Below are 72,089 nucleotides of genomic sequence, written 5' to 3' on the forward strand. Positions count from 1 at the left end.
ATGGGAATGATTTCTGTTTAGCAAATTAAACAGACAATGCATGTAGATCTGCTATGAAGTAAATCAACAACATTCCAAAAATTGGTGTTTATTGCGCGTTAATTTTATTATTATAAATTTGAGAGGTGTGGTTTCTTGTAAACTTGCTAAATGCAGTCAGTGCTGATTTTGTGTTTTTAAAAGACTTCAATCAATGTTCATGAAAAAAAAAAAACAAGCATAACTGGTGCTTTGTACATTTTAGATATTAGGTCCATGCAAGCTATTTGACTTAAATTGTCAAATAATTGATTTAGAGATACTTGTGCTGCTTAAAAGTAAGACTTTTTTAATATCATTTTATTCAGCAAGGATGCATTAAATTGATCAAAAGTGGCAATAAGTGCTGCACAAATAAGACAATACAAAATGCAAAAGCTTCAAAATCAACATATATTAGAATTTCTGAAGGATCATGTGACACTGAAGACTGGAGTAATGTTGGTGAAAATTCATGTATTTTTTAATTACATTTTAAAATATATTATATAAAATATATAAATGAAATATATAATAAATATATATATTAAAATAGAAAACTGTTATTTGAAATTTTAATAATATTTCACAATATTGTGTTTTGTTTTGTTTTTTTACTGTATTTTTGATCAAATAAATACAGTCTTTGTCTTTCAAAAACATTAAAAAAATCTTACCAACCCCAAAATTCACGTGTAAATTCCCACTATGCACTAATAAAACTAAATAACCAAAAATCTTTGCATGGAAATGTCATATTTTTTATCTGAATGTCATTTATTATTGCGGGAGAAGGGTTTTTATTTGACTTTTAACAGTCCTCTATCCAGTGGTTCAGATTTCTCACTGCATATTACAAGGGAAATGGAGTGGATAATGACAGGCACTTGCTTTGACATGTTTCATATTCACCATTAACTTGTCAAAAACACATTTGCACTGTAGTAATTATGACCATTATCTTGGTTTGCTGTATTTTGTCATGTTTTAAAGGAAATTATGATGGTTTTGTTGTTAATAATGAAAATCGTTTGTCAGAGGAAACTAGTGTTTTCATAAATGTGTTTTGGACCTTTGGAAAACATACTTTTCTACATGCAGGATTTCTTAAAAATGTTTAATTCATTTTAATGAATTAACCAATCAAGAAATGAAAGTTCTGCCCCATACTTAATTTCATCTTAGTCCCTCTTATTGTTTCTTTTTGTCTTTTTCTTTCTGCTTGCATCAGCCCATACAGAAGCATGACTTTCAACTTTCTGTCATATCATACTGGATGTGGAAGCAAAAGTCTGGCTTTGATCTTCAAACAGGTCTTGTGTCAGTGTGAGATGAAAGCTGAAGGTGCAGATACACTCCTAGAGGAAGCCACGTTTGACTATCAGCTCTGGGTTTACAACAATGCTTCTTAAAATGTTTTCTTAAATGCATTTAAAGACAGAAACACATTTTGTTTAAAACAACGGTGTCAGAAATGTCATCCACTAATATTGGCACCCTTGGTAAATATGAGCAAAGGCAGCTGTGAAAATAAATCTGCATTGTTTATCCTTTTGATCTTTTATTCACAAAATTCTAACCATTCATTGAAGTAAAACAATTGAAAGTGCAGGGGAAAACTCACATTATGAAATAAATGTTTTTCTCCAATGCATGTTGGACACAAAAAAAACCCTAGAAATTCTTATGAGTAAATCATCTCTGAAGTATGTTCATATTTAAGTTTTTTTTTTGTTGTTGTTGTTTTTCTCTAAGCACACCAGGGTGACTAAGAGCATGACATTGTCCAGCAAAGACTACCTGTTCCACAGGAGTACAAATATGTGTAAACACAAAGGGCAAATTCCCTTAATCATTCATCACAATGAGTGGAGAATTGCAGAGATTAGTTGAGTCTTGGAGTCAGAAAGCAAAAAAAAAAAATTCTTCCCAGCATATTCAGTTGTCAGACACAACCGGAACTTCAAACGGGACCTGGTTCTGTGGTCAGATGAAACAAACAAACAAAAAAAAAGCATTTTGGCAGCAAACACTCAAGACAAGTTTGGTGCACACAGGGATAAAAAGTACCCCGTGTGTACTGTACAATGAAATATGCTGCTGAATCTTTAATGCTGTGGGCCTGTTTTTTGCTGGAGGTCCTGGATATCTTGTTCAGATATATCGTATCATGGATTCTATCAAATACCAACAGATAAAAAAAAATCAAAACCTGATTGCTTCTGCTAGAAATCCAATAATGGACTGGTTTGATCTTCCATCAGATCAATGATCCAAAACAAACATCAAAATCAACACAAAAATGGGTCACTGAAAACAAAATGAAGCTTCTGCCATGACCATCCTAGTCCCATGATCTGTACCCTTAAGAAAATGAGTGGAGTGAACTGAAGAGAAAAAGCACCAGCTTGAAGCTGGGAATCTGAAGGATCTGGAGAGATTCTGTATGGAGGAATGGTCTCTGATCTCTTCTCAGGTGTTCTCCAAACTCATCAGGCGTTATAGGAGAGAAGTAGTTATCTTTGCAAAAGGACATTGCAATAATTGGGTGCCAATAATTGTAGCCAATGTGAATGTGAAATAAAGAAAAACATTTATTTCATAATGAGATATCCCCCCCCCCCCCCACATTCAGTTGTTTTACTTCAGCGAAAGGTTAGAATTTTAAGGAAGCTTGTTTCTGCCACACACAAAAAAAAGAAGTAATTCTGACTTTTTTTCTCAGAATTGCGAGATTTAAACTTGCAATTGCGAGTTATAGTCAGAATTGTGTTATAAAATCAGAATTGTGACTATATATCTCACAACATATACTATATATCTCGCTGACTATAACACACAATTCTGACTTTCTCGCAATTGGCTTCTCAGAATTGTGAGATAAATTCACAATTGCATGTTATAAAGTCTGAATTGTTAGATATAAACTCACAATTCTGAGAAAAAACGTCAGTCTTTTTTCCCTCACAATTGGACATAACACGGAATTGCAGGTTTATATCTCACAATTCTGAGGAAAAAAGTCAGAATTGTGATATAAACTCGCAATCCTCACTTTTTTATATCATGCAATTCTGACTTTAGAACTCGCAATTTTGAGTTTATATCAATTGTGAAATAAAAAGTCACAATTCCCTTTTTTATTTCGTGGCAGAAACAAGTTTTTTTTGCATGAAAGATTAAAAGGATAAACAATGCAGATTTATTTTCACAGCCGCCTTTGCTCACACTTATCAAGACTGTCAGTATTAGTGGAGGCCACTGTAACTACATTAGTTAACAAGAACTAACAATGATAAATACTTTTTAATCTTGAAATGAACAATGAACAGTTGTATTTTTATTAACAAATTTCAATAAAGAATAATAAATTACTTTAGCAAATATTACATAATACTATTTTAGTGTCCTTGTTGTTACTGTAGTAATAACTATAAATTATGCATACATGTAGTTTAGTTATTATTACTCAGTACTTAAATGTAATTACACTGTAACAAACACCTTAAAATTACACGTTGTTAGTTAATGCATTAACTAATGTTTACTAATAGGGCAGTTATTGTAAAGTGTTACTTTTAAATTTGACTTCTTTTTCTGATGGCATACAACTTTATAATACTAGAAAAATTATTTGTTTAAATAGCTACCTGACTTTTCCTCAGGGCTCTGTACTGAGTGGAGAAAAGCCATTTCCTATAACAAAGTGAAGGAAGTGCCTCCAAATCCAGTTTCGTGTGGCAATAACCGGGCCACATACTGTATAACTATAGCTCTGACTGGAAGACATAAAATAATCAGGTTTGTTAGGTTCAGGTAAAAGGATGTTTCTTTTTATTTCCTACAAATACATGCTGTGGTTTGAAAGTTCATATGTGCTGGACACTAAGAAGACCAATGGAGGTAAATGATAAAAAGAAGCACAAACGGCCTTTACTGAAATATTTGCGGGGTTGTTTTTAGCATGTTGCTATGATGTTTCTAGGTGATTGTTCTTTTGCATATCACTGCCTCAAATCAAAAGAAAAACACAAGAAAAGATGAACACTTTGAATTTTTATTGCACACTACCCTGTATGTCCTCTGAAACTCTGTACAGCAGATTGTTTGGGGTCATTTAAAGAAAAGAAGCCTTAAATAGGCCGTTTCACTCATAGATATATCTTTTAGCTTCCTTTTTAGGAGCACATGTCTATATTTGAACTTTTTTGTTACATTTTGATAAGTTGTAAAGCAGCCCAGTGTTTTCGAACAGAGGGTTTTATACATTCACAGTAAAGCCACTGAATGTTGAATCACAGCTTTGATGAAATATAAGGCACAATGTTATGCTATAAATGGTAATATCGACAGCATGTGGTAGCAATTTACATAATACTGCACAATCTGTAAGCCTTGATGAATACTTTACAGTGATTTACTTCCATAATATTTTCATGGTTTTACATTTTAGAATGATTCATAAGTCTCTATTGCTGAACATATTCGATCATGTTAATTACAAGCCTGTCAGTACATGGAAAAATGTTTGCAAACTAAAGCTTAAACATGCATTTCTTCAGCATCAGAATGTCCTGAACTGTGCAAACATGCTTGTAAACAATATATACACATATGCGATTCAAAATAATACTAACATAATTTGGAAAAGTCTGAAAGGTTATGAGTTCACTTTTGAATTTGCAGTTGTTTTTGTTTTGCTCTGTTGGTCCACTGAATCACTACAAAAATATTTGCTTTAAAATGCTCAAATTCATTTTGAACGATAGGTTGTGATGGCATGGCCTACTTTAGGATGACAGACTTATTCACAACTAAAAGATTTAAAACAGAAGAATAATCTGTATGCTCTAGAAACAATATCAGCGACAACAGGCAGTAATATAACATCATAGGTAAAAATATCTATCCAATCATTAGATCAAACAAAATACACAGAATTCTTCCCTTCGGTTTGCTTCCTCTGAGTGCAACTGACCACCCTCTGGGTCAATAATAAAGAGTACACTTAAAGTGCACATGAGAAATTCAACATACAATCAATAATCTGTCATATCCTTTCTGGTTCATATTTGATTTCAGGCTGGAACCAGAACCACCACTGTCCACGTACTGAGATAATGTCAGTTGAGATGTTAAGATCATGATTTCAGCAGCAATTAGCAATTCAGAAACAGCAATGATGATTCAGGTTTACATCCAACTGATTGTGAAGTTATGACTGAGGTTCAGGCCCAAGTCTGTTACTGTCAGCACCTAGACAGACATAAAGCAATAAATACATTTCCTTAAGGCTCGTTTTGCATAAGTCTTTTTAGGGCCCCAAGGGGTGAAGGTCCCTATTGTTTTCCTATGGTAATTTTTTCTCAACCTTTTGGGCAATTTGGGGCCCTTAACATGCTCAAAAACATGCTCATTTTTTAAAATATAGAGACCTCTTGGAACTTGAACTGAATACCCCTGACCTGTATATTTTAAGTATTTAAATATTTTTTAAATGCATTACAATATTTTTTATTTATTTATTTGTAATTCAGCATACCACAGACAAATATTCCAAATTATTTTCAGCATAGCTTAATAAAAGCTAATAGAGTATCTATGGAAGCCCGTTTCCGCCACTAAAAAGATGAATTGTGACTTTTTATCTCAGAATTCTGACTTTTTAACTCGCAATTACGTGTTTATATCTCACAATTGCGAGTTATAAAGTCAGAATTCTGAGATATAAAGTCGCAATTGCGTGATATAAAGTCAGAATTCTGAGATATAAAGTTGCAATTGCGTGATATAAAGTCAGAATTCTGAGATATAAAGTCGCAATTGCGTGATATAAAGTCAGAATTCTGAGATATAAAGTTGCAATTGCGTGATATAAAGTCAGAATTCTGAGATATAAAGTCGCAATTGCGTGATAAAAAGTCAGAATTCTGAGATATAAAGTCGCAATTGCGTGATATAAAGTCAGAATTCTGAGATATAAAGTCGCAATTGCGTGATATAAAGGCAGAATTGCGAGATATAAAGTTGCAATTGCGAGTTATAAAGTCAGAATTCTGAGATATAAAGTTGCAATTGCGTGATATAAAGTCAGAATTCTGAGATATAAAGTCGCAATTGCGTGATATAAAGTCAGAATTCTGAGATATAAAGTTGCAATTGCGTGATATAAAGTCAGAATTGCGAGATATAAAGTTGCAATTGCGAGTTATAAAGTCAGAATTCTGAGATATAAAGTCGCAATTGCATGATATAAAGTCAGAATTGCGAGATATAGTCGCAATTGCATGATATAAAGTCAGAATTCTGAGATATAAAGTCGCAATTGCGTGATATAAAGGCAGAATTGCGAGATATAAAGTTGCAATTGCGTGATATAAAGTCAGAATTCTGAGATATAAAGTCGCAATTGCGTGATATAAAGTCAGAATTCTGAGATATAAAGTTGCAATTGCGTGATATAAAGTCAGAATTGCGAGATATAAAGTTGCAATTGCGAGTTATAAAGTCAGAATTCTGAGATATAAAGTCGCAATTGCATGATATAAAGTCAGAATTGCGAGATATAGTCGCAATTGCATGATATAAAGTCAGAATTCTGAGATATAAAGTCGCAATTGCGTGATATAAAGTCAGAATTCTGAGATATAAAGTCGCAATTGCGTGATATAAAGTCAGAATTGCGAGATATAAAGTTGCAATTGCGAGTTATAAAGTCAGAATTCTGAGATATAAAGTTGCAATTGCGTGATATAAAGTCAGAATTCTGAGATATAAAGTCGCAATTGCGTGATATAAAGTCAGAATTCTGAGATATAAAGTTGCAATTGCGTGATATAAAGTCAGAATTGCGAGATATAAAGTTGCAATTGCGAGTTATAAAGTCAGAATTCTGAGATATAAAGTCGCAATTGCATGATATAAAGTCAGAATTGCGAGATATAAAGTTGCAATTGCGAGTTATAAAGTCAGAATTCTGAGATATAAAGTCGCAATTGCGTGATAAAAAGTCAGAACTCTGACTTTTTTTCTCGCAATTAACTGATGGTCAGTATCTCTGTCTATAACAGTGCATCCAACGATAGCCGTGCTGCCGTGAAGTCTGAAGCTGTTGGTGTATAAAATGTGCCACTTCAGCTTTGTCTGATTTATTGCGCCTCCGCCACAGCTGATTCTTCTTCTTCTTATGATTATTATTATATTGTTATTATTGTGCAAAATTCATTAGTGTATCCATTCTGTTAAAAACAACTTTTATTGTCCAAATACCTCGACTGTAATTTGCAGAATTGCATGATTCTACCCTTGAGTTGCAAAGTTAATGAAATAGGTATTGGTTGTTTTAGTATTAAGCCCACTAGATGGCAGTAAAAGCTGTTTTTTCTCCTTGAAACGCTGTGTACAAGGTTACCGTGGAAACATTCTATATGCATATTCCTGCATAATGCATATGTCCGGAGACTAATCTTTATGTGTCTCCTACAGTAAAATCAATATTTCTTTATTGGTAAATCGGCGCTAAAAATAATCCTTTATGATGTCCTCTATTTTATGTATAAAAATAACAAAGCAGCAATCCTGATGGTCTATTTAATGTATAATAATAACGAAGCAGTAATCCTGATGGTCAGTCGCAATGAAAGGAAACGCAAGCAAAGTAAGAACTGTGAGAAATAACGTTTCACAGTAGTGAGAAAAAGTCAGAATTCTGACTTTTTATCACGCAATTGCGACTTTATATCTTGCAATTCTGACTTTATATCTTGCAATTCTGACTTTATATCACGCAATTCTGACTTTATAACTCGCAATTGAAATTCAAATTTCTCCTGATAACAAAGCATAAGCAATCGTCAGTGTATTTATAACAAGTACCTTCTAAAAAACAATATTAAAGTATATTACCTGATTTTCACGGTAAGTGAACGAGGCCTCTTGTGAATTCACCGTTACATTTTCTGGCTCCGCCTTTACCCCATAAAAGGAAACAGTTTCCACTGTGATGTAAGTAGCCTCCTCATGATTATGCAGCACCTCTGATGTCATTGTGTTCTGAAGATCATTAATAATTATATCATAATCATAATATGATAAAATCATATTACATATATGATTGTTTACTTAAACTTAAACATTTAAGAACAATCAAGTGATGCATTAAATAAAATAGCATTAAATAAAAATGTGTATAAACTAAATATATAATGAGAAAAGTTAACAGAGGTGATTACATGAAATCTGAGAAGCAGCATGTAAAACAGGTGAATAAATAACCTTTTATAACGTGCCTATAGTATGAGGATCTAATGAAAGCTTACTGAAAGTAAAGCATTCTGGTGTGCTGCAGTAAAGGTGAATGGTGCCGTTTTCTGTACCTTTTCTACTGTGAAATAGACGTAAGCGTACTGATCAGTCTCATACGAGTCAAGGGTCTCTCCGTCATCCCAGTACAAATCACCCTTGGCCACACCGTCCTCACTCAGGCTTGCAATCAGATGAAGGGGCTGACCGCTGCTCACCCACAGGGTGGTGTTCGGTCTCTAAAACACAAACATATAGACAACAAATAAACATGCCTATGGATCGCAGTGAATGGATGGCCTAATCAACTACTAGTAAACTGAGTTTTGTAAACTGAGAAAGACCATTAAAATCTGGATATAAAGTGGATTTTGTTTATAAATAAATTCTATCATTTAAAAGTTTGGGGGTAAGTAAAATATATATATATATATATATATATATATATAATGTTTTTCTTCAAAAAGTGACAGTAAAGACATTTATGTTACAAAAGATTTCTATTTAAAAAAAAAAAAAAAAAATGTTTTCAACTTTTTTGATAATAATAAAGTACCATTATTAATTATTGAGCATATGATGTATATCATGTGATAATGTGCAGCAATAATAATAATACTTGAGCACTAAATCAGTATATTAGAATGATTTCTGAGGGATCATGTGACACTGGAGGAATGGTGCCGAAAATTCAGCTTTGATCACAACAAGAATAAATACAATTTTTAAATATATTCATATAGAAAACAGTTGTTTTAGAATGTAATAATATTTCACAATATTACGGTTTTTAATGTTGAAATAATTTTTTTTTTTTTTTTGTAAATTGAGAAAACCTCCTTTACATGAAAGGTATTTATTATATATAAAATCTGGTTTATATTTATAAATAATTACATATAAATTACTTGTTAAGGAAGTCTGTCTCCATTAACTGAAAAACAATAACGTACGAATATGTATATATTGTAATTCTTTGTCACCTGTGTAGGTATGATGGATCCCTCTCTGAGATGCAGGTTGATTTTGTCCATTGGAGCCTGAAGTTTGATCTCTTCTCCTCTGCTTACCAGTGAATCACCCTGTATGTGACACAAACAAATCTGAATGTTGTATGAGACTACAAAGCAAAAGAACTGTATGTTTCTAAAAGGGTTTCTAGAGAGGATGTGACTTACCATGTGGAAATCGTACCAGAGACCTTTAGGGAAATATCCCACAACATAATCTTGTCCTGCCTCCAAAACCGGCGTGACCAGCAAACTCTTTCCCCATAGGAACTGTTTATCTATTCCATATGTCTTCTCATCGGTAGGGAACCTAAAACACAGCACAGACAGTGATTATATGCAAAGAAGTCAAAGTGAAATGATAAATATAATGTGCCTGGATCTGTTTCTAGATACTTCACTAAAAATGATAATTCTGTCATCAGATACTGCTATAACTCCAAGGTTTGGAGTAAAATATTCCTTTAAGAATTCAATGCACATACAATCGGGGTTTGAAATCACATGTGTTTATCTTACTGAAAGAGCAGTGGTGTGGCGACCGTGTGTCCACTGATGTGTGCGTGATGGAAGAGTGTGTAGAGATATGGGAACAGGGAATAACGGAGAAGGATGGCTTCTTTCATTGCTGTACGAGCTGCAGGGCTGAATGCAGTTGGTTCCTGATCCTGTTGTGAAATGACAAAACTGTTAATCCATCAGAGTCTTGCCTTTGGAATGAAACACTATAAAAACAGAATATTGCACTGGCAAATCAACAGACAGATGGGTAAATAATCAAATGAACAGACAAAAACTTCTCAAGACTGCAGAAAAACAATAAGATAAAAACAGTTGCAAAACAGCAGATCCTCTAAGGCAGCACGAATCTTAGCATTATGAGTTGTGACCAGCTGCAGCTGCAGATTTTGCTGTAGTCTAAAGCTATAGTAAACAGTCATAATAGCGTTTGGACAGGAAGAAAGTTCACCTGTTCATCTATGGAGTTGTGGTTTCTTGAAAAAGGGTATAAAGCTCCGAGCTGGGTCCATCGGACACACAGTTCTTCTGTAGTGCTGCCCCCAAAGCCACAGATGTCTGCCCCAATAAGAGGAATTCCCAGGATGTTAAATGTCAGCATACCTGGAAAAAAGAAAAGAAAATGGTTAGTAAAATTGTAGTAAATACAACACAATATGGGACTAACTCTGACCTTAGCAGAGCATGGGTGTGTGCGTTTATACCTGGTATAGATGTGGCCAGATCTTTCCATTGACTCCTGTTGTCTCCGAGCCAATGGCCCGAATACTTGCCCTGACTAGGAAACGTAGAGCGGGAAATGATGAAGGGACGCTTCCCTGTGATCTTCCTCAAAGCACTGAGAGAGACAGATGAACATGATCCACTACCGTTTCACAAACAGAAAGTGTCCAAATACTTTTTGTCTTTATTTTGAGAAGTAAACTTGAAACTTTTTGGGGGGTGAAATGTTTTGGTTGAAAAGTTTGCTTGCACCATCTTTCTTTTTAAGTGGCACTTAGTTTGACAAAAGTTTGGAGTCGTAAGATTTTTTTTTTTTTTATAGAAATTTGCATTAAATTGATCAAAAGTGGCATTTACAAGGTCACAAAAAATTCTATTACAAATAAATGCTGTTCATTTGAACCTTCTACTCAAAGAATGACAAACATGTATCATGGTTTCCACAAATATATTAAGCAGCACAACTGATTTGGAACATTGATAATATTAAGAAATGTTTCTTGAGCAGCAAAGATTTATTATATTATGATTTTAGGATTTCTGAAGGATCATGTGACACTGGAGACTGGAGTAATGATGCTGAAAATTCAGCTTTGCATCACAGGAATAAATTACATTTCAAAAAATATTAAAATCAAAAACAGCAGTGACGTAAAGTATTTGAGTAAATGTAATTAGTTACTGTACTTAAGTATCTTTTTAGCTACTTTGTAGTTTTACTGAGTAACAAAGATATTAGGAACTTTTAAACTCTTTGTGACTACATTTTTGAATAAGTATATGTACTCTTTTCTCCAATACATTTGTGATGAGTAATGCAGTTACATATTACATTTTGCATGGCACCTAACTTTTTCTGCAGCTGTTTATTTCTTCTATAAAGAAGCGATATTGCCATCTAAGGACACTGAAGGTACTATGTTTTTGTATGAGTAAAATACTTAAGTACTGTAAAAAATTAAATACTCTAAGAATTTTACTCAAGTCGTATTGGAATTGGTAACGTATAACTTGTGATAGAGTCATTTTGGCTGTAAGATATATGTACTTTTACAGTTTTTTATGGTTTTCAGTTACTCTTTACTCCTCTGGAAAACAGTTATGTAAATTGTATTAATATTTCACAATATTACTGTTTTTACATTTTTTTTTTTTTTCAAATGAATGCAGCCTTGGTGAGCGTAACAGACATTAAAAAACATTTCAAAAACATAAAAAAAAAAAAAAAAGATTACAGATACCTAACGTTTGAACGGTATACAGTACGTATATATTTTTGTGTCTTTTTTGTGTGATTGTGTGTACCTTTCAGTGGCCTTAGCTTCCATGAGTCCATACAAACTGTGTATGTTGTAGTGAGAGGAGATTTTCTGACGAGCAGATGCACACACAGTCTTGGCCTTTAATGTACCACCCAGAATACCTACAGCAAGACAATACCATGTGTCTTATTGTTGAAAGAAACAGCATGAATAATGTAGATCTCCACATTATAGCTAATACACTGATACCTGGTGTGTAGGGAGGATTTTCCAGTTCATTCTCTGGACAACCATTCAGTGATCCATCAAAGAAATTAGACGGCTCATTCATGTCCTCGAAGAAGAAACAAAAAGAAGAAGAGTATATTGGGCATATTAAAAAGCAAGATCAATGCCTGGGTAAATAAAAATAATTATGAAAGCTTGTTTCCACCACTAAATAAAAAAATAAAAAAGTTATTGTGAATTTGCATCTCACAATTCTCAGAATTTTGATATATTTCAAACTAGTAAAAGTGAGTTATAAAGCCAGAATTTTGTGATATAAAGTCAGAATTGAGTGTTTTAAAGTCAGAATTCTGAGAAAAAACGTCAGTCTTTTTGCCCCTCACAATTGGACATTATAACACGCAACTGTGAGTTCATATCTCACAATTGTGAGGAAAAATAAGAAAAAAAAAAGTCAGAACCGCAAGATTTTAACTTGCAATTGCATGTTATAAAGTCAACTGCGAGAAATCAACTTGCAATTCTGAATTTTTTCCTCACAATTGCAACTTTATATCATATCTTGCAATTCTGAGGGGAAAAAAGTCAGAATTGTGAGAAAAAAAAGTTGCAATTAACTTTTTTTATTTTTACTTCATGGTGGAATCAAGCTTCCATAAATAAATGAACCATCAAACAAGGAATAATACAAATGCAAAACATACAATCCACACGCCATCAAATGCCACTTTGTCATGAAACCTCTGCAGATTCTGGTACCACCATTCATGCGTGTCTGGATTGGAGAAATCTGGAAAAGCAGTGAGACCTGGCCAAACCTTAGAAACAAGCAACAACAACAAAAACATCTGCAGTCAAGTCATATATAATATTCATAATTAGTACATTTTAATTTAATTTTGTTTAAAGGTGCCCTATAATTAAAAATTGAATTTATCTTGGCATAGTTGAATAACAAGAGTTCAGTACATGGAAATTACATACAGTGAGTCTCAAACACCATTATTTCCTCCAGCCTATGTAAACCTCATTTGTTTAAAGGACCTCCGAAGAACAGGCGAATCTCAACATAACACCGACTGTTACGTAACTGTCGGGATCATTAATATGTACACCCCCAATATTTGCATATGCCAGCTCATGTTCAATGCATTACACAAGGGCAGCCAGTATTAACATCTGGATCTTTGTACAGATGAATCATCAGACTAGGTAAGCAAGCAAGAACAATAGCGAAAAATGGCAGATGGAGCAATAATAACTGACATGATCCATGATAACATGATATTTTTAGTGGTGTTTGTAAATTGTCTTTCTAAATGTTCCAGGTTCCAGCTGCGAGTAGCGAGGCGCTGAGTGTCTTTTTCACGCTCAAGCGCTGAGAGCTGAGAGCTCTGCGTTTTTTTATTGGTCGCCTCGAGTTGAAGAATGTTCAACTTTGAGTAAAACACAGCGCTCATCACTGTCACTTTTTAGCCAGCCATCCAATCAGAGTGGAGGAGGGGCGGGACAAATACTACACCGGCCAATCGTCACAATATTCTTGCTGTACAACATCATCAACAAACAGAAAACGGAACAAAATGGATGAGAAATTAATATTGCTGCTCTCCGAAAATACATAGCAAAGTAATTTCCCATTGTGTCAACATTTTAAGTCTGAAACAAATTACCTGCAAAATCAGTTATAAGTAACAGTGACGCAGATATTCTGTATCATAGCAACAAAGCGTCTCAACGAAAAAAAAAAAAAAAAAAAAATCGCTGCGCTGCAGAAGCGCTCTCAAGTGCTCGCAGACGGGCGTTTTAAGCAGAGCGCCTAGCGTTTTCAGCTGGCTAAAAACGCTCTGGTGGACACACGGCCTTACTGTATTCACGGAGACAAGACTGTCGTTATTTTCATTTTTAAACACTTGCAGTCTGTATAATTCATAAACACTACATTCTTTATAAATCTCTCCAACAGTGTGTAATGTTAGCTTTAGCCATGCTGCATGACGAACACTTTGTAAAGATACATTTTGAGTGTTATATTAGCTGTGTGAACTTTGTTTATGCTGTTTAAAGCAGTTCCAGGGGCAGGGAGCACGAGAATTTAAAGGGGCCGCAGCCTTAATCGGTGCATATTTAATGATGCCCCAAAATAGGCAGTTAAAAAAATGAATAAAATCTATGGGGTATTTTGAGCTGAAACTTCACAGACACATTCAGGGGACACCTTAGACTTATATTACATCTTTTGAAAACATGTTCTATGGCACCTTTAATTATAATGTTTTTAAAGCTTCCAAGCACTCTTAAAAATGCAAATTAATTACCAAGTTTCTGTTTAGGTTTCACCTGGTCTTGGACTTCATATTGACACCTATTGGTGCGAATGCAGCATGACATTTAAGTTTATTGATTACAATGCCATTGTAGAAATGTTTAATGATTAATTTGTTCAACAATCAATAAAGCATGAAATTATTTTGGAAAAGTCAGTAGTATTCATCTGGACATGTGATCATGGTGGCCAGCATCCTTATGAAAAATAAAAACAGCTGCCAGAGTCAGCACATTTTGGGGTCAGCACATTCTTCTCTTCTTCAGAAATGAATACTTTTATATAGCAGGGATGCATTAAATTAATCAAAAGTGACAGTAAAGACATTTACAATGTTGCAAAAGATTTCTATTTTAATCAAATGCTTTTCAATTCAACTTTCTATTCATCAAAGAATCCTGTCAAAAATATTTTTGAGTATTAAGCAGCACAATTATTTTCAACACAGATAAAGGTTTCATGAGCACCAAAATCACCATATTGGAATGATTTCTGAAGGATCATGTGAAACTGAAGACTAGGGTAATGATGCTGAAAATTCAGCTTTGATCACAGGAATAAATTACATTTTAAAATATATAAAATAGATCTTTTAAATTGCAGTAATATTTCACAATATTACTGTTTTTTACTGTATTTGTGATCAAATAAATGAATACTTGGTCAGCATAAAAAAAATAAAAAAAAGTACCTTCCCAATAAGGACGTCTCCATTTGAGTCATTGATGAAAATCCCTCTCTTCTTTCCTTCTTCATATGGCCAGTAGGAGCCAGAAGGCTGAGAGCTACTGATGCCAGGATCCTGATGAGGAAGCGCAAAAGAGACAAACACACAAACTGCAGTTTAAATCAAGCACACTTCAGCTAAATCCACAGTGACACATCCAAATGCTTTACTGAAGGTTTCAACATTCAGTTGCCAAACAGGCCTCATGACTGTCAGTGAGATTCTAATGCAACACAAAAGAGACGAGAGCCGAATGAGGAAGTGTGTCACATGGATTTTTAATAAACTCACAAGACATAAACGTTCCTCTCATTTTGATTTTTAGTTGATTTGCTTTCTGCAAATAAATCTATTGACAGTCCCCACAAATTACTTAAGCCACACTGAACATGTATAAATGTCACTGCATATCAAATCATGCGACATCTTCACACAAATGATGATCATTTGAGCGGAAAACTGTGCAATGATGTTCAACCAACTGGTGATTTTTAGTGGTTGTATGCAGTAGGTTGTCACGGTATCAAAATTCGGATCTCAGTGCAAATTTTAAGTCTTGTCTGTTTGTTATTCCTGTCAATCATTGAAGTTTCCAATTCAATTGCGCATTTAAATTCGGTTGTCAATCCAGAAACTTTGCAGTGTACTTTGCAGTATGAAAAACTAAACTTGTGAAAACCCCCGTTGTAATAAAAAAGCACTTAATTGTACAATGAATCTCTTATTTACATTGTGTTTACACTTCTTTGGTTATAATGAAAGGATTCGCAAGCTTGTGCATTTTCAGTGGTGTTAAGCGGATTCTTACTGAGTAGTACCTCTGATTAGGGGTGTGACGAGATCTCGTGGCACGAGATCTCGCGAGACTAATATGTGACGAGATTTCTCGTCGAGGCGAAAAGTAGTCTCGTGATGTTGCCATGACAGTTTTTGGATGATTAGGAAAGAATATGCCACTGGTTCGTTTACATTATGCCTCCACTGTCGTTTTGCTTTGTATTTAAATAAAAAACATTTAATTCAGTTGGATAACGGTCGCTGCAGCTCCATATTTACAGCGTTACGCGCAATCGCTGAAAGTGAAAGTAAACGTGAGCGCGCATTCAAACGCGATGTCAATACCCCACATTTTGAAAGTGGCTCCCTGATGAATGCAAATATCTTCCAATATGAAAGCTATTTTAGGCTGGGCAGTGTAGTTGTAACCATCTCTCAGCTCTGTATCAAAGAAAAATTTGGTCTTATTTGCACTTTAAATATATTGAAATAGTGTGATTATGGTTGCATTTATTGTAAAGTGTTACCATAGAAATGAATAACGGTTTTCTCTTAATCTTATTAAGCACAAACAATAAGGTTTCATTTGTTAACATTATTAATGCACTGTGAACTAATATTGAAAATGAACAATGAATGACTATTTTTATTAACTAACATAAACATAGATTAATAAATACTGTAGCAAATAAATTGCTCATTGTTAGTTGATGTTGGTTAATACATTAATGTTCATAAATGAGACCTTATTGTAAAGTGTTACCATTTTTATTTATACTGTTTTTACTTCTATGATCAGTTTGTGGAAAGGAGTTCAGTTAGGAGGTCAAAGGTTGTAGAAGCTCATAAATCATGTACAGTAAGGTCTGAAGAGACTGAAATCATACAGAAGAGAAGTCAGTCAGTTGAGTTAGTGGCAAAACCTTTTACAGTACTTGAGTATTGTTGTCTTTTACTGCATATGATAATTCATACTGACATTCATTACAAGATGATTAGTTAAAACATTTCAAATACACCTGCAGAATATTTTTTCTAGTCATGCATTTCGCCATTGAGGATTTCTTAAATAGTGTGTAAAAATCTTGTCTCGTCTCGTCTTGTGAGATACCCGTCTCGTCACACCCCTACCTCTGATAGGCCATTGAGTTCAGGTGCTCAACAGATATGATTGTGATTGGCTACAATGGTCAACACTTGTAAAAACATACTGTAAATACAAACTGAAACCTCTGACGCTCAGAGATAGCTCAAAAAAACATGAAAGAGAGCATTTTAAAGCAGTGGATAATGAATACACCTGGTACTCGTTACAACCAATACTGCAGAAATGCTGGTATCGTCAACTTTTTAAAAATTTTTAGTACTGACTGGTACCAGTTGTAATGGTATGTTTGACAACCTTAGTATGAAGTGAGTTCCCCTATCCACTTCAAGATCATTTAGGTGTCCAAGCAGAGTAACCTAAGGTATAGCTCATAGTCATTCAAAGTGTGTGTGTGTATGTGTTTGTACCAGAATCATGACGTAGTGTTGATCATGTCTGTGAAGGTCTTTCACAAGGTCAGGTAGGGTGGAAAAGTTCATAGGCTCATAAGTGAAGTCTAGAGCACGATCCATGTAGTCAATGTCATTCCACTGAACGTCCTGAAAGAAAAAAAAACAACAACAATTTGCTTTGTACAATTTGCACAATGCTAAGTCAGTGTTTTTCTGTGGTTCATTACAAAAGCAGAAATCAGACTTCTCTTTGTGTGTCAGCAATATGAGGCAAAGGATCAAGAACCATATGCAACATTAAAATTGACTACATTTCAAAAGAGCTGTTTTAATGTCCCTGTAAACAACAAATATTTGTATTGGGGGTAAACTAGCATTACAAATAGCCAACAGTATAAATTAGTTATATATAATTATAGTATGCATTCATATTTTTCATTTTAGTGTAAATTTTAGTCATTTTGTTATGTGCTTTTTATTGTTTTTGTTGTTTTTTAAATATTTCTATAAAGCTTTAAATTATTTGTATTGTCAGTTTGTTTTATTCATTTTAATCACTTCAACTTATTTCATTTAACTGCCAAGACAATATTTCTAATCTTCATTTAATTTTAAGTTATAAGATTTTCATCAAGCTTTTTAGCTTTATTTCAATATACAAAAAAATTAAGTGTTAGTTTAGTTTTAGTTTAGTTTAGTGGGTAGTTTTAGTTTTAGTTTTAGTTAACAATAACACTGATGGAAACAGATATATGTTTATGGCATTCGGTTTTTGCTTCATCATTTTCTGTACTGAAATATTTTTCTTAATGTCTAACGAAAGTGCAAATCTGGTGAGCTACAGCAGGAGATTTCAAATTCTAACCAATCAGTAAACATTTGACTATGAACCATAATTACCTACACTACCTATAAAACTACCTAAATTCACCAAACCAACAATTAATGAAAATGATCTAACAGCTACTGTATAGTACCTGAGGTATCCCATAATTCCGCATTTCTCTCACAACATTCCAGGTTTTGTTGCTAGACTTGTAGCCCCATCGGCAGAGATGATAGCCCAGAGCCCAGTAGATGGGCATTGCAGGCTTACCTAATAGAAAAAAAGAGAGGATACAATCATTAGTTGGTGAACTTCAGTTTCTTCATGTCAAAATGCTTCTCAAATACTGCTGATGATGCTTGCTGACCTACAACATCCAGGTACTGTCCAATCACAGAGACGGGATCCGGGCCTAGGAAAATGTAAAAGTCGAGGATCCCACCAATCATACGCCATGTGAGAGCAGGTGCAGGCTGCAGAGCCACATCTACATGGCAGATTATTTACAAATGTTAATAAAAAGTTCAGACTTACAAAAAGGTGATATAGTATTACAGTAACAGTTTTCTGAACATGGAAGCATTCTAATACCATATTTTTTGATATGCAACAATCCAAACAATTCCCGATGGACAAAATCAAGCCTGGGTGTATCATCATGACCAAATACAAGGCTTATCTTAAGCATTACAATAAAACGAACGTCAAAAATAGGTGCAAAATAAACAGCATACTGATTACGGATTCAACCATTAGCTCAAGATCATGCTAGAACCAAGTGTGCATGTGTGTGATGATGAACCCACCCATTGCATTGCTGTTGAGCATGAAAAACCCATGTGATATTCCATCAGATTCCACAGAAAGATAAAAGGGATGGACGCCATAGAGGTTGGTCAGCTCCTGAAAGAACAATCGAGAAGTACAGAAAATCAAGTGCAATCTAGATCATTTATTAATCTGTGATGTTTGCACTTTGCAGTCCTTTTCAAGGGCTCATGTAATATAGTCAATGTCACAAAATATGCATAAACAAATGTGAAATACTGATTTTAAAAAGTTTGAGTTGAAAGCTTCAAGCTTCCATGAAGAAAAACAGTCTATTACAACACAGAAAACAATGCCACTAAATTCCAATCAGACTAGCAACAAGTTGAACTCATCAGAAAAATTACAATATTAATTTGTATTAACATTATACAGTTACACTACTAATTCAGTTTTTTAAGTAAAATTTGAAAGAGCACAGACTGATTATTACATCAGAAGGCAAAAGTCATGTTATTACCATGGGTGGAACATCTCGAGCCCACATGGTGAGTGTGTTCCACTGAACGTCATGCAGAAAGTTGGAGCGATGTTCACCCAGCCCATATATGAAACGTGACGGTAATGATGTGGACATCTGCAGGAACTGATCCGCATAGAAGAGAGGAGCTATGGATGTATTCAGCCTAATGGCATGTGATCATGTTAATAACTCGATACTGATACAGAGACATGTTATATACTGTAGATTTCAAAACTAAAGTTTTCTGGTCATCATTTCTAATGTAAAAGAAACTAAATGTGTTTATTTCTAATGTTAGATGACAATAAACAGTACTTACAACACAGTTCCTGTCTGTGTTCTCTTGACAATCAGCCCGAAAGGTTCTTTGATGAAGTCTACGGTGTAAGAAGGATTCGATGCTCTTTTCTGAACCACAGGAACATCTATAGGCACCTCGTACCTCTTTGCATTTGGGTCTGTTATCTGTATGAGACAAGTGAATATTATGAAACAATAAATAATGTGCAACATTTTCTAATAGGGACATACAGATATTAATATTCTGACCAATATCAATAAACTGTTATATATTGTCATAATAAATAAATGGTCGGTCTTAAATTCTATACTATCTTGTCTAAATAAACTGAAAATAAAGCACTAAAAATTTAAATAATTGATTGTAAATGCTACAAGTGAAAAATGGCCATTATAATTATAATGCAGTTATAATATACAATATGAAAAATGGATATTCCTTTTGTTTTCGTGATTTGCCAAAGATTAAATTTAAAAGTGTAATTGAGTTAGTGCTTGAAAATTAACTTTAGGTTAGAGTTAAATAGATTAAATAACCAATAACTGACTATATATTTTATACATTACCATTCAAAAGTTTCGGGTCAGTAAATACTTTAGCAAGGATACATCACATTCATTAAAAGTTACAGTAAAAACATTTATAATGTTACAAAAGATTCTGATTGCAAATAAATGCTGTTATTTTGTTAAATTTCAATTCATCAGATAATTCTGAAAAAAAAAAAAAAAAAAAAGATCTCTGTTTCCACAAAAATATTAAGCAGCACAACTGTTTTCAACTGTGATAATAGTAAGAAATGTTTCTTGAGTAACAGATCAGCATATTAGAATGATTTCTGAAGGATCATGTGACTGAAGACTAATGATGCTGAAATTCAGCTTTGCCATCACAAGAATACATTACATATTGGTCAATATATTAAAATAAAAAACAGTTATTTTAAAATGCAATATTTCACATTATTACTGTTTTTACAGTATTTTGATCAAAGAAATGCTGCTTTGGTGAGCATAAGAGACTTCTTTCAAAAACATTAAAAACTTTTACGAACCCCAAATTTCAAAAATAGATATAAATTATTAAAGGTTACAATTATTCAATTACACATCTTCAAATAATTAAAAATAAACAGTTTTTGTATTAATTAAAATGATTATATAGTAAATATCAACAGATCTGGTACCAATATATTGACCACCCCTATTTTCTATCTGATCTTTAATTGCATTTTGGTGGTCTGTGAGTGATATTAATGCTAACAGACAATTCAATGTCAGCATTAATAACCAAAATATTTTGAGTGATCACAAGCAAAAAGAGCCAGTAACATGAAGACCAAAAGTGCTCTCACCTTCACACGCAGTCTGTTGTCTTCCTCAAACAACACTTCCAGCTGCAGTGCATCTATGTCTTTTGGATAATATGTCTTACTGTTCCGGAGCAGTTTTCCCAACTTCCCCATCTCTGTGTCAATAATGGACACCAACTCATAGGATGGATAATCAGGTGTGTAGAAACACCATGGCACTCCATTCCGTCCCGATGTCTTAGCCTGTGACCGCTGTATGAAGCAGCAGTTTCGAGCATGGCACATCTCCTCGGTGACCACCACGCCTCTCTCAGGATAGCAGTCAAACCTCCAAGCTTCTGGAATCTTCAAGCAGGACTGTGGCTGTAGCCACGTCCCGTTTGGACTTTTAGCCACAGCAGGTGGAGGGAGTCTATGGGGTTCTGTGGAGGGTGGATTATGAAACCAAAATATAGTTCCAATCAGCCAAACACCAGAGAGAACCACAATAAGTCCTCCAAGGGTCAGCAGGGCAACGGTGATGGAGCAGCGAGGGCTCTGGGGCAGCAGGGGCTGTTCTGGGTCTACTTCCTTCCCATCTGTGTCCGTTGAGTCATCAGGATCCAATAATGCTGCTCCAGAGAAATGAACCTCCTCAGGGGTGAGTCTCTTGTATGACACCATTTCAAACGCCTGAGTATAAATAAGGTAAAAAGACAACAGAAGACAATTAACAGTGTTTGGCAAAGCAACAACATCTCTAACCGTAAGAATGTAATGGTTATACTTTACAATAAAAGGTTGCATTTTTTTAACTTTATTTAAAGGGAAAGTTCACCCAAAATTCTGTCATCATTTACTCACCCTCAAGTTGTTCCAAACCTGTATGAATTTCTTTCTTCTGCTGAACACAAAAGAAGATATTTTGAAGAAGATGGGTGACCAAACAGTTGATGGGGCCCCATTGACTTCTATAGTATGGAAATTCTTCAAAAAAAATCTTCTTTTGTGTTCAGCAGAAGAAATAAATTCATGCAGGTTTGGAACAGCTTGAAGGTGAGTAAATGATGACAGGATTTTCATTTTTGGGTGAACTTTCCCTTTAATGATAAAAATCCAGGCATCAGCAAGTTCTTCAGCAGTTTCAGCCTCTGTAGGGCACAGCTATAAGGACACTATATATCTGCCAACATTAAAGTGATATTTCACCCAAAAATTAAAATAATGTAATTTATTACTCACCCTCATGTCGTTCTACACCCGTACGACCTTCAGAACACAAATTTAGATATTGTTGATGAAATCCAATGGCTCAGTGAGGCCTGCATAGACAGCAATGCCATTCAAAACTCTCAAGGTCCATAAAGGTACTAAAAACATATTTGAAACAGTTCATGTGAGTTCAGTGGTTCAATCTTAATAATATAAAGCGGCAAGAATAATTTTTGTGTGCCAAAAAAACAAAATAAAGACTTTTCAACAATATCTATATGGGCCAATTTCAAAACACTGTTTCAGAGCTTTATGAATCTTTTGTTTTCGAATCAGTGATTCGGATCTCCTATGAAACGGCTAAACTGATGAAATCACGTGATTTCGGCGCTCCGATACAGTGATTCGAAATTGTAAAGCACTGAAGCAGTGTTTTAAAATCGGCCCACATAAAATTGTTGAAAAGTCTTTATTTTGTTTTTTGTGCACAAAAAGTTTTCTCGTTGCTTTATATTATTAAGACTGAACCACTGAACTCACATGAACTGTTTCAAATATATTTGAATACTATTTAATTTATTTAATGTTATTATATCCATATAGACCTTGATTTTGATCTTGAGTTTGAATGGCATTGCTATGGAGGCCTCACTGAGCCATCGGATTTCATCAACAATATCTTGTGTTCTGAAGATAAACGAAAGTATGAGACATGAGGGTGAGTAATAAATTACATTATTTTCATTTTTAGCTGAACTAACCCTTTAAGTCCCGCTAAAAGTCACGTGACAGATGTCACAAAGAGGTCAACACTTTCTGAAGTGCGTAAAACTGTAGATATTTGGAAGAACTATGAGGGAAGTGGCTACTGAAGATAGCTTCCTATAGGAGAAGAAATGAGACCAAATGTCATACTCTACCTCTTCTGCTGAAAGATTCATGTTCTTTGCTCTTTTCACAAAACAGAAAAGCAAGCATGCATAAACAAAGCTACATTTTGAAATCATAAAACATGTTTTAATCAAGAACATTTGAGTGAATATTGCCCAGGTATACTAGTTCTCAGTCTAGTTGTAAATGCACTGTTGTCCAGAACGGCTAAGTAGGGAGTTCACAAAGTCCCAACATTAGATTGACAAGCCTTACAGAATACAACATATTAGTTATGATGTCCTGGAGAGGTCAGAGTCCAACAAAACACTATCTATACAGAGCATACACACACATGCCTTCAAATATTATACACATCATGGGTGAAATAATACTAACAATGATAATATGTTTTTTTGTTGTTGTTGTTTTGTTTTATTGCATGTTTTTTATTAGTAGTAGTACTATTTTTAAGTAGGCTACAATGGATTTCTTGTTGCTGTTGTTTTGCCATGTTCTTTGAAGCTACTTGGAGTAAATATCATTGTATATGAATATACACTTGTTAACACACTTATAACATGTTAGTACTACAGAATCTCAGTACCATGGTTATAATGGATAAATATACTCTTTTAAATTACTGCATATATCTTCAGATAAAAAATGACAGGCTTTGTACATGTTAGAAACATAGTAAGTAAAAACAAACAAACAAACAAACAAAGCTGCGATTAAATGAACCATCGATATGAATCTCTTTGGAAAGAGGTACATAAAGCTCATGTTTATCGGTGTTATTTTTCCATGCGACATTTTAAATGAATCCACGTCGTTAAAATGACACAGAACAACATATATGTGACATTGCTACACATTATAAACAAGACGGAGCTCACACGAAACATCAAACAACACATAACTTACAAGAGAAAAATGCACATTCAAATGAACTTACTTCTTTTGCAGTCGGAATATGCAGGATATTAGGAGGTTTTAATGTTTGACACACTACATTACATTAGTGAATATCCTATGTTATTTGCACAGGTAAATGTCACGGGTGTTTCATGTCCTGTGAACTTAGTGTTGCTGCGTGCCTTATCACAGTACCAATGGAAATCCGATTCGGCTCCTTTAGACGGATCAGTAAACGATTCACTGATTCACTTGAGTCATGACTCAAAAACCTCCCTGTGTCCCCCGCATTTTCCATGTGATCTTTGATGCGTTGATGTTTTGTAAAATGTTTTATTTGTTTTTTTACAATTTGTCTCTTACTTCTCAGTTGTACACCTCACTCTGCGAATCGGTTCGAATTAAACATCCAAAAGAGCCGGTTCAAAATAACATTTCTTCATGATATTATTCAAGTGTGTGACGCTCGCTCAACTGTGAGTTAATCACTGCCATCTACTGGCCTGGAAACAATAGGGCTTGTAAGATAAACATTCAAAAAATTAAAAAAGAACCAATTAAAATTCAACTGCAATTAAAATTTGAATAAATGATGAGAGAGAAAAAAAATTACATTATAAATAATATGTTTAGGGTCTTAATTAAAGCCTTATGTGTTCGTGACATCAGTCCAGCAGATGGCAGCTCAGACTAATAAGTGGAGTGAAAGTGGCTCCACATAAAATGTAAGTGTGATGTAGGTTAATAAAATATTTATGTAATATATAACACTGAAGTAATAATATAATATAATGTGTTGATGGTGAACAAATTCAAATGCCCAACTATTATTGGGGCCTTGAAAATGAGAACAGCCTGAAATGTGTTGTCTTCTTTTGATTCAATTGTACTGTCTTTGATCTATGTTGATTGAATTCAGTTTGATTCAACAAAGGGAAGGCAGGTCAGTCTTTGTTCTGAGCTGTAAGGTTATTAAATCCTTGGAAAACTGAAAATATAGCATGCATTTTTGTTTTTTGTTTTACTCTTGAAATCTTGTAGCATATATGACTCGTTGGAATCATTTAGATCCGTAGACAAAATATTTTATACTCAACTGTATTCAAGCACCAGACATATTATAAAGATCATAGATGGCTTTTGTTGTTTTTATTATCAATGTTAAGAGATTTGCTCTGAGCCGCATGTTGTTATTAGACGATTTGACACAGTAATCTTTCTCTCTCAAGTTCTCCCACGCTACAAATGATTCCACCAGAGAAATGAAAAACTCGAAGTCGGATTTACACCACAAGCCTCCTAATTGTCGAAATATTGTCTTGTTTGCCCACGCATTACCCTCTAATGCTAGATGATAATCTCTGCCTTATGAGGCCCCATTATAATAAAGGTGAAACAAATCATTTTCAGTTTTCAACCCTAATTTACATGAATATTTCTAAAACCACAAACCCTCCAGTCAAAATTAAATTTATCTCAGGATAATGTGTGTGTGTGTGTGTGTGTGTGTATTTTGAGGTCGAGATGACAAGTGCCAACATAGAGTAGCACTGGTAGTGTATAGAAACATGTTCCTATATCATAAATCCAGCATGTTCATCTTTAGCTGGAACAGTTTTCCTCAGGCATGCACAAGGTGATCTCAAGGGTCCAATATGATATGTGACATACTTCCAGGCCTCATTATATATATATATGCTCTGCTACAAAACTCATAGTGTGCAGCATTTTAAGCTGTCATCACGGGCTGTCAGGAAGTTCAGAAAGTAGGCCTCCTATATGCTTTATTTCAGTCAAATTTTATGCTTTAGGTTGTGTTTAAATGCAGTTTCTAAGGTGTTTTGGAATGATTCAAGTCAACATGAAATCAAAATGGGCCATTCTTATTTTTTATGGAATATTTCAGTATTTATTATAAATGAGTTATCCGAGCACATCATTTAAAATAAAAAAAATAATGTGCCCTCAGTCTTTAATCAAAATATCTTCCTCTTGCAGCGTCATCTCGTCTCTTCTCTGATGAGGGGTGGGACAACCTGTCAATCACATGAGATCACAGCAAGCAAGCGATTTCCGATGAGTAAAATCAAGTCTCATGTTTGAGTCTTAGTACCGGCAGGAAATGTAGGTTGGAGGAGTGAATGATCAGGGCTTTCTTCCACTCTCATAACCCCAATCACTCCCCGGGCGCTGTAGCAAAAGTGGCTGCCCACTGCTCCGGGTGTGTGTGTTCAGCACTCACTGCTGTGTGTGTGCACTTGGATGGGTGAAACGCAGAGCACAAATTCAGTGTATGGGACACCACACTTGTCAACACTTCTATTGTTTTATTGCTTGAGTAAACCTGTGTTTGCATCTCTCTCGTATTTACTACTACATAGGGCTTTTCACACTGTGCTTAACCCCGGGTTAACGTCATTCTAAACATCGCTTTTAACCCTGGGTAAAGGAGCGTTTTACACTTGTAATTTAGATCCGGGGTTAGCACCGTTTTTTATCCGGGGTTATGAAACCCTGTTCTGGAGCAGGGTTAGCACCGTTTTTACGGTGTTAAAAGGGTTAGTTCACCCAAAAATGAAAATTCTGTCATTTATTACTTACCCTCATGCTGTTTCACACCCGTAAGACCTTCTTTAATCTTCGGAACACAAATTAAGAAATTTTAGTTGAAATCCGATGGCTCCGTGAGGCCTCCATAGGGAGTAATGTCACTTCTTCTGTCAAGATCCATAAAGGTACTAAAAACATATTTAAATCAGTTCATGTGAGAACAGTGGTTCAATATTAATATTATAAAGCGATGAGACTATTCTTCAGGAAGCATCGGAGCATAAATGAATCAGTGTTTCGAATCTGCTGTTCGGAGCGCCAAAGTCACCTGATTTCAGCCATTAGCAGTTTGACACGTGATCTGAATCATGATTCGATACACTGATTCATTATGCTCCGATGCTTCAAAGCATTGTTTTGAAATCGGCCATCACTAAATAAGTCTTGTCGCTTTATAATATTAATATTGAACCACTGTACTCACATGAACTGATTTAAATATGTTTTTAGTACATTAATGGATCTTGAGAGAGGAAATGTCAGTGCTCCCTATAATGGAGGCCTCACGGTGCCACAGGATTTCAACTAAAATATCTTCATTGTCATTCCGAAGATTAACTATGGTCTTACGAGTGTGGAACGGCATGAGGGTGAGTAATAAATTACAGAATTTTAATTTTTGGGTGAACTAACCCTTTAACTCTGCATTGCGGTGCCAAACTTGTACAGTGTGAAACAATGCGGTGTTGGAATGTTACAACTGATGCTTAGCAACCAACAACCAACCTTATATTCACCTTATATGTCAAACGGCAAAGGAAAATGCAACAACTGGAGTGAAGAGACCGTCATTCTACCTTTATAGTTTGAAAAGTTCACATAGAAAAAAACTTGATATTACAGTCAGCAATGAGGACACACAATGCTAGAGCCTTTATTTAAACAGGTCACGTGGTGCATTTTTCCTGTCAGTAATACTGACACCGTGAATATTCAGACAAGGACTTTAACCCGGAGTTTAGGATTGTGCAGTACGAAACAGCAGTTTATGAATACCCAGGATTAACTGTTAACCCCCAGGTATATTAGGAGCAGTGTGAAACGTGAATAAAGATAACCCAGGATTCCATTTGCCCAGGGATTAGAATGACCCAGAGTTAACGATTTCAAGTGTGAAAAGCCCTCATGACATGTGTGAATCGGTGGGCGGGGCTAAAGAGGCAATGATGTAGAAGTAGGCGTTGATGATCTTCTGCAGAAGTGGTCTTTTGTCGCACTATTACATCAAAATCTGAAACGAGTCTTTTTCTGAGCTTGATTTCAATGAAAGCTGTTTCCATAAAAGTTTCAATAAAAGCTGTTTTTGGACTAACAAGGAAGTTGAGTTCTGAAACGTACAGGGTAATTTTATTGTACAATGACCTCTTATATGTCAAAAAGTCAAGGGAAATGACCCCTTTAATATAAACTAACAATGAAAAATACTTCTAAATATGTATTAATCTTAGTTATTGTTATTTAACATTGACTAATAATGCATTATTAAAATAAAAAAATAAAAGTTGTGTCTGTTAATATTATTTAATGGACCTGAAGCTAATATGAACTAACAATGAACAGTTGTACAAACCCGATTCCAAAAAAGTTGGGACACTGTACAAATTGTGAATAAAAAAGGAATGCAATAATTTACAAATCTCATAAACTTATATTTTATTCACAATAGAATATAGATAACATATCAAATGTTGAAAGTGAGACATTTTGAAATGTCATGCCAAATATTGGCTCATTTCGGAATTCATGAGAGCTACACATTCCAAAAAAGTTGGGACAGGTAGCAATAAGAGGCAGAAAAAGTTAAATGTACATATAAGGAACAGCTGGAGGTCAATTGGCAACATGATTGGGTATAAAAAGAGCCTCTCAGAGTGGCAGTGTCTCTCAGAAGTCAAGATGGGCAGAGGATCACCAATTCCCCCAATGCTGCGGCGAAAAATAGTGGAGAAATATCAGAAAGGAGTTTCTCTGAGAAAAATTGCAAAGAGTTTGAAGTTATCATCTACATTGCATAATATCATCCACAGATTCAGAAAAACTGGAACAATCTCTGTGTGTAAGGGTCAAGGCCGGAAAACCATACTGGATGATCACGGGCCCTTAGACGGCACTGCATCACATACAGGAATGCTACTGTAATGGAAAGCACAACATGGGCTCAGGAATACTTCCAGAAAACATTGTCGGTGAACACAATCCACCGTGCCATTCACCGTTGCCGGCTAAAACTCTATAGGTCAAAAAAGAAGCCATATCTAAACATGATCCAGAAGCGCATGGCGTTTTCTCTGGGCCAAGGCTCATTTAAAATGGACTGTGGCAAAGTGGAAAACTGTTCTGTGGTCAGACGAATCAAAATTTGAAGTTCTTTTTGGAAAACTGCGACGCCAAGTCATCCGGACTAAAGAGGACAAGGAAAACCCAAGTTGTTATCAGCGCTCAGTTCAGAAGCCTGCATCTCTGATGGTATGGGGTTGCATGAGTGCGTGTGGCATGGGCAGCTTACACATCTGGAAAGGCACCATCAATGCTGAAAGGTATATCCAAGTTCTAGAACAACATATGCTCCCATCCAGATGTCATCTCTTTCAGGGAAGACCTTGCATTTTCCAACATGACAATGCCAGATCACATACTGCATCAATTACAACATCATGGCTGCGTAGAAGAAGGATCTGGGTACTGAAATAGCCAGCCTGCAGTCCAGATCTTTCACCCATAGAAGTCATTTGGCGCATCATAAAGAGGAAGATGTGACAAAGAAGACCTAAGACAGTTGAGCAACTAGAAGCCTGTATTAGACAAGAATGGGACAACATTCCTATTCCTAAACTTGAGCAACTTGTCTCCTCAGTCCCCAGACATTTGTAGACTGTTATAAAAAGAAGAGGGGATGCCACACAGTGGTAAACATTGCCTTGTCCCAAAAAAGAAGCCATATCTAAACATGATCCAGAAGCGCATGGCATTTTCTCTGGGCCAAGGCTCATTTAAAATGGACTGTGGCAAAGTGGAAAACTGTTCTGTGGTCAGACGAATCAAAATTTGAAGTTCTTTTTGGAAAACTGGGACGCCAAGTCATCCGGACTAAAGAGGACAAGGAAAACCCAAGTTGTTATCAGCGCTCAGTTCAGAAGCCTGCATCTCTGATGGTATGGGGTTGCATGAGTGCGTGTGGCATGGGCAGCTTACACATCTGGAAAGGCACCATCAATGCTGAAAGGTATATCCAAGTTCTAGAACAACATATGCTCCCATCCAAACGTCGTCTCTTTCAGGGAAGACCTTGCATTTTCCAACATGACAATGCCAGATCACATACTGCATCAATTACAACATCATGGCTGCGTAGAAGAAGGATCCGGGTACTTATTTTTCCCTTAAAATTATACATTTTCTCAGTTTAAACATTTGATATTTCATCTATGTTGTATTCTGAATAAAATATTGAAATTTGAAACTTCCACATCATTGCATTTAGTTTTTATTCACAATTTGTACAGTGTTCCAACTTTTTTGGAATCGGGTTTGTATTTTTATTAAAGGCTTAGTTCACCCAAAAATGGAAATTAAGTCATCATTTACTCACCCTGGTGTTGTTCTAATGCTGTATGCTCTTCTTTTTTTATGGGCCACAAAAGGAGAATTTTTAAAAAATGTCCCAGTTGTCCATATAATGGCAGTGAATAGTGACCAGCATCAAGCTTTTAAAAAAGACGCAAAATGACCCCATTCCATAGTTCACTCCATGAATATATCCACTGTGTTCATTGTAACAAGAAGTTAATGTGTTCACATCTGCCAACTGTCATTCAAAGAGACAAACAGTTCCAGTCTGGTGATATTTGACTCAGTGAAGCAAGTACACAGATACTTTTTTGGGATTTCTGCATTGTATTTCATGTCACGTTTTTGTATCTTGATTTCTCACAACTTGTGTGCTTTTTCTGGGAGATGGAGTGAACTGCGGCACTAATAGTCTCATGAACACGCCCAAGGAGAAGCCAAATGGCCACGGCCAAGAATTTTGTTAAATAATACATTCAATCTCAGTTTGTTTTTCACTAAACCCTGTCGTATACCCCCAGAACACTTGGAATATACGGCATGTGTCTCATGGGATCATTCTGTGATACTTTTACATCTTTTTTAAAAAGCTTGATGCTGGTTGCTATTCACTGTCAAGTCTGCCATATGGACGAGTGCAAACTGGACATTTTTTTCAGCTTTTGTGGTCCATGAAAGAAAGAAGGGCATACTACATAAGAACAACACCAGGGTGAGTAAATGATGACTTCATTTTCATTTTAGGGTGAACTATCCCTTTCATTCATGCCCTAAACAAAGCGTTTGCTCTAACACTATATGCTCAGTATGAGCAAACGGCTTTATAAATAATAAAGATGTTATTTAAGAGCCACCCAGCATCCAAGCCTCCCTCATTCTCTCATTGTTGGATGGTTGGTCACCGATGGGACAGCTGCTTCCCAGTGGGAATAATCAGTTTGACCTTGGACAATAGTGGCTGCAGTCATGCTACAGTGCTGAGACATAGGCATTCACAGCATTGGGCACTGAGCTGGAAAAATGCTATCCACCCTATAAGACAGAAAATCTGTTCATACAGCAAGATACACTCTATAAGAGATAGAAAAACTGTAGCTATCAGTCAGTGTGTGTGTGTGTGTGTGTCGGAGGAGAAGAGAAAGTGTTTGTTAAAGGTACAATATGTAACATTTTTGCAGTAAAATATCCAAAAACCACTAGGCTAGTGTTATATATTTTGTCCAGCTGATTACAAACAATATCTCTAATGTTTTCAACTACTTGTAAATCATGAGAAAATTCCCATTCTAAACAGTGACACGGGGCAGTGCAGTCGCCTGTCAATGATGTCAGTTACCTTTGTTACCGCCTTTACTGACGTAGAAACCACATGACAACAGTGCCGTGGACAAATGCGGAAGTAGAGTCTAGCGTTCAGCAACCAATAGCTTGCTTCAAGCAGTTTCTTCTTGCACGTTTTATGGTGGATTACGTTACTTATTTATGGAAAATAATTACTGTTTACCATCTGCCGCTGGTTCTGTCGACAAGGACAACTCCCGTAAACTCATGACCGGAAAAGCGGAAGCGGCGCCGGCGAATGTGTCATAATAAAAGTCCCGCTGCTCGCGAGGCGTGTGTTGATCAATCGCTCCAGCTCCTCGTTCAGCTCCCTCAACACTCGGTCCTGCTCTGCTTCATACTACAGTAACGTTAATAGTCGCATCCACGAACATGAGTTCTTCCAGACTCCAATCCCTATTATTTTGCACCGTCCGTTGAGATGGAGACCACATGTCCCAAGTTTCCGCTCTAAAACTTGGCGTCATCAAACTACGCCTTTGTTTTGAATAGGCTTCTAGCGACCTCTAGCGGAAAAAAAATATCACAAATTGTACCTTTAACACCAAAGGCAATGTAGGAATGAATTCTTTGAAATGTATAATGAAGTTTAAAGTTTGGGACTGCTCATTAAGTTCTCTTCTTCAAATTAGCTCGGTGTCACTGACAATCCAACACGCCGATACACTCTGACGCAGGTCAGATAGAAAAGAAAGCGTGTGTGTTCTCACGAAGTAACCTCAAGTCACATTTATTCATTCTCTACCCAGGAATGAAATTAAACATTTATTCATTAAAGTCACTGTCAGTCTGCCAGAAAAATAACTTTCTGGAGCACTAAACATGCACACGCACAACGTGGCATTGAATGAAAACTGTGAAGATTGAAGGGGGAAATTAATTAACTGCAGTTGGGGAACATTTCATCCATGGTTCCTTTCATTGGCTCATATCATTTCAAATGTCTTTCTCTCTCTCTCTCTAATAACAATTTGAGATACATTTGTGCAACTTTAATTTATTTCAGTCTCAAATTACCCCAAAGCCCCTGTGATTGAGAGCCGTGTGGACTGGTCAGCTTAACAGACATTAATGTGGCTTCTCTATTGTAAACCTTTCTGATTTTAACACCATTTACAGAATCGAGTTCACATGATGACAGTCAAGGACGAATGATGTTTCTGTGAGGCCTTGGCTTCTTTGCTCTTGTAGAAATTGTAAAATGTCCAGATAATAGGATCTTACATTGCAAATATGAGAAATCACAATTGTTAGATAAAAGGTTGCAGTTATCAGAATGAACACACCATGTACAGAATGTAAAAAAGACATGTACTATGGCTAGTATACAACATTATAGATGCAATAAGGTGTTCAGATAGTGCTAATGAAGGGCCAGGAACAATAACATTTCTCATTTCTTAGTTCATTTCACATTGTGACAATAGTCAAGGCACACATTCCAGCTTGTCTTTCTATATCAAATTTGCATCTGCAGTCACTTGTTTCAATGTATCAGGCCTTCGCTCTAAGCTGGAGACCCCTGACAGTCAGTAAAATTATGTAATAATTTTAAGTTTTAATTATTTAAAACTTTCATTTTTTTAATCATTTTAAAATGTAGTATTTAATAATTTTATCATTTTAATTTTTAATAATTTTATCATTTATTTACACTATACCATTCACTACCATTTTTTTTTCACCAAGGCGTGTGTGTGTGTGTGTGTGTGTGTGTGTGTGTGTGTGTGTGTGTGTGTGTGTGTGTGTGTGTGTGTGTGTGTGTGTGTGTGTGTGTGTGTGAAATATTTTGTAGATAATGTTATAACGTTATTGTAAAACAGTTCATATATACAGGAAGAAGGAGGCAGGAACCGGCAAACATTCAACATAACTTTAATATAAAATAAACAAAACGAAAGTAATGCCGGCAGACCCTCGCAGACATCTGCCGGCCACACAAACATAATAAAACATAAAATAAAGTCCAGGCCTGGTCCTCTCTTGTCCTTTACTGTCGTCGCTCCTCCTTTTATGCTCCCAGAGCTCCTTCGTGATTTCTGATTTGCGCCTCACAGGTGGAGTTCGTTAACTCTCTCGCCACCGGCCTCGCACCGTTCCCTCATGGCTCTCGCCCGCCCTGGTCGCCACAGTTATCCACAAAAATAGTAGCAGCACAAGGAGTTTCAAATTACATTAAATTACTTTATTCAAGGACACATTCATTTGAAAAGAACATTATATATATATACAGTGGTGGTCAGAATTATTGGCACCCTTGGTAAATATGATCAAAGATGGCTGTAAAAATTAATCTGCATTGTTTATCCTTTTAATTTTATCTTTAATTCATAAACTTAGCAAAAATCTAACGTTTCATTGAAGAAAAAGAATTGAAAGTGGGGGGAAAGTCACATTATGAAATAAATGTTTTTCTCCAAAACACGTTGGCCACAATTATTGGCACCCTTTTATTTGTTTTTGCAACCTCGTTTTGCCAAGTTCTGATTCGTCTTCTATAATGCCTGATGAGTTTGGAGAACACCTGAGAAGAGATCAGAGATCATTCCTCCATACAGAATCTCTCCAGATCCTTCAGATTCCAGCTCCATGTTGGTGCTTCTTCTCTTCAGTTCACTCCACTCATTTTCTTTAGGGTTCAGGTCAGGGAACTGGGAAGACCATGGCAGAAGCTTCATTTTGTGTTCAGTGACACATTTTTGTGTTGGTTTTGATGTTTGTTTTGGATCATTGTCCTGATGGAACATCCAACCACGGCCCATTATAGGATTTCTAGCAGAAGTGGTCAGGTTTTGATTTTTTATCTGTTGATATTTGGTAGAATCCATGATACCATATATCTGACAAGATGTCCAGGACCTCCAGCAGAAAAATAGGCCCACAACATTAAAGATCCAGCAGTATATTTAACTGTGGGCATGGGGTACTTTTTATCCACGTGCACCAAACCCATCTGGTGGGTTTGATGCCAAAAAGCTCTTCTTTTAGTTTCATCTGACCATAGTAACCGGTCCCGTTTGAAGTTCCAATCATGTCTGACAACTTAATATACTGGAGATTGTTTCTGGATGAGAGCAGAGGATTTTTCTTGAAAACCTCCTGAACAACTTGTGGGGATGTAGGTGCTGTTTGATATTTTTTTTATCGCTTTCTGAGACTCAAGACTCAACTAATCTCTGCAGTTCTCCAACTGTGATCCTTGGAGAGTCTTTTGCCACTCAAACTTTCCTCACCATGCATTAGGATGATTTAGACACACATCCTCTTCCAGGCAGATTTGTAACATGTTTAGTTGATTGGAACTTCTCAATTATTGCCCTGATAGTGGAAATGGGGATTTTCAATGCTTCAGCTATTTTCTTACAGCCACTTTCTATTTTGTGAAGCTCAACAATCTTTTGCTGCATATCAGAACTATATTCTTTGGTTTTACTCATTGTGATGAATGATTACGGGAATTTGGCCTTTGTGTTTCCTCATGTTTATACTCCTGTGAAACAGGAAGTCATGGCTGGACAATTTCATGTTTATGATCCCCCTGGTGTGCTAAAAAAATGTAAATATGAATGGGAATATATTTCAGAGATATTTTACTCATAAAAAATTCTAGGGGTGCTAATAATTGTGGCCAACATGTTTTGGAGAAAAACATTTATTTCATAATGTGATTTTACCCCCACTTTCAATTCTTTTCCTTCAATGAAATGTTAGATTTTTACTCATTTTATGAATTAAAGATCAAAAAGATAAACAATGCAGGTTTATTTTTACAGTCATCTTTGATCATATTTACCAAGGGTGCCAATAATTCTGAGCACCACTGTGTGTGTATATATATATATATATATATATATATATATATATATATATATATATATATATATATATACAGTGGTGCTCAGAATGAGTGTGTGTGTGTTCTTTTCAGTTTAAGGTGTCCTTGAATAAAATAATTAATTTTCTTTAAAAAAATCTTACTGAGCTTAACATTTTTAATGGTAGTGTATTGTTTATTATTATATAAATATTATTTAAGCAGTTTTTATGACTATAGTAATTTAAGAGAAAATGAACTATTGTTCTGTGTATATGAACTACAAAAAAAATAAAAAATAAATAAATAACAAAATGTGACATGCTACAGCATCTAAACTGATTAGTTCACTTTGCAGAGTCACATACAGTATTAGCATATATTGTTGAATACTCATCGAAATATATGTAGAGTCACTGTTGGGATATGAAAATGGCAACCCACCAGTGATCATGAAAGAAAGTGTATGAAAGAATTAAAAATAAAAATGTGAATATGCATGAGTGCGTATGGTTTATGGACTGGCCAGCCGGTGTCCTGCATAAATGTCCTTTGAAATGCAGTGAAAGCTTTGTACCATAGCCATATGGCTCAGGATCAGAGAAGAGACCAGACACAGGAAAAAAAAAAAAAAAAAACAGCAACACATATGCACACATAGAACCTTGTTCATTCATATTTAGCTCAGGCAGTGTGCATATGTGTATATGAATATATGATTAATTATTCAGTCTTGTTCAATACGTGCTAAACAAATGTAAAGTTTAAACTTTATTTTTCAGAGGTCACACTTGCTTCTCAGTTGTATCTCCAGAGAAAAAAGAGACATAAATGAGGCAGTTTTTTTGACAAAATTAATCTAATTAATCTGGGTGCGTTATAGTATCTCAAAGGTACCATATTAGTACTTGAAGTGTATTAGTACCTAAATGGTAAATATCAATAATTTTTGAATGGGTACTGCCCCAGTAATAGCTTTTGTCCTTTAAGTTAACTTGTATTTTGATGTGAGTTTTGGTTGTTACAACCGGCTCACAATTGTAACATGAACAAGAGGCAACACGGACGGGCAAGTATAGAGAAAAGAGATGATATATTCAACAAAATAACATACTTAAAAAAAGTATTCAAACAATCAGTAGTCAGTATATGAAAGTTAGTAGTGAAGAGTGCATGGAAGAGGACTATAAGCTCAAGGTCTGCATGGATGTTAACACAAAATCAACAGAAAAACAATCAAAGTTGCTCGGTCAAGTGCAGTCACATCGTAATGCGCTTCTTGCCAGTCAACAGCGCTAGAATTCTTATAGCCCCAATGATGACCCTCAGGTGGAAAAAAACCACACCCCCACAAACGTCATACCTACAGACCAAACAAAAAACACAGGCCCAGCACTGACTGGGACCTAACAATGGCAAAAGTAAAGGCAAAAATGTAGTATTTCCAGCATCTAATGTGTTTGTGTGTGTATTAGAAAGATGGAGAAAGCAAATGAGGGCAGTAACTGTATTGCATCTTAGCTAAAATAGTGTGTTATAGCTTAGAGCAAAAGAGATTTTATGGTAAATCAATACATAGTAAATGTTGAATTTAAACATTACACGGAAGAATCGACAGTGTTGGAGACGTTCAGACAAGAGGCAATGTCTAAGAGCCCTCTCAATTTCCTTGTTGGTTCAATACTTTCTAAATCACACTGTATCATAACTTTTAAGGCCAAAAACATTTAATATCTGTCAAGGACAACGAAATGAGAACTGGGGCTGTCAAGCTGCAAAAGAAAATAAGTAAATAAATTAAAAAGCACCATAAGGTATCATAAAAGTAGTCCCTATGACTCATGCACCATATTCCAAGTCCTCTAAAGCCGTACAACAGCTTTGTGTAACGAACAGACTGAAATTTAAGTTCTTATTTGCTGAAAACAGTCCCTTCTGCCAAAGCTCTCAAATCTCATCACTGGCATCCAACCTTGACATCTGCAGTACATTTGAAGATGCACAAGAGTATATTCAGAATGGAATGAAAAGTAAGTCTGTTCTTCGCACACACTGTTTTTTTGTTTTGTTACTGTGGCCACGTTCACACTCAGTTTTTGGGACTGACAACCGCATTTACTTACAGGTGTGAGTCTGTCCCATTCACACAGCAACTAACAGTCTCAAATAAATGTGCAGTGGGAGTCAAGCCTGTATTCTCTAACCAGTAACCATAACAACAGTGACCAAAGTAATATTAAAGGTGCCCTAGAATCAAAAATTGAATTTGTCTTGGCATAGTTGAATAACAAGAGTTCAGTACATGGAAAAGACATACATTGAGTTTCAAACCCCATTGCTTCCTCCTTTTTATATAAATCTTATTTGTTTAAAAGACTTCCGGAAAACACGCAGATCTCAACATAACACCGACTGTTACGTAACAGTCGGGATCATTAATATGTATGACCCCAATATTTGCATATATGTCAGCCCATGTTCAAGGCATTAGACAAGGAAAGGCAGTATTAACGTCTGGATCTGTGCACAGACAAGGTAAGCCAGCAAGAACAACAGCGAAAAATGGCAGATGGAGCAATAATAACTGATGTTTGTAAATTGTCTTTCTAAATGTTTCATTAGCATGTTGCTAATGTACTGTTAAATGTGGTTAAAGTTACCATCGTTTCTTACTGTATTCACGGAGACGAGAGACGTCGCTATTTTCATTTTTAAACACTTGCAGTCTGTCTAATTCAACTTCATTCTTCATCTCTCCAACAGTTTAGCATTAGCCGTTAGCCACAGATCACAGCCTCAAACTCATACAGAATCAAACGTAAACATCTAAATAAATACTTTACTCACATAATTCGAAGCATGCATACAGCATGCATGACGAACATCTTGTAAAGATCCATTTGAGGGTTATATTAGCTGTGTGAACTTTGTAAACGCACTGTAATATAGTCGAGAGCTCCTGTGGCAGGGAGCACGCCATTTAAAGGGGCGGCGCGCTGCCAAAATCAGTGTATAGTTAATGATGCCCCAAAATAGGCAGTTAAAAAAATGTATTTAAAAAAATCTATGGGGTATTTTAAGCTGAAACTTCACAGACACATTCAGGAGACACCTTAGACTTATATTACATCTTGTGAAAAAGCATTCTTGGGCACCTTTAAAGATGGCAACATCCATAAAACATATTTTATTGTTTTTATTTTAAACATATTTAAGTTTTTATCACGAATCCAATCGAACCGCGAGTCAAAACTTCATTAAAAAACGGATAGTTCTGGCCCTTGATTCCAATTGGTTAAGCCGCGTTCAAAGCCGTTGTAAAATTCCTGAAAACATGCAGCTGACCGCATTACATAAGTATTGCTGCGCCACTGAGTGTGTATGTTGCACCATCTGTCTTAGGAACCACTCTTAGCAACGTAAATGTTTGTTCTCAACTGATTTTGTTCATTGAAGCTTACTGCATTATGTAGAAGAGTACTGTGAGAGAAATATTGAGTGACAGGTTTATCATTTTCCTTCAGGTCAGTCCAATGTTCATAATAAAAAAAATCCATTTGAATGTCCGCCGTGATCTTGTCCTTTTAACATTTAATGTCTTTTCTTATGCACTGCTGACACTGACATTGCTAGTCAAAGCATTTGTCATTTGCGTCTTGTTCCGTGTTCACAAGTTTCAATACAAAAAAGTCTTTGCGACTCGCTCATAAAGATGATCTTTGCCGCCATCTATTGGCATAATCATGTAACTTCTGTTGCTATTCACGGTCAGGGACTATTTTTCCAGCGGAAGGAAGCCTTTAAATGATTTTACTTCATGAAAGTTTCGTTGATACATATTTTTTGGCTTTAATATTTGTATTGTGTGGTAACCATTTTATAAAAGCAATAAGCCCTGTGAAGCTGTGGTTTACAGTGAATTTATAACAGCTAAGGGGGTTTAAGGCACTCCTCCTTGCGTCATGTCATGCTTAACAACGCCACTTAGCTGTTATAAATTCACTGTAAACCACGGCTTCTTGGGGCCTATTGCTTTATTATCAGACTGCATCTTCAGCGTAACGCGCTAGCTAGAGTATTTAACTCGTGTTTCAAGTCCTTTGGGGATATTCTGTGGGCCTGTCCCAATTGGCACACTTCATAGCACTTTCGGTCTGGTGGACTTACAATGGCTGCCGTGTGCGTGTGACCGTAGAGTGTCTCATTTGTCAATTTTAGGTCTCAGACTGCTGCAGTGACGCTATGACTTTAACAATTGGCGATTGGCTCTTATTTTGAAGGTGGGACAGAAGGTAAAACAGAAATATTATTACAATATAAAATAACTGTTTTCTATTTGAATATCTTTTAAAATGCAACTTATTCTTGTGACGGCAAAGCTGAATTTTCAGCATCATTACTTCAGTGTCACATGATCCCTCAGGTGATTTAGCGCTCAGGAAACATTTCTTATTATTATCAATGTTGAAAACAGTTGTGCTGCTTAATATTTTTATGGAAACATATATTTTGATGTGAATATATGTATACTATATACTGACCCAAACTTTTCAACAGTAGTGTATGAAGTTTCTTTTTAACTTGGTTACTCTTTCCCACCCAGTCTGTTCATTGCTTCCCATCCTTTATTCCTTCCCTTTTTTCTTGCTCTTACCCTCATAGCACTTTCTTGATGTGTGTTGGTTGGTTTAACCCTTAATCTACAGTCACGCAGTTCTCCTGGGAAAGGCACTTTGAAGATTCTCATGGCATCAAGCCTTTCATATCCATTCCTCAGAAGCCCTGATGTCTTTGTAAAATGTCCTGTTTTTTCCCCCTTAAATCTAGCTGTATACACACCTAAAACCTGTCATGGCCAAGAAGTTCTTCTGCTGATCAAGGAAGAGTACAGAGCAGTTACATCAAAACTCTCTTCCCCCTCGCTCTCGATTTCTCTTTCTCTCTGTTCCTGCTTCCTCAGAACGGTGCCAAGTGTGTAAACGAGTAAGCAGATCATTTAAACGAGTCTTCAGGTAAGACGTGAGCGTGTCCCAGCGTGCCTGGGCTAAATGCCAAGCTCAAAAAAGACCAATGATCAGCGCTCAAAGAGGACACAGAGAGCATGTCTCTCTAGTTCCTCTTCTTTCTCCTCTCACTTCCTGCCTGTCCATCTGTTTGTCCTACAAACCATGTTTTTATGAACCACTTTTATAAGTCCCAATATCTGTCTTGTAACCGTATATAATAATCACATCACCCTCTGAGACTGAACCTGGCGCCATACTGGGCTTCTGCCATGCACTGAGTGATGCTGTTTAGCATTTTCTGCAGTCGTCCTCAGTGGAAGGTTTTATGCTTGGCTGCGTTAGATGACAAGCAAGGCAGGTGACTGGCCCAAAGTCGAGCTGCTTATTATAACCATGGCAGCGATTTTAAAAATGCTTTTGAAGGTGATGGATTACTTAGTCAATGAAGCTTAATAAAGTCAGATCATGAATACTATGACTCATACAGTATTTATGCTTAGAGATTTAAAGGCTTTCAAAAAATGAATAATTACCCTCAAAATTAAAATGTTGCCATCATTTAGTCATTCCAACTACAATAAAATCACTGAGATGCTATCATAGGTTTTTATTATTATTTTAAATTAGTTTTTGTTTTTATATTTACAGTTTAGTTTTAGTTAAAAGTTTTAGTAGATTTGTTGTGGTTTTATCATTTTATCAAGTTCGGTTTTTTTAATCTATATGCTTTTTTATTCATTTTTGTTTCAGTTTACGTAATTGTCGTCATGGCCGTCCGCACACCCTGGCCGCGTTTCGAGACCACGCGGACAGTCCGCGTGCAACAGCGCATGCGCAAGCAGTAGGCTATAGAAGAGTCCACTAGGTGGCAATACGCACAGTATTGAGCACAGTGTTCAGCCGTCAAAGAAGAGTGTGAAAAGACCATTTTAAAAACAACACGCATGAAAAGAGAAAAACACGACAATGGACAGCGAACTTGACGAGCGTTGTGCGAAGAGATTAGAAAGTAACCACATTTGTACGATGCATGTTTAAAGAGTACAAAGACGTGTTTAGGGCGGCAAATTCATGGAGGGGGATAAGTAAAATATGGGAAAGGCAACCTGGTCTCATGATGAAAACGTACCTGTGGGCACGTTTTCGCGAGTCGCGAAATACGTAACGTTACCAGTGAGTACATATCGCTGCAGTTTCGCTCTGAAATGTCCACTGAGCGGCGCCAAAAGCGTGTTCTTTTTTTTTTTTTTTTTTTTTTTGCCAGTGCAGATAATATGGGTGAATGCGGTACGTTTTTATGACGTTGCTTTTTAGATGAATTGCCGCGGTTCTTGATTTGACATTTGCGCTCCGTTGCGTTTTAAAATAACTTCCCACCGACACTATGCCTAAACCTAACCGATAGTGTTAACAAAAAGCAAACGCGACGTAAGAAGCGTCCGTTTTTCAGCTCGTTTAGATCTCTCTTTGAGCTCTTTTTTTTGCCGTCAGTCACCTTTCACGGGATTCGTACCCAGGCAGGGGGAGTCGACTCCTCGCCGTAAGTCCAACTCCATATCGGCCGAGCTACCGAGCAAGCTTGGTTACGGTCAAAAAAAGCGAAACGCGTAGAGCCGGAAAGTCCAAAGTACGTTCGTTTACAAATCGGGCACTCTGGTCAGATGCGTTTTGAAGTCGTGACATGATATTGCGCGAGGAAACGCCAAAACGAGTCTTTACGAATCCATAATCGGACCCCGGCCGTCGTCGAAACCGTGCGTGAAAACGAGCAAAAGCGCTTATCGGCGTTTTGCGGCCTCTAGCATTCGTTTCTGTCGGAAACTGCAGCGAGACATACTCGTCGGTACGTAATTTTGTGTTTCGTGAAAACGTGCCCACTGGTACGTCTCTCCCATGAGACCAGGTTGGGGGAAAGGATGCACTTCTTTTCTTCTCCGATCATGCCCATTGAATGTCATGTTGATGACACGACTCAGTGCTGCTCTCCGATGTACTGCGCATGTGACGAACACGGTCATCCACGCACATCCGTGGTGTAGCCTAGTATACTTTGAAAGACGCGCGGACGTGTCCGGCCGCGGAAAGTGAAGTATACCCGGGGCTTTACTCACCCTCAAGCCATCTTAGCTGTATATGGCTATCTTCTTTCAGACGAACACAATCACAGTTATATATATTTTTTAAATATCCTGGCTCTTCCAAGCTTTATATTGGTAGCAAATAAGGGCTTGAGATTTTGAAGCCCAAAAAAGTGCATCCATCCATCATAAAAGTAATCCATACGACTCCAGAGGGTTAACAAAGGCCTTCTGAAGTGAAGTAACAAAATATCCATATTTAAAACTTTATAAACTATAATTGATAATAACTGGCATTAATGACATTAACTATAATGACTGGCATCAGGTAATGGCCTTAAGTCTAGTTCCGGCAGAAGAGTGTCCTCTGACCAGATGTATGATAGGATGTAGGAGTAGCATAGGTGAGAGTAGACGCCTCTCGTGGTTCAAACAAATAGGGCTGAGCAACAAACTCAAGCTCTTCTTCTCATATCAAAATCCTCTGACATTTCTTTTTTTAAAATTCTCGTTTTAGACTAATTGGTGACCAGTGTTTTATCCTCTATCCTCTGCGTTTCCGCGTTCATCAATACGTCATACGTCAGATGTCTCTTCCGCCAAAACTAGATTAGTGTATAGCTGTTGCTGGAGGCCAGTTACTATAGTATATAAAGTTTTAAATATGGATATTTTTCTTACAAACACCCATCACTTTGCTTCAGAATGCCTTTATTAACCCCCTGGAGTCGTATGGATTACTTTTATGATTCATGGATGCACTTTTTTGGGCTTCAAAATCTTGAGCTCCATTCACTACCATTAAAAAGTTTGGTAGAGCCAAGATATTTTTTAATATTGTGTTCATCTAAAAGAAGATAGTTATATACATCTAGGATGGCTTGAGGGTGAGTGAATCATGGGATAATTTTCATTTTTGGGTGAACTAAACAAAATTAAAATGAGAAATGCTGCCCAACTAATTTATTTTTAATATATTTTTTATTATATTTCAGTTCATGTTTATTTTATTTCAAGTATCACCGGCGTAGTGTAAACGACAGGCGTAACCGTAGAAAAACGTATGCGTTTTAAAACGAAAAAACACTAGTGAAAACGGGGCCTTATATTGAAGGAGGGATCCAGCCATTTATTCTAGACACTGGTTCTTTTGGCTACCACCCAGAATACCAAAACATCCACCTAGTAACCATCCAGAAAATCATTAAAAATACTCTGAACACTTTTGATACCATATTGCAACGCACTGGCAACCACTCAACATGACAAGCAAATAAAACTCTAGCATAAATACATTTCACAGACTAATTTTTGACTATTATTTTCATCATCTAATTTTATCATCTAATGGTTTGGTATCTTTTAAAAACATTTATGTATCACCCTGGTGACAGTACGTCTCTTCTGGAGCTATAGTCTGCAGAGAGAAACAACTTCTAAAAGTCTCAGGGATCTTGAACATGTCTATTGTTTTCATGTAGAGGAGGTTGTACTGGGAAATGATATTTTTGGAGCACTGCAAACATCACCTCCTGTGATTGGACTGTGTGTTTGGGTGAGGGGATTGAGAAACATGCACAAGGCTGCTAGGGTTATAAATTTCTCCAGTTCTTCAGAAGTAGACATTTATGACTTGAATTGATAAACTATCAGCATTGCCGTTTTGAACTCAACACATTTTAAGGACTTTGTGTTCCTGACTGAATGAGATCCATGAAGAAGTCATCACTCATTTAGATGTATGAATGTGTTCGTTTAAAAATAGGTAAGCAATCGTGAGTTTAAGTCTATAATCCAAACAATGTTTGAGCATGAGCCAAAAGCACACATTTTGGGAAGTTCTCCTCTAGCCAACAGCCACATTTGAAACTCCTGTCACCTTTTGATGACCTTTCAAAGTAATTATTTGATAGTGAGGACTGGTTGCCGTCTGCACCAAACTTGATCTACGATCGCAAATAAAAGTGAAAAACTGATGCCCTTGGGGACAAAAGTTATATAAAAATAGTTTAAAACATTTTCAAGATTACAATGAGAAGGCTCCGTAAAACTCCAGGAATCCAACTTTTATTGGTTTCTTAAAAATTTTATGAGACTTGGTTAGAGGTGAAGTGCCGTATTAAAGGTGGTAATGCAGCGGAAAAAAAAAATACATTTCTTAAAATGATGTTCTCTGATGCTCTAAACCTCCCTTAACTGAGATATTTAGCAGCAGTCTTGCTAACACCACTATCCCTGCTGTTGTTTTTGAGGTGTTGAAGAGAGTGTTGGTCAGTCTGAACACTGTGTTACAGATGGAACAGCTCATCATTTACACTTAAGAGGCGTCCAATGTCACTATCAAAAACTCCAGAGCATTTCACACTATGCATAACATAAGGTTTAATGTGTTTTTGTTTTCTTACCCTGAGTAAAGGCTACTTGGGTTAAGAGGCATTTCTCACATCATTTTCAAAGTCGTTGTGATGCTGTCAGTACAGTGAGAAACAGTGTGACGCCATGTTTTGGTGAGTTGTTTTCCAGCAGACAGCAAATCATAAACAAAACAAGTTGTTAAAATATTAACGTGCTTTGTACAGTGTTTCAGCATCTGAAGGAAGTAGCAAAAGTCAATATGAAACTGTTCACAACCCCTTTCACTTCTATTGTCATGTATAACAAAGTATATTCACAGAGACAAAATATATTTTCAACATTTTGAATGATAGATATTTGTAGGGAAGGAAAAATAAGACTAAAAGATTACAAACAACAAGCTGTTTTTGTTTTTCAGAATAATGTGTGCCAATGAAACAACACACACAATTATGACTATACATGTAATTCATAATGAGATTATTCAAAATAAGACTAGGGTCAATTTTGATTTCATGTTGATTTAAAAAGTCAAACAGTGACAACTTATGAGTTGAAGGGAGATGAGTGATGAAGAGAGTTCAAGTTCTTTAGTGGCATCAATAAAGAACCTTAACATCCATGGGAACTTTTTATTACACAAAAAAATTCTTTACAGTGGAAAAGGGTTCATAGATCATTGAAATGTTCTTTAAAAATAGTTCTTTTAAGAACTGAAAGGTTCTTTGGGGGAATCCAAAATGGTTATTCTATGAAATCAATAAAGGCCCGGTTTCACAGACAGGGCTTAGCCTAAGCCAGGATTAGGCCTTCGTTCAATTAGGGTATTGAAATAGCTTTTACACTAGAAAAAAAAAAAAAAAAACTTACTGGTGTGCATCTTGAGACAAAACAATGGCACTGACATATTTTAAGATATGTCAGTGCAAGTTACTTTCAGTTAAAACAGCCCAAACATGGATTTTAGTCTAGGATTAGCTTAAGCCTTGTCTGTGAAACCAGGTGGAAGAGTATAATACTTTACAAATTAAAGGATTAGTTCACTTTAAAATGACTTTACTCACCCTCAAGCCATCCTAGGTGTATATGACTTTCTTCTCTCTGATGAACACAATCAGAATATCCTGAAGCATCCAAGCTTTATAATGGCATTGAACAGGACCAATGAGTATGAAGCTCAAGAAAGTGCATCCATCCAGTATAAACGTATTCCACACAGCACCGGGGAGTAAATAAATGCCTTCTGAAATGAAGCGACATGTTTGTGTAAGAAAACTATCCATATTAAAGGATTAGTTCACATTCAAATTAAAATTTCCTGATAATTTACTCACCCCCATGACATCGAAGATGTCCATGTCTCGAAGATGTCCATGTCCTTCTTTTTTCAGTCAAAAAAAAAAAAAGGTTTTTGATGAAAACATTCCAGGATTTTTCTCCTTATAGTGGACTTTAATGGAGCCCAAATGGTTGAAGGTCAAAATTACAGTTTCAGTGCAGCTTCAAAGCGTTCTACATGATCCCAGGCGAGGAATAAGAGTCTTAGAGAAACCATCACTCATTTTCTAAAAAAAAAAAAGAAAATTTAAAATTATATACATTTTAACCATAAATGCTCATCTTGAACTAGCTCTCTTCTTCTTCTTCTTCTCTATTTGAATTCCAGCAGTGTAGACACTGCTAAGTGTGTTACTGCCCTCCACAGGTCAAAGTTTGAACTAATTGTTATATACTTACACTAGCATATTGTACATGACAATTTACACATCTACACTGCCGGAATTCAAATATAGAAGAAGAGAGCTAGTTCAAGATGAGCATTTATGATTAAAACGCATACATTTTTTTTTTTTTAGAAAATGAGCGATGGATTCTCTAAATAAGACCCTTATTCCTCATCTGGGATCATGTAGAATGCTTTGAAGTTGCACTGAAACTGTAATTTTGACCTTCAACCGTTTGGGCTCCATTGAAGTCCACTATCTGGAGAAAAATCCTGGAATGTTTTCATCAAAAAACTTTAATTTCTTTTCGACTGAAGAAAGCAAGACATGAACATCTTGGATGACATGGGGGTGAGTAAATTATCGGGAAATTATAAGAACTAATCCTTTAACAATTTATAAAGTAAAATATCTAGCTTCCGCCAGATTGCCTTCCGTATTCAACTTACGGAGATAGCTTCAGCTTCATACTCGATGGTTTTAAAGTGTATTCAGGATATTTATTAATATAACTCAGATTGTGTTCATCAGAAAGAAAAAAAGTAATATACACCTAGGATGGCTTGAGGGTGAGTAAAGCTTGGGCTAATTTTCATTTGAAAGTGAACTAATCCTTTAAAGCATGAACAATGTAGCTAATTATGGAACAAGATGAAAAATTATTTGGGTTAACAATTCTTTAATAAGAGAAACCGCAAATAATACCACAATAATCTAATTCCCCCACAAATGGGAATAATAACAACCTGTCAATCACCCCCACCTCCTCCACACACACACACACAACTCCTTGTATGTATGTGTGTGTGTGTGTCTGACAGCATCTGACTGGTTGCTGCTCAGTCCACCGCTTGGTGGTGACTGGTGAGAAGTATCACTCTGGCTCAGAGCGGGATAAACACGGGACGAAGGTGGAAAAAATACGAACTCTCCATCACGCTTTAGACTCAAATTAATCACCGTGTGCTCATTCGGACCAGGAGATTTGTAGCTGCCGCAGTGGCTTGTTCCAGCAGCGGGCATTTGCTGCTTAATGCCCGGACTCGTCCGCAGTGCTGGATTTTGCAGTTCTGAAGTGAATGAGATCTACAGACCAACACTCTCTCATCATAAAACCATGACAGAAGGCTTGTCATCTTAAAAGGTAAGGCTTCAAGTTGAATTAAATAAGAGGCGTTAAACATTCACTTTAGTCTAGTCAACTCTATAGCGCAGTGGGCATTTGTATTGATATTCACTCATCGATTACACATCTGCTTCATTGGATTCGGAACACCGGTCATAGGTAGCTATGTAGAGGGTAGAGGGTCTGTGTTCCCCTGTTCTGTGACAAACATTTCGGCTATCTACCTGTACCAAGGCCGTCTTATGCCGAAGGGCATGGAGAAATTAGTATTCAGAGTTGGGCTACTCCTTTGCGACTGCTTCCGATCCAAGTGAGACCACCGAGCCTATCGATACAGCGCTGTCTCATTGCGATACAAATTTTAAGCAAGCGACAAATGTAGGACATATAAAATAAAACGAGCGTTAAGGGGGGAGGAAAGTAAAAGCTGTTGTTCACTAAATTGGCCGTTCAGACAGTTCGCGTTCAGAAGCATGCAAGACGGAGTGCAACGAGATGGAACGGATCGCATGTGTTTTGAAGTTTAACTGTTTTTAACTTGACAACGCCGTCCTAAGACGCAACGCTCATGCAGTGAGACGCGACGTAACGGCCAAAGATTCGTCTGACGCATGTATGTAAGTTACCTTGTTGCGAATGATCGGTTTGGAGGTTCTAATCAAGGCTTTAACCTCGTTCCTCAGGGCTCTCAGTCAAAACAAATTGTTGAGGGGTCTTACAGAATAGCCTACATAAACTAGTTTAATTGTAGACTATATATTACATAAGAACATTTTTAATAACGTTATCAAACAACTTTTCAAATACTAAAATTGTAGCATTTTCCGAAAAATGGAGTCTCGCCAACAGAAATTGCGTTCACCTAGGCTGTACCCATAGCAACAGTACGCCGTTCAGTGAGAATCAATAGGCTATACATCGGCAAAATTTAGACAAAGGTCTTTAATATTTATCTCTTTACCTCAGGATTACCACAGCACATACAGTATATCACAAAACCCATTTAAGCGTAAAAATATTTTGGAGGCTACGTCAGTCACCTCAAAACATTGAACCCCATAATTAGAATTCTATAAGAATTAATACAACTGTATAATTCGCACACTAGCGCAGATGGAACGGAGGAACTCACATGTGGACGTTCTTTAAGAACGCAATGGCGCAAGCTCTCTTTCAGAAGAGTGAGATCAATACACAGCAAAGCTTTTCAGAACGCTGGACAGAGCTCTGTGTCGAGTCTGCCCTACACTGAATGGAACTGGCTTACTTGTCAATGATATCACACTAAAAGAAAAAGAATGAAGGTAAGTTATCTTACAATCTTAAAACGGCCATGAAATCAAATTGGCTTTGGGTATATATGGAAAAATATGTTTTGAGTTGAAACCTTGCAAAGGCTTTTTTGTGATTCATTTTCCTGTGGCGAGTCATGGGGACTCAGGAGACCATAAAAACGGAACCCTATAGCCTAATTCTGAGTGACTCGAGAACTGGCTATTCGTTTTAATGAGATATACATGTTGGGTTCGTTCGCAGCTTCTGCAAATGTCCACTTGTCCAGTTCATGAAGTCATGCTGCTCACTTTGATATAAACGTACAAAGATTTTGTTGTCTAGCATTTAGGTATCTGAGCTTTACACTTTTATGCATTCCTGGCTGCTAGGATAGTACCTTTACTTATTTTGGTAATTTGTTCACATTTATGATTTGTCTAAAAGCAGGCAGCAATATCCAGCAAACATTCCTTCAATCCAATTCATTTTATAGATTTGTAATGAAATGTAATGCCCAGATGTAATGCAAATGTGGGAACCTCATAGAGATCAAAGATCCTGTCTCTAAGCGAAGACACTCTCTCTCCCTCATGCACTTTATACCACTTTTCTTGCCCATTCTCATCAGATTCAGAAGGCTGCCCTACTTGCATTCATGAGAGGTGATTTTTGGGAGAAGGGCTTAAACTGGTAGCCGGAGTGTCTGACAATACGAGTTCTCTTTGATGGTCAGAAGACCAGCAAAATGGAAGGCTTAGTCAGTTTAGCTCAGATAGTTTGAACTTGCAGCATAATGATGACTAGGTGTGTTTGTATGCCATCACATGACTTGGCTATACTGTAGTCTAAAGCAGAGATCTATTTTGGCTTGGCGAAAGTAACTCATTTTATTACCCGAAAATGAAAATCATCATTTACCCGCCCTCAAGTCCTTCTAACTCAAATGCATTTATTTCTCCTGTGGAACACAAAATGTATTTCATAAAAATAATTAAAATTATATATATTTTTTGTTTGTTTGTTTTTTTGAAAGCGATTGAGAAGCTAGTCATATTCAAGCATTTACACGTCAAGTCAAGTCAAATTTATTTATATAGCGCTTTTACAATTGGTAATTGTTTCAAAGCAGCTTTACATATTAGAAGCACAGAAAAAAAGGGAAGTGGTTAAACATAAGCTGTACAAACAAGCGTGGTAATATGTAACATATACAAGATGCTGCTACATTAAGCCAATGTCAGCTGACTCCCAGGGGTGGAAAAAACCCCCTAGGAGAAAAACCCAGCGTGTTAACACTGGGAAAAAAGTCCTAGGAGGGAAAAAACCCCTTGGAAGATATATATAATATATGTAAATGGATATGGAGATCAAAATCTGAATTATACATTTTTATTATAGAGATTAAAAATAGATTATTCATGCATGTAACAATAAATATATGTAAGAGGATACGGGGATTAAAAGGGCCTTAGTTTTTTCCCATTCATCAGATTTTATCAGTCACCCCTTTCAATCAAAATTTAATTTGTATTGAGCTCAATCGAATCGATTGATGTGAATGCTTTTACATCCGATTGAGCTATTAATCTATTTTCTAACGGATTATTTGGGAGGATACAAACATGGCTATAGCATTTTTAAACACTTTACGGTAATACTTTACAATAAGGTGTCATTTGCTAACATTAATTAATGCGTTAGATAACATTAACTTACAATGACCAATGTATTTTTAAAGCCTTTATTAAACTTTGTTAGCGTTAGTAAGTAAAAATCTAATTGTTCATTGTTTGTTCGTGTTGATTTACACTACATTTAACATTTTGTTAACAAATACAACTTTGGATTTTAAAAATTTAGGCTATTAGTAAATGTTGAAATTACCATAAATTAGGATTAATAAACGCCGTAGAAGTATTGTTCATTGTTAGTTTGTGTCAACTAATATAGTTAACTAATGTTAACAAATTAAACCTTTTTGTAGTAAGTGCTACCAAAATATCTTCTCCGAAGTTGAGTAAATGATGGTGGAATTTCAACACCATCATTTTCAGGTTTACTGTCCATTTAAGAAAGAATATGGAGGTGAATCATTTGTAATTTGTAAGTTTAGAATAGTAAAAATGGATGAAAATGAACATGGAATTTCCAGTCTTCACATTGGACAGTGAAATCCCGCTTCTTAAGCATCAAATATATCCCTGTTAACAGTGACTGTGTCACATCACGCAGCATTTTGCGTTCACCTTGGACAGAAAAATTGCCTGTCACTGGAAACTTGTCGCATCACGCCTATTTAGGACACGTGTCAGGTGGGATGCCGTGAAGTATCATATCATCTGCCGTTACAAATATTGAGTCTCAACACTGGCACCTGCAGCATCATTAAACACTCATCCCTCTCTAAATGTGATTAGAGCCTTTAAAAAGGCAAGGCGGCATGCTATCGAAGATGTAGCGTTGCTATGGTTGTCTTGACTTTGATCGACGTGTTGGTGTGTGACACTGGACACGCGCTCATTACCAGCTCCACGCATCAAACGGCACCTTGCATCTCGCTAGGCTCCGAGCTCATAAAAGAGTGTATTCCCCAGCTCACTGCTGAGCTTGTTAGAGTCACTTTCAGATTGTGATGACAGACGCGCTATGTAATCAAGAAGTTATTGCTCAGTGTCAGCGTGGCCCTCACTTATCATACATACTGATAACAGAAATCAAACCTCTCACGTCAATCTCCAGGCAATTGGGCATTGACCTAGCCTTTCACACTTTCAAGGATATGAAAAGCTGTGGTGTATTCATTGTACATCCGTGACATTATGACCCCTTATGTCTCACTGCGTATTGGGTCAATATCTCCTGACATTTCCTTGGATTAATGCGCAACAAATCAACACAGAACAGAGGTCTACCACACTTACGTCACCCAGACCAGGACGCAGTTTTGGGGAAAGCGATTAATACCGTGCCCACCTTTTGACCTACTTACATAGTTATGAATATTTTAGACACTTTTATGCATGCAAATTGGCTGTAGGTGGAAAAAAAAAAAACTTTAACAGAGACATGACTTGTTAAGTACCTTTTGCTTGTCAAAGAGAAATTATGTGACTTTCAAAGAAAAAAAGAGCAGATTTTTCTCAATATTTTTCACCCTTTTTATGATTAGAGGAATAATTCTAGCAAAACAGCCATTTTTGCCTAGTGTGTTGAAATACCTTGTGTAAATGCTACAACACTAAAGAAGTCAATCCAGGATCAGGATCAAAAACATGGCAGCATGTGGCAACATTTTTACTATATTAAATTACTTTGTTTCTTGAACGTTTTACAACACTTTTGTTGGATATTTTTTATTGAAAGGAATGAAATAATTAAAAGATTAAAAGGAATTTAAGGGAATAACAAAAAAGAAATAATAATGTTAAAAGTTCTAGTTGTGTTGTAGTTATTAAGTAATCAATTCAAGCTGTTTTAAAATTAAATATATATATACAACTCTGGAAAAAAATTAAGAGACCACTCCAAGTTCAGAAATCAATGTTAAGTGGTCTCTTAATTTTTTCCAGAGCTATATATATGAAACAGTCATCAAATATTAAAAGTTTAGCTACTTCAATGCTAAAATGAAGGTTCGCATTGGAATTCGCACTCATCTTCTGTGAACAGTAAGCCCCGCCTTCTTTGATTTGTAATGTCCCCCTCAATGTCTATGGAGGTTATGGCCCTGGTAAAGTTAGTTGCCTTGGTTGAAAAAAGTTTTTTCAAATAATAATATATTATCATTTTCATTTTATGCACAAACTTAATGTATATTAATTATCTGCAATATTTAACCAGATTTTTAAAAATTAAATCATTATGTGGTTCAATTTCTTAATCACGGAGTTTTCAGACTTCACCACCCAAAAAAAAAATTAATAATTTACTCACCGTCATGTTTTTCTAAAACTCCAACATGTATAACTTTCTTTATGGAACACAAAATAAGATATTTTGAAGAATGTTGGTAACCAAATAGTTTTTGACTTCCACTGTATGAAAAAAACAGAAACAAGACAAGAAACAGTCCCAAAACTAATCTAAATCTTTAGCAAAGTAAGGGGCTAATAAAAGTGCATTCAAATCATATCGATATTCACAATTATAATAATAATTTTATATCTCAGTAAAAAAAAACATTGCAAATATATTGTCAATAATTTGTAAATATCACTCAGACCTAGCAGCACAGAAAACTGTTAACATTAATTTTTATTTTGTTAATACTCTTATAATAGACTTATGTTGTTAATAGTCTGTTGAATTACTTTTGAATGTAATCTTGTTTTTTTCCAGCATGTTGTGCTTCCAGAATCTACCAGTAGGGGCAAACTGCCTAAGCTCAGCAGACAAACCTTGATCTCCTGGGTCAAACTGTGTAGTTTTGAAATGTCACAGCATATATTCTGAGTCATTTTATACCACTCAATTCTCTCTATGGTCTTTTGACTGCTTATAATGTAGGATCCTCTGCAGGACTATGTACCTTCGATGTATGCTACTAGGACCATGTGGTTCATGTCAGCTGTTAAGTCAATGATGAAGTATGATCTCATTAAGGTTGTCACGGTATTGGATGCAGTCCATTCTCTTCCTTCACCTTGAGGTCTTAATTCACACACTAACAATGATGTGTCTCCACCGCCCTCGGTGAGGGTCTTTTGAAAGTCATAACGGATAACATACAGAGAAGATGGAGAGTCAGAGCGTCATCTATTAATCAGACAAACCTGTCAGTCGGACCCCCAAGGTTTCGCAGAAGGATCCACATGCGCTCAGCTCCGATGTCAAGAAGACTCTTTTACTGAGTTCTTCTTTAATGATGAAAGTGTGTGTACGTGTCAGGGCCGGGGCTTTCAGGTTCTTTTGCCGTTTCCTCTCTTTGTTCTTACTTCCGCACGTCTTAAGCCTGTTTTTCTGTTCCGCATCAGTTCTTTAACCCAGGAGATCTGCCACAGAGTGTCTAATTGAGGATCTTTCGGCGCAGTCTTGGCCAATTAAAGCTAGTGCAGTTAGCGCAGAGTGCCGAAATGCAGTGAGGCAAATCTGCGTAAGATGAATGGCTCTTATTCTTAATCCTGTCATTAGTGAAGATCTATTCTTCGCCTTTGGGTTTTTAATAACCAAAGGCATAGAACCTCTTTGCCTAGCCTACCAGCATCTACCACACATCCCCTTGAGCACATCCACAATGCTGCCGCTCCACTTGTTTTTAACCTCCGGAAATTCTGTCAAGAATTTAATTAAAGACACTGTTATAGAATTAAAGTGTTGCCAATGGCCTGCCCACTTTAGTCTTTCAGTCTTGCATGATTAGAACTTTGCAATTGCCATGTTTCCCAGGTTTAGAAGCCTAGAATAGCATGCCTTGTTTATTTTAGCTACTTGTCCTGGTAATTCACCCAAAAATGAAAACTCTGTCATCATGTACTTACCCTCATGTTGTTCTGAACATGTATGATATTTTGAAATAGTGTTTTTTTATGTAGTGAAAGTCCAGTGTTATTTGGAATCTAGCATTCATCAAATTATCTTCTATTGTGTTTCACAAAGGAAGGAAAGTTATACAGGTTTGGAATGACATGAGGGTGGGTAAAGGCCCATTCATACCAGTAACGATAATGTTAACTATGTTAGAGTCCACATCAATGAACAATAAAATTCTATTTATTATAACCGCATAATAAAGTTTTGTTGTCTGTCGCTTTAAATGCTCAAGCTCTTTGAAGTTGGGTGAATTCTGATTGGCTGTCAATGTTTTTATCGTTCATCAGCTAAAAAAAGAAAAATTTCTGAAAGTGATTCCAACAATATTGTTCATTATCAGTGTGGACTTTCCTATTCTTATAGAATTAGAAAGATGATTGAAATCTGAAAAGTCTTTGTGAATGGCACTTAAATGATGACCATTCACATTTTTTGGTGAACTATCCCTTTAAATTTAAGTTTTATAGTTACTTGGGAAAGTAATTGTTAAATGAAATTGGTGCTTGCTTGTCACAATCATTGATCTGATTGTAATTATTATATAAGCGCAATTATTTGAAACAGCCGCAATAATTGTGCAGTTCAAATTTCAATCACAATTTGCCATCAAAATGGGAAATTATATTGCAGAATGGGAAATGGGAAATTATATTGCAGTTATATTATAAACAACTATTTATGTATTATTCATTAATATTAATAATTACTGTGTAGTATTATTAAGGTAAAGGGTTAAGAGTTATACAGTTAAAGTAAATCATATGGGCCTATTTTTATTATATATTTTATTATTATATATGATTCCAAATAAAAAAATAGGCTTACACTGTAAATGACATGAACTTGCTAAATCCCAATGATTTTTATGACAATTTATTGTCAGTACTAAATTCATAATCATGACAGGCTTAGATGTTTGCTAAGGCACATATTGCAATTGCTCTTATTGCGTACATTTCTTGCATATCCACCAGTTATGCTACGGACATGAATGAAATCTCAAATCTTGTGGCATGTTGAAGAGTTTTATTAGACATATGATTTTCACATAGCAGAAAATACATACCCAGAGAATTGTAGCTATAGCATAGCAACACCCTGGCAAAGACCAATAAAATGAAAGATCTAGATGTAAATGTACAAAATGCTAGTGAAATAGACTTAATTTGACCAGTCAGTCATTACACAGAAGCTTTACTCCAACTTTAAAGAGATTATAAGAGGAAAAAGAAAATGTGCCTTCAACCCAGTTGTGTGGACCAGCTTAGAAAATTGGATACACCTGAATGCTTTACGTCTCAAGAGAAGTCATGTCTGGTCATCTTCCTTGACTTCTCTGACTTTGTACAGCACCTCTAACTCAGGCTACTCTGAAAAGCGGTTTTCATACACCTGGCGCAATGTGACGCCAGGCGCACCGCGAGTGTTTTTTGCTAGTTTCAGCCCAACGCAGTTATCATTTTCACATGCTGCACCACGTTGTTTAAATAGCAAATGCATTTGCGCCCGTTTGTGTGGCCATAGGTGTGCTGGTCTGAAAACGAGGGCGCATTGCTATTTTGAGGAAACTGAAAACGACTGCATATTACTAACGCGCTCTTTAAATAACTTTATGCACAATGTGTGTACACTCTGCTTATTACACACAGCAGCACACAAACATGCCCAATATTAAAATATAAAAGCATTACAATGTAAAAGATTAGAAGAAATGCTTTGGTGGAATCCTCACGAACGAGCAGATCCGTTTCCTTGCTAGAGAAGCGTTCAGTTTTTCAGTTTGCAAATTCCGCCATGGCGCGAGCGCAACTGGATTTTAAAGGGAACACAGCAAAATCCCCAGAGTTAAATCAGCTCTGTTCAGAGTACATACGGTCCCTCTCTATATAGTGTTAAAATAACACTGAAGCAGAGTGAAAGTTAATGAGATAATTAAGCAATTAATTAAGTGATGATTGTGCATTAGTGATAAACACCTGCTGTTAACAAGCAGAATCACTGAAGAAAAGAGAAACACAAGAACAGCCTTATTAATTGCTTAATTATCTAACTTTAACTCTGCTTCAGTGTTACTTTAACACTATTTAGAGAGGGACCATATGTAATCTGAGCAGAGTTGATTTAACTCTGGGGATTTTACTGTGAATGGGAGATGAGACTCTGATTGGTTTATTGCAAGTTACGCCCAAAACACAACCATTACTCATTAAGAAAATAGGGACAACCCTTTTAGACCATGCAACGGGCATGCCGACCATTTTTCCCCTCGTTAAACTAGCAAAAGTGAATTTGGATACTCCCTAAGTGCACTTGCGCCGTGCGCTTTAGACCATGTGCTTAGATTGTTGAAATAAATTGCTCATTAGCTATGTGAATAAAAGCCTAAATTCAATCGGTTCATAATATGAAGTGATCGTGTCTCTTCAGAAAATTTGGACTAAACCGCTCAATTCATATGGATTAGTTTTACAATCTCTTTATGAACTTTTTGAAGCGTCAAAGTGGTAGTTGCGTGGAGTGTCAGTGGAGGGACAGAACTCTCAGTTTTCATCAAAAAAGATCTTCATTTGTGTTCCGAAGATGAATGAAAGTCTTACGGGTTCTTCAACGACATGAGAGTGAGTAACTAATGACAGAATTTTCATTTTTGGGTTAACTATCCCTTTAAATGTTTGCTTTGTATTGCAAATTGAACAAAGTATTAAGCAAAGGAGCTTCAATAAAGGTGTTTTATGAGTTAAAGTATAAGTTATGGCCAAAGATTAGCAGGTTGCAAGTTTGCTGAGGTAAACAAGAAAATTTGAAAGAAAGGCTGCAGTGTTGCTCTTGGCACAAGCTGGGATGTTCTCAGACCAGCTGTCCCTGCCACCAATCTAGCTGTAGTCATTATAAAAGAAAATTATGAAACCTGGAGACAGATCAGCAGGAAGTTGCAATATCTGCCACGACCTGCACATTAACACCATGGCCTGTTAAGCACAGATAAGACAGAAGCACTCAGCAAACTTCCCCCAGTAGCGCTCCACCATCAGTGTTTTGTTTCCCTTGAACACTTCAATTTGGTAGAGTAAAGATGGGGCTGCGAACGCTGAGATTATATCACACAAAAAGCACACAAACTAGGACTGTGACTAATAGAAAATTTTCACATTGGCATGTATGGAAGACCAGCATCAATGGTGTACTCTAATTGGACTAAAGTTTACTGCCTCGGAGCCTTTACGGGAAGCATTTTTTCATTCTAATGGCGGAGATCTGTGAGCCTGAAGGCTCTTTTCAAGGCTGTTTTTGCAAATGCTATTTGTGATGTTGGGAAAGATGAGAGAAATTGTTTAAAATATCTAATTTAAAACATGTTATGTATTCATGTTGGTTTGATCCATTCTGAAAAATACATAAATAAATTAAATAAATATAGAAATATAGAAATATATATATGATGAGATAATAATGAGATTTTTATCCATATAACAATCTTATTTTTACTCTAAAAGCCTCTCAGAAATTATAAAAATGAATGATAATTTGAATATGAATAACTGTAATTGATCTAACCTTACATTTAATGTAATTTTACAGTAAAATACTGTTAAATGTAGTTTTTTTGAAGTGAAAATAAACAAGTCATTGTATAATATACATTGAAAGTCCGTAAAATTACATTCCCAGTTTTTTTCTCATCAGTTATGTACATTAGGGCTTTATGTTACATTTAATGTTGTTAAATTAATGTTTATTGCATTATTTTAGTGTCATGCCACGTGTGTTACCATGATGGTCTTTTGTAGGCTATTTGTGTGAATGAAACATCTTCTATATATTAGTATTGTCCTTCTCAGCTTGTGGAAAATCTGATGAACTTTGATTCATCATGTGACTCTCATCACCACTGTGTTTAATGGTTGTCAATGTATTACATAGGTACAAAACAGATATTAGTACTTCAATAGGTTGGTAAATTAACATTATATCAGTTAATTAATAGGTTTTTTAATGTAAATTTAAGTTAAATATGTAAAACCTAAAATGTTGCAACAACATTTTTTTTACAGTAAATTTATGGCAATCACAGCATTTTTAGAATATTCAGTCTGAAAATAAGTGTTGTCATTGACTGTAAGAGTATTACTCATAACTAAACAGGTGCAGTAACGTTTTGTATTCTTTTTGCCCTAAACAATAGGACACGGTCATATCTTCTAGGATTTTTTGATCTGCTTTACCAGAAGACTTGATGAAAATCTGAATAACTTTATAATTTCATTTACCTCATGAAAATGAACCTTCAGTGACCTCATTTATTTACTTTTTTCTTTTCTTTCTCTTTTTTTTTTTATTTTTTTTTTTATATGTTTCACAGCATGAGGTCGGAGAGGTGTGCCTTAGCCTCCGGCGCTAGCTAATTAAAAAATACGTGTGGTAATGACTCATCATGCTCAGAGAGCGTAGTCCCTTGAGTCTCATTCCTCTCCGATGTCTTATTCAGGCCAATGACAGCAGGATTCATTCTGAATATTAATAACCAATAGGAAAATAAGTGATGTAATGTTTTAAGTGGAACATGTTTGGATGAAAACTCTGACATCAATAGAAAAGATAGTATTCAGACCCTTCAGGACAAAGATAGTTTCATTTTACTGAAATAAAAACTAAATTCCAATGATGTGATATTTAAGATCTGAAACTTAAATTAAAATGAATTTAAAAAATAAAGTTATTACTTAAAGTATTAGTTTTATGCAGAATTTGTGATTTTAAAAAAAATTCCCCACTGCAGAACCTAAAATTTGAAAAATGAACAAAAAAGGGACAAAATTCTCTAAACAAAATAACTACCACATTTTTGGAAAACAACCTCCAAAATCAGTGGTGGTATTCAGATTTTAGCTGATGGGGCTCAGAGGAATATTTCCTGCCTTAAGTGAGACAGTTTAAGTCACAAATTCAAATCTTGCTGACAAATTTGTAAAATAAACATTAAAATTGCATCTGGTTGCAGCTGTGGCACAGAATCCATTGCTCACGACATACATACGATATAAAACACAGCTCAGGGTGACTCGGTCTGGCATGGGACATGTCCTGTTCCCATTCTCTCTCTCTTCCTCCCTCCACCTTCCTGTCAGCTCTCCACTGACCTATATAATAAAAACTTTCAACAGGGCACCAGTCACTTTGAAAGAACAACAAAGTTCAGTAACTTGAGAACAAAGGTAGATCAAACTGCTAACCATTATCAAGAGTTCTGTTGTATGGGAGGTTTACGCAAATATGGCATTATTCCAGAAACCGTATAAAGAGGAAATTCTTCTGGCAAGAAAGTCCTCCCTTTCAGTCAACTTAAAGCTATTGCTGTTACATGCGCTCCCAGGAAGACAAAGATGAATGTAGAAATCCAACAAGGTTTATTTAGAAGGCTTAAAGGTAATCCAAAAACATAACAGTGTGCTTCAACACAAACAATACTGGACAACTAAAGAGTGAAAAGGCATGAACTTAAATACAAGGTTAATGAGGGAACTAAAGATAAACACCTGTGATGATTAAATTAATTACTATGACAACTACAATGTGGCGGGAAAACAGAACAAAGGAAGACATGTGACATATGAATACAAACTAAAAGTCCATGAAACAAAGCATAACAGTAACAATTGCTTCACATAACAAAAATATGCAAATATTTTTTGGAAGATTTGATCTAGGGATCAATTTTGTCATAGTTTTGTTATTAAGACAAAAAACTTTTGCAGATTTCAGTTTTTCCCTTTCAAGTAGATAGGAGCTTTACTTGTGCAACTGGATGTAAACACAATATCCTTTATTTGCAGTGGTTGCATCATGCTTTTCATCAGGACATCCTGTTAAAGTAGAAAGAAGAAAAAGATGGTGTAAAAAATGAATAACGACTGCAAAAGAAGGTTCATGTGAAAGTTCTTCTATCATGATAATCATCACAAACACAAGGCCAAATTAGAATCAGAGTGGATCAATAACAAAAAGTTTGAATTAATTAATTAATGTGTTACAATGGTTTACTCTAAGCTGTGATCTCAGTCCAGCTGACAATCTGTGGCACTATTTGAAAACTGCACTCCGCAAGCATGTGAAGCTGGGACCTGTCCCAGAAGACCACTAAATAGTAATACAGAAAAACAGCATAAGCAAACATTTCAAAGCAAAAATGTTATTCTTTTTAAATGATAAAATATAGATATATTATTCAAAATGAAGCATTGTGAGCTAATTTGATTGTAAAGATCATTGGTGACAATAATTCTACTGTATGTTCTACTTGAAAGTAAAAGTGACATATGAAGGCCAAGTATTGTAACCCCAATGCTATCTCATGACCAATTCATATGTATTTTATGAGGTGGCTAATTCGTACAAATTCGTATGACCTCACTCGTATGAATTCATACTATTTGTCTAAACCCCAGTGAAGGGTAGGTTTAGGGGCGGGGTTAGGGATAGGTAATTTGTGTGAATTCTTATGAATTTGCCAACTTGTAAAATACGTACGATTTAGCATAAAAGGCCATATGAATTCTTACGAATTAGCCACCTCGTAAAATACATACGAATTGCCATGAGATCAGGTTACCCATGGGTTACCCATACTCGGAATTTGTCTTCTGGATTTAACCCATTCAAGTTAGTGAACACACACCGAGCAAACTGTGGACACACACCCAGAGCAGTGGACAGCCATTTTTGCTGCAGCGCCCAGGGAGAGATTGGGGGGGTTAGGTGCCTTGCTCAAGGGAACCTAAGTCATTTCCTGCCGGTAATGAGAATCGAACCTGCAACCTTCGGGTTACCAATCTGGCTCTCTAACCATTAGCCAATGATAATGATCATGGTTCTATTAGGCTTACAATGCTTTTGGAAAGCAGAGCCCATGGCTTTTCTCACTTGAAATATAGTTAACCCTGGGGCATTGTAAACCCCAGGTAAACAGAATCCTACATTATCCTACAAATGCTTCACTTTTCACACTGCTCATAATTTACCCGGTGTTAATTTTAAGCTGATGTTTCACATTCCTGAACCCTGGGTTAACATTCTTATTTGCATATTTGCGGCATCAGTGTCCAAGGGCGTAGATTTGGTTTCAACATTGGGGGGGTTGAGCGTTGGTATGCTGCCTGTTATTATTTTTTTTTAATAAAAAAAAAATCTGTTTTATGTGTAGCGTTATTGGATAATTTATTTCTTCTTTATCTATCTATCTATCTATCTATCTATCTATCTATCTATCTATCTATCTATCTATCTATCTATCTATCTATCTATCTATCTATCTATCTATCTATCTATCTATCTATCTATCTATCTATCTATCTATCTATTTATCTATCTAGTGATTCTAAAAAGAAAGAAGTTATGTTAAATATTGAAACCGTCAGTAGGTGGCAGCGATTCGACGTTTTAATGAGTGAGCTACTTAAATCGTTCATTCAAGCCAATTCGTTAAAATGTCATAATAATTAAGGAAGAAAACAAACACCGATGTGAATACTTTTGTCATTAATAACTATTGAAAAATGAAGTAACAAAATAGATGGCTGTTTTAGTAATTGGTTACAGTTAAACTGATAGTTATGGCTAAATTGCAATGGATAAGCTAGCTAAAATATATGTGGAGTGTAATTAGCTATTACAATGTTTTCATACCTCCTTCTCAGTACATGCTTTATTCTTTTTAACGTCCCTCTTTGAACAGAAGTTTAATATAGTCGGCTGGGCAACGGTTCTCTTCATTTTTTGGTGCTACCTGTGCTCTCCATTCAAATATTAGAGCTCCACTCACGTTGTTTTGGTGAAAGTGCGACAGTTATTGGTTGGGCGTTACCAATCGGTTCAATGGAAGGGGGTACTTTTTTGACTAATTTATTATGACAAACTCATATTTGAATAAAAACAAAATTATTGTTACAAAATAAATGAATTATACATATGTTAGTATAGATCTACTGTGATTTTCATGTTGAAATATTGGGGGGGTTGTAACTGATGGATTTGAATATTGGGGGGGTTACCTCCCCCCCATCCCCCCCATCCCCCCCGCAAACTATGCCCCTGTCAGTGTCATTGATTGGACGAATGCTCTAGCATTGCGTATCCTCATATTATATATTGCCGACTGTACTATCAAGTTTTTTCTGAATGGACTTTTTTGTAAGAGTAAAATGGTCTCTTCATTTCAATTGAAGTGTTTTCCATCACCATTTGACATTTTTCCTCTCAAATGTTAATAATACACACAGAGTTTCTGTTACTGTCCGAAACACGTGAACATGAGGCACGCAATTGGTTTTCCAGTTGCATTCGAACACCTCATAATTTCACTCTGAACATGTTTGGCACTGCAATGCGGGGTTAACGCCAGAAAAGCAAAGCTAACCCACTCTGAAGCAGGGTTTCATAACCCGGGTTAAAAATGGGTGCTAACCTTGCTTCTAAATTGCAAGTGTGAAACATTTTTTTTTTTAAATCAGGGATTAAAAGCGTGGTTTAGAACAAAGATAACTCAGATAGTTCACCCAAAAATGAAAATTCTGTCATCATTTACTCACCCTCAAGTTGTTCCAAACCTATATGAATTTCTTCCTTCTGCTGAACACAAAAGAAGATATTTTGAAGAATGTTGGTAACAAACAGTTAATGGGCCCCATTGACTTCAATAGTGTTTTCCCCATACTATGGAAATCAGTGGGGCCCATCAATGTTACTGTTTGTTTACCCATATTTTTCAAAATATCTTCTTTTGTGTTCAGCAGAAGAAAGAAATTCATACAGGTAAATGATGACAGAATTTTCATTGTTTGGTGAACTATTCCTTAAGCATAGTGTTAAAAGCCCTTATGTGGGATACATTTTTTGTCAACAATGTTGTGTTACATATATCTGTCATATTAAAATAATTTTCAGTTTTAGCTCTAAATATCACAGAGACTACAATCTTCACATTCACACAACATCAGAAGTGCTAAACAGGTTTAATACTGGCAAACTTTACAGCATCTCGAAAATGTTAATTCCCTCTGTATGCCGTGTTATGATGTAATTGCCTCTTCTCTAGACTATATTTATTGCTTTATTCTCTCCACTTACATAATAAATTTGCGTTAAAACTTATAAGTGCTTCTTGATGAACACTCTCACTTTCTAGAGGATGTTAAGCCATCACTAGACCACATCTGAGCATAGGAAAAAAAAAAAAAATCAATTACTTTTAAAAACCATTCATAGCAAGTTAGTCAGATTGAGGATAAATATAGAACATCAGACATGGTGAACACGAGCATCTCTCAGACTGTTAGAGCAGGTAAATGTAATTAAGATAAATGCAGGCTTTGTGTAGCGGCAGATATTTCCCCCGTGGCCAAGGAGAAAGGGAGTGAGTTCGTGACTGAGAGAGAGTTTGCTTTTCAAAGACGCAAATGGGAAAAGGATTGGCAAGGACACAAAGTTTTGATACATTACTGTACAAACGTTTGCACAGTAAAACTCATAAACCAATAATGAAACCATTACTGCAGTGTTTGGTTACGTATAACAATGGAGACACCATTAGCGCTTTGTATCGGGTTGGCTTTAATGTTTTCTGACAGCCATATAACTGGTCATTACTGTAACTGACAGTATTTGCTTTCCATAGCCATAGTTTGCCATCGCAGACTGCATAAGTGGGTGTTTGGATGTGTGTGCATCTGTCTGCATTTCAACAAATATAATTACTGGGAAGATGATATTTCTGACACACTCCATAGCTCTTGTTCTTACAAAACTTTCTCAAAAGAACCAGTCGTTGTATGAAATGTTTTTAAACATTTTTTTATACTAACCAAGGCTGCAATTATTTGATCTAAAATCCAGTAGCAACAGTATTAATGAGAAATTTAATGACAATTTTGGCAAAGCTGAATTTTCTGCATCATTTATCCAGTCTTCAGTGTCACATGATCCTTCAGAAATCATTCTTACATATTATCGATATTTTTTTTATAGATTTGGAAAACAGTGCTGCTGCTACAGTATTATACTTTTTTTGTTGAAAAGAGAACAGAATTATTTGAAATATAAATCTACTGTAACATTATAAATGTTTACAGTTCTGATCAATTTAATGCGTCCTTGCTGAAAAAGAAAAGAATTTCATTAATTAAAAGTATTAATTTAATTTAAAAATCTTATTGACCCCAAACTTTGGAACAGTCGTGTATATTTAGTGAAATTATTATGCAAATGCTGCCTAAATGTCCCCAAAATAGGTGAACAAAGAAAAGAAAATTTCTTCACCCTACTTCCTGCTTCACTTCTGTAGAATGTAAATTGCTACACTGTACTTTGATAAAATGTCTTTATGGAGCTATTTCTACCTGATCCAAAGAAGAACTCTTATCATATGCACCTACTGTAAATGAGAATCCAGTTGTAGATACAACTTGTAACTGTGCCAAGCAGTAGCAGACTTTGCAGTTTTCTTGCCACAAAAGAAATTTTGAGGTTGAAGTGGATTTTAATAAAACATGTAAAAGGGTATGAATGTCTTCAAGGGAAATGGAGAAAGAAAAAGGGATGATTTCCCTTTCAAAGAGTTATGTTATAAAAAGTTTAAAAAGAGCTTACAGCATCTAGCACAATCTAAACAGGCCATGCAAACCAGCCAAACTTGACCGCTTGGTTACACAAATAAAAGTCATTGTTAAGGATCAGGTCAGGTAGAAATAGCTCCTTAAAGACAATGGCACATTTTCTCAATGTACAGTGTAGTAACATATATTCTATAGAACTGAAGCAGCAAGTAGGGCAAAGAAACGGCAAAGTCTGTTAGTGCTTGGCACAATTACAAGTTAAGTTGTATCTACAACTGGTTTCTCATTTAGGTGCATACAGGGTCTAAAATTAACACCCGCTGAGCGCCAAATGCGAGTAAAAATGAATATTGGCAAGGATATGAAACTGTGTCAGATGGCCGGTAATGTTTTTATGAATTCTAACAATGCAATGTTGTGAGAACATGAATGTGAACGACGCTCTGTACAGAAAGTTTAAAGGATTAGTTAACTTCTGAATTAAAATTTCCTGATAATTTACTCACCCCCATGTCATCCATAATGTTCATGTCTTTCTTTCTTCAGTTAAAAAGAAATTAAGGTTTTTGAGGATTTCTCTTCATATAATGGACTTCAGTGGGGTACAGCAGATGGCAAAAGTGCTCTACACGATCCCAGATGAGGAATAATGGTCTTGTCTAGCGAAATCGGTCATTTTCTAAAAAAAAATAATTATATACTTTTTAAAGGTACAATATGTAACATTTTTGCAGTAAAATATCCAAAAACCACTAGGCTAGTGTTATATATTTTGTCCAGCTGATTACAAACAATATCTCTAATGTTTTCAACTACTTGTAAATCATGAGAAAATTCCCATTCTAAACAGTGACACGGGGCAGTGCAGTCGCCTGTCAATGACGTCAGTTACCTTTGTTACCGTCTTTACTGACGTAGAAACCACATGACAACAGTGCCGTGGACAAATGCGGAAGTAGAGTCTAGCGTCCAGCAAACCACTAGCTCGCTTCAAGCAGTTCCTTATTTACTTCTTGCACGTTTTATGGTGGATTGTGTTAATTATTTATGGAACATAATTACTGTTTACCATCTGCCGCTGGTTCTGTCGACAAGAACAGCTCCCGTAAACTCATGACCGGAAAAGTGGAAGCGGCGCCGGCGACTGTGTCATAATAAAAGTCCCGCTGCTCGTGAGGCGTGTGTTGATCAATCGCTCCAGCTCCTCGTTCAGCTCCTGCAACACTCGGTCCTGCTCTGCTTCATACTACAGTAACGTTAATAATCGTATCCACGTACATGAGTTCTTCCAGACTCCAATCCATATTCTTTTGCACCGTCCGTTGAGATGGAGACCACATGTCCCAAGTTTCCGCTCTAAAACTTGGCGTCATCAAACTACGCCTTTGTTTTGAATAGGCTTCTAGCGACCTCTAGCGGAAAAAAATATCACAAATTGTACCTTTAACTACAAATGCTCATCTTGCACTGCTCTGCGATCCGCACACATGACGTAATCATATTAGAAAGGTCACACGTGATGTAGGTGAAAGTACTGATCCAGTGTCTACAAAGCAAACATACAACGACTAAGCCAAATGCTCTTTAAAAAAAAAAAAAAAGGTAAAACAATGATGTCGGACGATTTTGAAGTTGAAGGAGAAAATGAGATGGAGTTTTTCTCCCTACCGAAGTACTTCTGTCTACGTCACGGGTGATCTTTCTAACGTAATGCGTGGCGGATTGCAGAGCAGTGCAAGACGAGCATTTGTGGTTAAAAGCATATACATTTTTTTTTTTTTTAGAAACTGAACAATTGTTTCGCTAGATAAGACACTTATTCCTCAGCTGGGATCGTGCAGAGCACTTTGAAGCTGCACTGAAACTGCAATTTGGACCTTCAACCCGTTGGTAACTGTTGAAGTCCACTATATGGAGAAGAATCCTGGAGTTTTCCTCAAACACTTTAATTTCTTTTCGACTGAGGAAAGAAAGACCTGAACATCTTAGTTGACATGGGAGTGAGTAAATTATCAGCTAATTTTAATTCTGAAGTAAACCAGTCCTTTAAGCCTTTCCACTGTAAATATTCAAGCACTTGAACACACTATATGGGTAGGTCAACATCCGAAACATTCGAAGGGCACGCCCTGAAATCCACGTCGCAGACAGCATGCAAATTCTAAGCTGAACTCTCTTTCATGCCTTCCTGTGCTTGAACGGACAAATTCACACATAATTATGTTAATAAATGCCTGTCTCAGTAAGTAATAGTCAGTTATGTCTTCAGTTGAGAAAGAAAATGCATGATTCATGCATGCACTCGGTCTTAAAGGGTTAGTTCACCCAAAAATAAAATAGCTGTCATTATTTAATCACCCTCATGTTCTACACCTGTAAGACTTTTGTTCATCTTCAGAACACAAATTAAGATATTTTGATGAAATCCAAGAAGTTGCCACATTTAAAGACCGGAAAAGTAGTAAAAACATTGTTAAAGTAGTAAACGTGACTGCAAGGGTTCAACCTTAATATTACTAACCCTTAAATGCATGACTGTTTCGCCAATCATTCTTACATATTCGGGTCTTTATCGCCCCGGATCTATATCTAACACGGAAGGATCTCTACCTGTCACGATAATATAAAAACTCCTCTGATATTAGAGTAACAATTACAGAAGAATAAAATGAAGCATATTTTGTTACCTTTTGGAGCTTGAAAGGGCTCCGTTTGAGCAGATGTTTTATGCTATCATCACTGTCCTCATCAGAGCTCATTTCCCAGTAAATTCAGCAAATAATAGGCTAGTTTTATGTTTGAGGTCACAAATATGAGCCCATTCGCGATCTCAAACGTATTCTCAAAACTATATGATTTTTCAAAATCAATATTTCGATCGCTAACAGCTTCACCAGATTCATCCTGTAACAGTTACAGTCATATTTTATTGCGTTCAGTACTTGCTCTGCAGTAAATCGCTGAGCCATTTCATGTTTTTCTTATTTTTTAGTTTTTTGTCTGAATGAGTCGCTAATATTGTTTTTCGTCACTTCAGCATTGTGTATCAGACATTGCCACCTTGTGGAATAAAGGTGAATTGCACTTATTCCGTCATCTAGACTCAGTTATTGTTGTTGCGAAAAAATATACTTACACTCATACATACCCCTATACAATTTTTACAAATAATGAAAACAAAAATAGGCATTCTTTTATCATTTTATTCTTGTTATATTCTTTATAATAAATTGATTGAGGAATACCTAGAAGGTTGATGTCTAACTTTAAAAAATGAACGAGGAGGAGGGTAGTGAATGACGTCCCGGGTCACTAAAGACCCGAGGTATGCATTTAAGGGTTAAAGCTGCAATCCGCAACTTTTTTTGTGTTAAAAATGTACAAAAATTATATAATGAGAATATACAACATGAATCCATTTTCCAAACCGTGTTTTTGTCTTATCCTGAATCATTATGGTACACTTATAATAATTGTTTATATTCAGACTATTTCAGAGCAGACTTGTAGGACCCGCCGCAGAGTATCACAGTAACTGCGTGACTCGCCATAGACATACACGAAGAAAAGTAGCTCCGGCTAGAATGTTCCTCCGCAAGACGCTTGCAGTTCTGTTTATAACTGCCAGAGGGCCAAAAATCGCGGACAGCAGCTTTAAGCATCGAGAATACCTTTTGTGCACAAAAACAAAACAAAAGTAAAACTTTATTCAACAAATTAGTCTCTCCCCTGTCATTCTGGCACTCTATTTACGTTGCAGAGCTTCCAGGTTCTACGTCAGAAATTTCTTTGCTTTCAATGGAGAATAAAATATCCTCTCGGATTTCATCAAAATATCTTAATTTATGTTCTAAAGATGGAAGAAGGTCTTACGGGTGTGGAACGACATGAGGTGGAGTAATTAATGACAGAAATTTCACTTTTGGGTGAACTAACCCCTTAAAGTGACAGCATCCTAATAATCCTGCTGCTGTCTGTATTTTTAATGTTAACCCAACAACAAAAGGGGAAAAAAATTCACTCACTGCACAGTGTTATTTATTTGATTAGACTACTTTATTACATTTTGGTACCTAAAAAAACTGCTACTGCTGCATGAAAAGCACTGTATATTTAATTTGTATCTTTGTTGCATTGTATTTATTTGTGCTGTTGCTTATAATTTGATCATTTGTTCTTTTTTTTTACTGACTGTTTACTTGTGTTTAAAAATGTAGGCTATTCAAATTATATTAATTAAGCTAGTACTTTTAGCTGTGGTAAAATATTGGTGTCAAAACTCCTGTTTTTGTTTCATGGCTGGTAAAAAATAGTTTTTGCCGGTACATTTTCTTAAGTCACTGGCCATTGGCAGGTGTAGCAAAAAGTTAGTTTTAGGCCCTGGGTGCATATGATCAGACTTCTTCTTTGGCACATAATCCAAATAGATCCTTTTTGTCCAACAAATTGGGTAAGTTACATATTGTTTATAATGAACATACTTGACACACACACACACACACACACACAAAACATAATTTCAGTTTTGCCAGGTCGGTCCATTGCTGTCCCTTCCTGTTGGTTCCTAAATAAGAGGAAAAGAGCCGAGAATACAAGATTTAAATCATTTATTCTGCATCTGTCTGTATCTGTCTCTGATTATCAAACCCCTCCATTCATAATTAAAGGCATAAAAAAAAATTCAAGTAGTCGACCGCAGGGAAACAAGGCCTCCTGTTGCCATAGAAACAAACTGCATCAGAAAACTTCAGAGGGCGTGCAAGCGTTTGGAGAGTGTATGTGTCTGTGATGGTGAGAAAGAAAAAGATAGGGCAAGAAAGAGAAAGAGAGAGAGAAACCCCTGGGAGAGAGTGCTGATTAAGTTTTCTCCTCTAGTATGTGTGTGTATGTGCTGGCATGTGCATGTGTTAGCGTAAGTGACAAAGTTTTTGAAGTTCTGTGCAATTTGGTTGAGGGTCTTGCCTTGAGAAACACTTTTTTGGCCCTGTTGCTAAAATTCTCCTTTTTATACGTTTAAAGCAAACTAAGGACTAGAACAGTATACCAGTTTTCAAGGTTTTGCTTGGCTCTCTTACCTTAAGACTACATTCCATTTATAGAGTTAGAAAATGTTTCAAATGACTAAAGTCTATCATCTGACATTGTATGACTCACTCAGACACTTTTATTGTACAGCCATCCGCTAGACTTAATTGACATCCCCCACCGGCCAATAGGTATGGAGTGCTGTATAGCGTGTGGGTGGTATTCTCCAATCAGATTGTGCGTTCGGAGCAGATAGTGTCAGCAGCATCAGGCCATCACAGAAGTGCATGAGTGTGTGCAATACTAATGACGTCTTACTGTACAAACCTCAAAGGCGTTCCCTCGCAGAGAGACAGTGCAATCCCAGTGTAAGCCCAAACCTTTAAATTTTTAATGGCATGGTTATAATTGCACTCTGTCTTAGTGTTGTCTATAGGTACTGAATGCTGGTGTTCAGTAGTCCCTAATGTGCTCAGAATGGGAATGAGTGCTGCAGTGCAGGCATGCAATGAACAAACATTATAGGGTGCTTGGAACATTACTGTTGCTCATAGGGTTAGCAATTTGAGCAATTTGTTCTGCATGTTGAGGAGAGGCGTGATTACAATTCTAAGCAATCTGACTTATGGTTTTTATTTTGTGCACCATAAAACAAGCAAAAAAAAAAATCCCTTAGATTTCATTCAAGGAGGTGCTTGAGCCAGAATATCATAGAGACTTGGGCTTGGATCAGTAAGCAACCACCTACATTAGCAACCAATCAGAGTGCAACTATGTTTACATGACACCGATGTACTAAAAATGGGAAAGTTTTTCCTTTTTTAAATTTTTTCAATTTTTTTGTGTGTGTACAGATGACAACGTTGTTAAAACCATTCCCGTTCAAAAGGAACGACTAAAAGCTGTGTTATGCATGCCAGGCCAGAAGATGGTGATGTCACTTTGTAAAGAAACACTACGCGCCTATGGACTGAACACGTAATACGCGTGTGCATGACATCACCGTTTTCAAAAATTTGCTTTTTTGTTGTTTACATGGAGACAATAGCTATGTTACCATCCAAATCTGCAAATTTAACTTGTGAGCAAATTTGGAATATCGCATAAAGCATTTGCGAATAAAGCAGCGTTTCCATCGAGTGAGTCGAAGAGAACAAAATCGTCACTTCCTGATAAACTGGCGCTAAATATAACTAAGAAAAATGAAAGTAGAAGAAACTATATAATAATTTTTGTATATGATAAATTACTTGAGCCTCAGATCGTGCAGATGAAACACAAAAGAAGATATTTTGAAGAATGTTGGTAACCAGAGAGGTAGCAATTGAATTCCATAGTATTTTTTTCCTACTATGGAAGTTGATGGCTACCGTCTACGGAAGAGGTTTAGGGCCAAGCAATAATAAAAAATAAAACCATCTCGAGATTAAAGTTGTTAAATTTCGAGAAAAAAGTCGAGATAAAATGTTGAGAATAAACTCGTTAAATTACAAGAAAAAATTCGAGATAAAATGTTGAGAATAAAGTCATTAAATTACGAGAAAAAATTCGTTAAATTACGAGAACACATTTGTTAAATTATGAGAAAAATGTCGTTAAATTTTGAGAAAAAAGTCGAGATAAAATGTTGAAAATAAAGTCATTAAATTATGATGAAAAAGTCGTTAAATTACGAGAACAAATTCGTTAAATTACGAATTTGTTCTTATAATTTAACGACATTTTTTGTAATTTAATGACTTTATTTTCATAATTTAATGAGTTTATTCTCAACATTTTATCTCAACTTTTTTCTCGTAATTTAATGACTTTATTTTCATAATTTAATGAATTTATTCTCAACATTTTATCTCGACTTTTTTCTCGAAATTTAACTAGTTTTTTCTCAAAATTTAACAACTTTAATCTCAAGATGGTTTTATTTTTTTATTATTG

At 36.1% G+C, this 72,089-nt stretch overlaps 1 protein-coding gene across 1 annotated transcript; it reads right to left on the reverse strand.

Annotated features, from left to right (window-relative positions):
* Nucleotides 1-3,872: 3,872 nt before the first annotated feature.
* On the reverse strand, nt 3,873-24,307 carry gaa2 (alpha glucosidase 2). The gene is made up of 20 exons (XM_067404271.1): nt 24,141-24,307; nt 21,164-21,793; nt 19,828-19,973; nt 19,506-19,671; nt 19,024-19,120; nt 18,585-18,704; nt 18,369-18,487; nt 17,407-17,538; nt 15,079-15,189; nt 12,766-12,879; nt 12,083-12,167; nt 11,877-11,994; nt 10,553-10,686; nt 10,300-10,451; nt 9,849-9,997; nt 9,498-9,639; nt 9,303-9,401; nt 8,394-8,558; nt 7,924-8,070; nt 3,873-5,274 (listed from the first exon to the last, which is right to left on the reverse strand). The coding sequence occupies exons 2-20, from the start codon at nt 21,782-21,784 to the stop codon at nt 5,212-5,214; spliced, it is 2,880 nt and encodes a 959-aa protein (XP_067260372.1). The 5' UTR covers nt 21,785-21,793; nt 24,141-24,307; the 3' UTR covers nt 3,873-5,211.
* Between the last annotated feature and the right edge of the window lie 47,782 nt (nt 24,308-72,089).

Source organism: Chanodichthys erythropterus, chromosome 12 (assembly GCF_024489055.1).
Source record: "Chanodichthys erythropterus isolate Z2021 chromosome 12, ASM2448905v1, whole genome shotgun sequence".
Taxonomy (NCBI): domain Eukaryota; kingdom Metazoa; phylum Chordata; class Actinopteri; order Cypriniformes; family Xenocyprididae; genus Chanodichthys; species Chanodichthys erythropterus.

Excerpts from the sequence above, each read along its gene's own strand:
- gaa2 (XM_067404271.1), bottom strand. The coding sequence starts at position 21,784 with ATGGTGTCATACAAGAGACTCACCCCTGAGGAGGTTCATTTCTCTGGA. Across the intron at positions 12,880-15,078 it reads GAGACGTCCTTATTGGGAAG|GTTTGGCCAGGTCTCACTGC; the intron begins GTACTTTTTTTT and ends CTTGTTTCTAAG. Across the intron at positions 10,452-10,552 it reads TCTGGCCACATCTATACCAG|GTATGCTGACATTTAACATC; the intron begins GTATAAACGCAC and ends TCTTTTTTCCAG.